Source organism: Ylistrum balloti, unplaced genomic scaffold (assembly GCF_031769215.1).
Source record: "Ylistrum balloti isolate Yb309-2 unplaced genomic scaffold, AGI_CSIRO_Ybal_v1 Utg369712, whole genome shotgun sequence".
In the NCBI taxonomy this organism is placed as follows: Eukaryota; Metazoa; Mollusca; class Bivalvia; order Pectinida; family Pectinidae; genus Ylistrum; species Ylistrum balloti.
This window is the reverse complement of record NW_026781937.1, coordinates 185,287-257,375: the sequence shown is the minus strand read 5'-3', so window position 1 is coordinate 257,375 and position 72,089 is coordinate 185,287. Positions and strand designations below refer to the sequence as shown.

At 36.2% G+C, this 72,089-nt stretch overlaps 4 protein-coding genes across 5 annotated transcripts; 2 read left to right on the top strand and 2 right to left on the bottom strand.

The window, feature by feature from the left end:
* The first annotated feature begins 21,081 nt into the window (after positions 1-21,081).
* LOC132565300 (chymotrypsinogen B-like) lies at positions 21,082-26,994 on the top strand. Its single transcript, XM_060229939.1, has 6 exons — positions 21,082-21,100; positions 21,345-21,519; positions 21,796-22,073; positions 22,996-23,144; positions 26,340-26,499; positions 26,854-26,994. The coding sequence occupies exons 1-6, from the start codon at positions 21,082-21,084 to the stop codon at positions 26,883-26,885; spliced, it is 813 nt and encodes a 270-aa protein (XP_060085922.1). The 3' UTR covers positions 26,886-26,994.
* Positions 26,995-30,185: 3,191 nt separating this feature from the next.
* LOC132565314 (kelch domain-containing protein 9-like) lies at positions 30,186-36,586 on the bottom strand. 2 transcript variants are annotated; one of them, XM_060229955.1, is made up of 3 exons: positions 36,536-36,586; positions 34,979-35,388; positions 30,186-34,275 (listed from the first exon to the last, which is right to left on the bottom strand). In XM_060229955.1, the coding sequence occupies exons 2-3, from the start codon at positions 35,199-35,201 to the stop codon at positions 33,365-33,367; spliced, it is 1,134 nt and encodes a 377-aa protein (XP_060085938.1). In that variant the 5' UTR covers positions 35,202-35,388; positions 36,536-36,586; the 3' UTR covers positions 30,186-33,364. The 2 variants fall into 2 exon arrangements, with proteins under 2 accessions (XP_060085938.1, XP_060085937.1); XM_060229954.1 differs by having other exon boundaries at positions 36,524-36,580.
* Positions 36,587-40,115: 3,529 nt separating this feature from the next.
* Positions 40,116-50,287, top strand: LOC132565299 (uncharacterized). Its single transcript, XM_060229938.1, has one exon. The coding sequence runs from the start codon at positions 40,116-40,118 to the stop codon at positions 47,115-47,117; it is 7,002 nt and encodes a 2,333-aa protein (XP_060085921.1). The 3' UTR covers positions 47,118-50,287.
* Positions 50,288-51,703: 1,416 nt separating this feature from the next.
* On the bottom strand, positions 51,704-70,192 carry LOC132565313 (myotubularin-related protein 9-like). The gene is made up of 15 exons (XM_060229953.1): positions 70,113-70,192; positions 68,768-68,928; positions 67,475-67,634; positions 66,721-66,872; positions 65,307-65,435; positions 64,989-65,145; positions 64,317-64,421; positions 61,605-61,730; positions 61,041-61,143; positions 60,271-60,409; positions 59,335-59,419; positions 58,039-58,108; positions 57,405-57,504; positions 55,691-55,818; positions 51,704-55,126 (listed from the first exon to the last, which is right to left on the bottom strand). Exons 2-15 carry the CDS (start codon positions 68,912-68,914, stop codon positions 55,042-55,044), a joined length of 1,686 nt encoding a protein of 561 aa, XP_060085936.1. The 5' UTR covers positions 68,915-68,928; positions 70,113-70,192; the 3' UTR covers positions 51,704-55,041.
* Between the last annotated feature and the right edge of the window lie 1,897 nt (positions 70,193-72,089).

The window sequence follows — 72,089 nt, the reverse complement described above, 5'->3', positions numbered from 1 at the left end:
TATTGCGACTGTTATTTTACCAGGGTTACATACTCCCCCTCCAGGAAATACCTCGTCCTCGAGTTTCCAGGGGTCACAGTGATGCCAATGGGGCATGGCTAAGTACTATTCCCGGGTCCCTACATGGGCGCCAATGTAACAGAGGTCATTTTTCATCTCATTGCCTCTGCTAGGATCAAACCCGGGACCCCTGGCTTACTAGTCAGATGCTCAACCAATCAAGCTAAAGAGAAGTTCTCTCTAGCCGAGTGGTATATTGAGGCTAGTATTTTACCAGGGTTACATTATCCATATGCAAACAAATGAAAATTTAGGGAAATAGATGTAGGAGAGGGGGTGGGGAGGGGCTGGAAAATATCTCAACACAAGATAGTTTCAACTGTGAGTGAGTATCTAAATGCCCACTTTATGATGAAAACACAGACTGAATCCTGTTTGTAGATCTGATCCTTGATTAACAACATGTAGCAAAAGTCGCTTTGTTTTTTTACGTTAATTTCAGGGATGAACAGAATTTTTTTTAGAAAACTATACTGTTTTATAATTTCTGTAAAGAAAATTCAAGATATTTTTGAGTTTGAAAATCTAAACAAAGATAGCAAATAGCAACCACTATTTTATCTATCAAGTAAATAACTTCAATATGGTTTTTGTTTCAGGAGACAGATGTCTGATGTTTGCTTACCACATGTATGGTAACACTGTGAACACTTTGTCTGTGTCCATGGAATCTGAATCAGGACACAAGTTACGTCTCTGGACAGAAAGTGGAAACAAGGGCAACTACTGGTACTATGCAATGGTACCTGTTGCAGCCTCCACACCAGGCTTTGCTAACCATACTACAACAGCCTCCACACCAGGGTTTGCTAACCATACAACAACAGCCTCCATCAGGAACACAACGTCACCACCTGTTTTTCCAACAATAATACCCCAAATGGCTTTTAGTAACCATACAACACATCCCTCTAGTAACGATACCACACATCCCCCTGGTAACCATACCACACCTCCCACTGGTAACCATACCACACATCCCACTGGTAACCATACCACACATCCCACTGGTAACCATACCACACCTCCCACTGGTAATCATACAACACCTCCCCCTGGTAACCATACTAAACCTCCCACTGGTAACCATACCACACCTCCCCCTGGTAACCATACCACACCAACCTCTGTTAGCAAGAATACAACAACCCCTGTGAATGCCTCCACACCAGCTACTGTCAACACCACTGAGCCTTACAGGGTAAATATGCAAAGAGAAGTCAACAGTTTTAGAACTCCCTCAAAAACTGGTGGCATTTTTTATCTATTTATTATTTATTCATTTTTGAACTTTTGCAAACCAGCAATTCCAGATGCCACAAAAGCTGTGAAATATTTTAAATTTCAGGCAAAAATTGTTTATGCTAATTAAAGAGGGATGCAAGTGAAAAGAAATGATAATAAATTTCTTGTGCTTTACATACTGTACATATATGGTGCTTACTTGGTCATACAAAAAGCTGACTGGATTTTCCAGCCTGTTCAATCAACTGTGAGATCTTGAGAACCTAATTCACCCCAAACCAGTATAAAATAATGTTTCCATAATCCTCAACAATGAAATTCTCTTCATTCTGAAGTTTAGTACCTCGATTTTCAGTTCACCCAGCTAATAAGTGAGCTTATAGCAATTTCTCAGTTGTCTGCATTTCCTTTTTCTTTCCTGCACAACAAAGTTGGCAGGTGATATTCTAATGGATTCCATGTATCTTTCTCTCCACACTGCTCCTTTTAACATATATCTTTTGGAAGAGTAGTTGGATTTTGATGTGGCTTGGTTGGTATACTTATTACCAAAAGTTCAATAAACGTCAAATTGTGCACAAACTTTATGAGGCTGCTGTGACCTGATTGGCTGATTTCTTTAATCACTCTTGGATGCTGCTTTCCCCATAATATCTTTGAGTAACATAATATCTTGTAGGACTGGTCAGATTTTGAGGAAGCTTGGTTGGTACACATGTTACTTTAATTCCTTGCCCAAGTTTGATTAACAACAATTCCACACATTTCTTCTGGATTTGTAATGTTTTTAGATGTCACTGGCCTAATGCTAGGTCTGATATTATTATTGCATTAAAAATGATGCCATTGTATCAAAATTACACTTTTTGTTATCATACAGCTTATGTTTGAGGCAACCCGTGGCTCAAGTTTTACAGGAGACATTGCAATAGACAGTGTGAATTTACTGGAGCATGCATGTCCTACAGGTAATTTTCAATTTATTTTTAATATGCAGTTACTTTAAAGAAAGATCAATATTCTTATATTCATGGAATGACATTTAAGACTTATCTTTCAGAACTAAATGGTATAAATTTCAAATCAAAGGATTAATTATCTCCCCTGTCTCACACTACAAAATTATATCTACATCAGGTTTATTAATTATCTCATCAGTCTCACACTACAAAATTATATCTACATCAGATATAGTAATTACCTCCCCTGTCTATTACTACACAATTATATCTACATCAGGTTTATTAATTATCTCCCCTGCCTCACACTACAAAATTATATCTACATCAGATATAGTAATTACCTCCCCTGTCTAATACTACACAATTATATCTACATCAGGTTTATTAATTATCTCCCTTGCCTTGCACTACAAAATTATATCTACATCAGATATAGTAATTACCTCCCCTGTCTAATACTACACAATTATATCTACATCAGGTTTATTAATTATCTCCCTTGCCTTGCACTACAAAATTATATCTACATCAGGTTTATTAATTATCTCCCCTGTCTCACACTACAAAATTATATCTACATCAGGTTTATTAATTATCTCCCCTGCCTTGCACTACAAAATTATATCTACATCAGGTTTATTAATTATCTCCCCTGTCTCACACTACAAAATTATATCTACATCAGGTTTATTAATTATCTCCCCTGCCTTGCACTACAAAATTATATCTACATCAGGTTTATTAATTATCTCCCCTGTCTCACACTACAAAATTATATCTACATCAGGTTTATTAATTATCTCCCCTGTCTCACACTACAAAATTATATCTACATCAGGTCTCATTCTACAATTTTTATCTCAGAAGTTAATTGTCTGTATAGTATTTGGCATCTGGTATTCTTGATGTTTCTAATTTGTTTTGCTTTCAGATGATGGATTATCTTTTTCTTGTTCCTTTGAATTACCAATTGAAAATTGCTTTTTGGAGAACGACATCAGTGATGATTTTGACTGGAGTTATGGACAAGTAAGTGTATACCTTTTAACCACTTGTCAACCATTCCGTTTAAATAATAAACAATAACTGGAATGTGCTCTCAAAATATATATATATGAATATGTTCTTGGTGGAAATTCTTTTGTGAAATGAAGCCAAATTGACCTAAATCATATAAGAAGTAATCCGATTACATCTCAAGTAATCAAGGAACATCAAGTTGAGATTTTAAATATGTAGTAAACACTTTTTAATGACATTTTGAAGCAGAATTGACCAAAATTATCAGAGAAGGAAAAGCCTGATAAATGATCAAGTATCCCCTATCTTGTGTTTTACAGTATCCCTATCAAGCTAGAATCTTAGTAGAGAAATATGTTTGTAAAGCAATCAAAATTTGAACTTAAACAATGTCAGAATAAACTAAATCATATCAAATAGTTATATGTAAATTGTCAGTGAATTGGCCTTGCATAGAATCAGTGTTAAGAATTGAATGTAAGCCAGGAGAATAGGGGTATAGTTCTATGCTCCCCGTAGAGAGAGCATATAGTCACTACATTGTCTATCCGTTCGTCTGTCCATCCATTTCCAGTGACAGTTTTTGTGTCCATCGTAATTTTGTCCAGAGCATGACACAAAAATTATAAGAGGTATCAACATGAAACTTCATAGATAGATACATCTCAACAAGGGGAAGTGCAGTGCACAAGAACCGTCACACTCTTTTGCATGATTTAGGAGTTATTGCCCTTTGTGATTTTTAGGTCACCTGAGTCTCATAGTGATCTATTATGATCACCTCAAGTATAGTAGAATCAAATGCTCTTCATGGATGGAAGCGTCTTAAGGTGCTTCAATTACCAATATTGATTTCACATTTCTTTCTAGGGAGGAAGTTAACTTTACTGTAATTTTAAAAGAAAAATTGCATTTTGGAGCATAATATTGTCTATTTCCCACTGGAAATAAGTTTATAAGAATTATCAGTATAGGATGACAGTTTTGATGGAATGCATGTATTGACACTGTCTATATTCAGTGTCACCATTTTGTTTCCTGACACTTGATAACTACCCTTTAACCTCTATATTCATTATTGTTTATCTCAGGTGACTGCCAAAGCTACTAGGCCTCTTGTTCATACTTAAATTTTGTTTCATTAGGGGAGCGTAATACATCTCTGACAGATCTAGTTCTTCACTGAATTGCAAAATACACCATTCTGTTAACCTGTGCCACCAGAATACATCGTTGATAAGCATACTACCTTTATTACCGCGACCTGTAAAGTAAATGTTTAATAATGAAGTGTTTCAAAATAATTTCCAAAAAAGTATATTTTAGTATAAGAATGTTTTTTTGTTTTAAATTACCTATTCATTGATTGTTTTCTTTGTTTACACAGGGACCTACTGTTTCTTACAATACAGGACCTGACTCTGCTTATAAAGGATTACGTTACATGTACATTGAGACATCTTCTACAAACATGGGAGACGTTGCCCGTCTTGTTTCGCCTCTAATAGAGCCAGGTATTGTTGACAAAAAAAAACCCATGTCCTGTAATTTACTGAATATATGCCCATCAAATATTTTTGCCCCCTTTTGCTCTCGCCCTTACCAAAAACAATGGTGTTATTTTCACATTTTTTCACAGTTTTATTCTGAGTGGTGAAAACACAGTACTGTTTCAGTTTTAATTTGAGATAAGAAAATTGCTACTGAGATTATATATATATATATATATATATATATAGGAAATTAGGAATTAGGAAAATATGTAGCACGGACGTAGATTTTGAACAAGAATGTGTGAAACTCCATGAAAGTTTTATCGAAAGAGGGTACCCTTCACTACTAATCACACAGGCGATTGAAAAAGCTAGAAACACCACCAGATCCAGTCTGTTGAAAAACAAACCCCACGACCGGGGAAATAAAGTCATACCATTTGTTCTCCCGTTTAATTCGACCAATCCAAACATAGCTGGAATCATAAAGAACAACGAACATATATTGAGATACAACCCGGAAACAGAAAAGATACTCACCGCTAGAATGCTTGTAGCATACACTAGACCTAAATTGCTACAGAACTATCTGGTACGTAGCGATATCACAAATGTACACGAAACCGCGGGAAGTCAGCCATGCGGTAAGAACTGTAAAATATGTGGACATATGAATTTGATTAACTCGTTTACTAGTCACACCACAAAAGAAACTTATCGTATCAAAGAATACATAGACTGTCAGAGTAAAGATGCGGTTTATCTCATAAGCTGCAAAAAATGCCACGTACAATATGTAGGTCAAACGTCGAATACCATCAACACAAGAATCAGGAATCACTTGTACGACATTGCCCGCAAAGAAGAGAGGAAGCCAGTGGCGGCACATTTTAACCTACCTGATCACAGTACTAATGACGTCATGGTTACGGGCATTGTGGCCGGTAAACATGACGTCAACAATAGACTACGAACCGAAGAATCTTGGATTCATATCTTACGTACACAGCGGCCCTGGGGCATGAACATTATTACATAAGGATATGGCGAACTCTAAAACTACTAAGGTCAAGAACAAGAAGTCAGCACTAGCACCTGTAAGAATTAAAATACCATGCATCATATGTGGGAAGAAATATACTTCTATAGGAAACCTACGAATACACGTCAACCATGCGCATGGAAAGCATAGCAACACGAGGTACATGTGTAAAATATGTAAAAAATCCTACGGAAGAAAGGAACATTATGACCGCCACTTAAACTTGGAACATCCTTACTACAGAGCCAGAGATAATGGAAGACACTACCAGGAAAGAAGCGACCACACCAAAGAAATGGAATAGACCAGCAGAGGCATTCACAAAACAACAGTTAGAATTGATCAAATTTAAGGTAAGACCGGCTACTGGAACTCATACTACTTCACCGGCACCTACAAGCAGTCAAGACAAGAGCATGGAAACTTTAAAAGAAGACCTTTTTATGAGTGACTCATCTAATACCACCTCGGATAAGAGTGAACCACTAGAAGTGAACTACAAGACATTAGCATATGTATCAGAGTCCACCAGCACCCTGTGTTTGGATGAGAGAAAGGAAAAATACATAACAGAAACATTGCTTAACAAATATTACTCAGAGACATGGTTAAATACAAATACTTTATTAAGTTAATATAACTGCTTACCTGCCCTTAGTACTATGTACATGTTTACATATAACGTCACAATGCAAATGCGAGCCCCATTTTTAGTACTTCAGGGGTGAAAATTGTCAGAAAATTTGTCCTGATGAAGCCTCACCCTAGAGGCGAAACTAGTCGACCATAATAAATTACCCACTAATTGGTAATGCTTGGGTATGTTGTGATTGAATTCTACCTTTATTGATTTATATATATTTTTATATATATACAGCTGTTGTTTTCCAGTTTCCAAAGCAAAAGCATTCCTTTCACTTTCTCTCTGCGATCATTTTTTCTGAATTATGCAAACAAGATGTGCTGGTTTTATGACCTCACAGAAAACTGGAAAAGAAATGATTTTGGAATGGCAATAATACTGATACTGACTACCAGTAACATGTCATAAATAACTGGAAATCATCTGGTCTATAGTAAAATGCTAGTTAAATGACATAAGGAATCATAGGGAAATTACTGCTGTAAAACTGCTAGGTGTGGTTGTAGTTTTACCGGCTCCCTGGGCTGTGGTATAGATTACTAATTACTAAGATTTCTCCAAACACATGTTTATATTTTTTTTCTAACCAGAAAATCCCCTTCGATAACTAAAATTCAAACTGGCAGCCGTGAAAGACGGAACGTGTACATACTAATACAAAATGGTAAACAGATTTATAATATCCGGAATGTTATAATTTAATCTGCCGCTGCCTGACCAGTAACTATAAACATAACAGTAGGATGGGGAGAGAAGGGATAAGGCTATCTGCTTATACACTTTAAATAATCAAGTCAAAGTTTAGGCTCCAGGATTATGCTCTAAGGCTATTCTTATATCACATTCTTTAATCATTCTGCAATGACTCCAAGGTGAGAAACAAACAATGATTATATCTAAACCATTAAAGCCAAATTTAATGTAGAACTCTCCTTACATTTGTATTGTTTTATCATTTCCAATATGATGTTAAATCCACTGGTAGTGTATGCTTTCCTTGTGTATGTGTACATAGCTTCCTATAAGTAAATAAACACAGGGGGAGGAGGCACAACGTCCCACAATCGAAAAGTTCAAATTTTTCTCCCTGGGGCTGCCATGGATACCGAAAGGTATACACTTTGATTGTGTAAGGAACAAGGGTCAGATAAGACTTTGGCTATCATACTTGCCTGAGTTAAGCTTACTACCTTCCAATGATGACCATGTCAAGGCTCTAACTAATGCATAGTTATAACTATATGCCTACTGATGTCAAGAACGGTTATTTCCAAAGAACTGCTTCAGAATAAAACAGTGAAGTAACTGGCATTTTGATGCAGTGGATTTCCAGTTATTTGAAAAATGTGTTTTGAATGGCAAAACACAATTTTTAAAAAACTGTACAAATAAAACCTGATTTGAAGAACTTTTAGAAAAGTACCACAGAAAAAACTGGAAAGGAATGGTATTTGAATGGAAAGTTCCCCCTATTTTGGTGTTTTCTTGGTGGTCACAAAGTTCCCCCTTGGATCTCTTGGTGGTCACAAAGTTCCCCCTGATCACAAAGTTCCCCCTGGGATCTCTTGGTGGTCACAAAGTTCCCCCTGGGATCTCTTGGTGGTCACAAAGTTCCCCCTGGGATCTCTTGGTGGTCACAAAGTTCCCCCTGGGATCTCTTGTTGATGGAGATCACAAAGTTCCCCCTGGGATCTCTTGGTGGTCACAAAGTTCCCCCTGGGATCTCTTGGTGTTCACAAAGTTCCCCCTGGGATCTCTTGGTGGTCACAAAGTTCCCCCTGGGATCTCTTGGTGGTCACAAAGTTCCCCCTGGGATCTCTTGGTGGTCACAAAGTTCCCCCTGGGATCTCTTGGTGGTCACAAAGTTCCCCCTTGGATCTCTTGGTGGTCACAAAGTTCCCCCTGGGATCTCTTGTTGATGGAGATCACAAAGTTCCCCCTGGGATCTCTTGGTGGTCACAAAGTTCCCCCTGGGATCTCTTGGTGGTCACAAAGTTCCCCCTGGGATCTCTTGTTGATGGAGATCACAAAGTTCCCCCTGGGATCTCTTGTTGATGGAGATCACAAAGTTCCCCCTGGGATCTCTTGGTGGTCACAAAGTTCCCCCTGGGATCTCTTGGTGGTCACAAAGTTCCCCCTGGGATCTCTTGTTGATGGAGATCACAAAGTTCCCCCTGGGATCTCTTGGTGGTCACAAAGTTCCCCCTGGGATCTCTTGGTGGTCACAAAGTTCCCCCTGGGATCTCTTGGTGATCACAAAGTTCCCCCTGGGATCTCTTGGTGGTCACAAAGTTCCCCCTGGGATCTCTTGGTGGTCACAAAGTTCCCCCTGGGATCTCTTGGTGGTCACAAAGTTCCCCCTGGGATCTCTTGGTGGTCACAAAGTTCCCCCTGTCTCTTGGTGGTCACAAAGTTCCCCCTGGGATCTCTTGGTGGTCACAAAGTTCCCCCTGGGATCTCTTGGTGGTCACAAAGTTCCCCCTGGGATCTCTTGGTGGTCACAAAGTTCCCCCTGGGATCTCTTGGTGATCACAAAGTTCCCCCTGGGATCTCTTGTTGATGGAGATCACAAAGTTCCCCCTGGGATCTCTTGGTGGTCACAAAGTTCCCCCTGGGATCTGTTGATGGAGATCACAAAGTTCCCCCTGGGATCTCTTGGTGGTCACAAAGTTCCCCCTGGGATCTCTTGGTGGTCACAAAGTTCCCCCTGGGATCTCTTGGTGGTCACAAAGTTCCCCCTGGGATCTCCCTGGGATCTCTTGGATGGTCACAAAGTTCCCCCTGGGATCTCTTGGTGGTCACAAAGTTCCCCCTGGGATCTCTTGGTGGTCACAAACTTCCCCCTGGGATCTCTTGGTGGTCACAAAGTTCCCCCTGGGATCTCTTGGTGGTCACAAAGTTCCCCCTGGGATCTCTTGGTGGTCACAAAGTTCCCCCTGGGATCTCTTGGTGGTCACAAAGTTCCCCCTGGGATCTGGGATCTCTTGGTGATCACAAAGTTCCCCCTGGGATCTCTTGTTGATGGAGATCACAAAGTTCCCCCTGGGATCTCTTGGTGGTCACAAAGTTCCCCCTGGGATCTCTTGTTGATGGAGATCACAAAGTTCCCCCTGGGATCTCTTGGTGGTCACAAAGTTCCCCCTGGGATCTCTTGGTGGTCACAAAGTTCCCCCTGGGATCTCTTGGTGGTCACAAAGTAAATAATTCTGATAAAAAATCTCCTATTAATTAGAACCTTATGTCAGATCCTATGTTTATAGAGTGACAGGACTCAACAATATTTATAATTATTTGTTTTTACAGGAGAAGGTTGTCTACTCTTCCATTACCATATGTACGGTGTAACCGTCAATAGATTAGCTGTGTTCTTTGAGTATGAAAACAGCCAGAAGTCTCCAGCAGTATGGGAGGAATATGGGAACCAAGGTAATGCCTGGCATCTAGGAACAGCTTCTATCCCAGCATCAGATAACGCTTTGTTTAATGCCAAAACAACAAACTCCGTACCCAACAGATTCAGGGTAAGTTAAGAATACTTATCTTCTTGTCTATAATGCCTACATTACTAGATAATTTAAACCAATATGTTCTTAAACAGTTACTTTTTTTTTTACAGGATGGATCATTCTTTCTCTTATGTTGACACCCCATGTTCCCTCTCTGTGCATGTTTAATTTTGGGAGGAATCAAAAATTAAAAATGGGAGACAGTTTGCAATATTGGATGTTAAATGTTGAAGTTTGTTAACGCTGTTTCTTGAAAAATAGGGGATGGATTTCATCTCTGTTTGTCATCTTTGTTTATGACCCAGTAATAATCACAATGGTGTTTTGGAGAAAGAAAAGAATGAAAACAACCCATTACTGATAATGGCAGCCAAAATGTGAATAATCTATTGTTCTATTGATTTACAAATGTCATTATTTCAATGCCTCCACAAGGAGTGTTCAATAGTTGTGTCCTCAAGTTTCTAAGGGTTACTGCTATGCTTGTTGGGTAATGCTAAATATTTTTCCCAAATCTCTACTTTAGCAGCAATTTCATCATGTCACTATTTATTATTAATGCTTTCACTCTGGAGGATAAAAATTGGGACCTTTGACTTAAATACTAGACTTAAACTCAACTGCTCAAACTTAACTTATGTGGTTGCATTTAAGTCTAGTAGTTAAGCCAAAGGAAGAAGTTTACTCTTTAAACTCATTGATTTATCACAGTCAGTATTTACCAGGGTTACAATTATGGCTTTTGCAGAAACACAGACATCAATATTCCCAAAATTTCAAACATCATAAAAATCGGAAATCAATGTAATGTAAAAACAGTTTCTATAACTAATGCTTGTCAAATTATCATTTGATGGAGATTCTTTTACAGATTATAATTGAGGCTACAGCTGGAGACGGCTTCCAAGGAGATATTGCTATAGACAATGTACGCTTGGAAAGACAAAAATGCTCTGAAGGTAGTCCATTATTATTACCATTGGTATCAAAGTCACTTACTTCTAAAGATTTAGCTAATTGTGTTAGTGTTAGTTCATTTAATTTATGTGAATGTGTGAGATCACTTTTAACCCATTGTCAGAGTCATAGACAGGTGACTGTGTGAGATCACTTTGAACTCATTGTCAGAGTCATAGACAGGTGAATGTGTGAGATCACTTTTAACTCATTGTCAGAGTCATAGACAGGTGACTGTGTGAGATCACTTTTAACTCATTGTCAGAGTCATAGACAGGTGAATGTGTGAGATCACTTTTAAGTCATTGTCAGAGTCATAGACAGGTGACTGTGTGAGATCACTTTTAACTCATTGTCAGAGTCATAGACAGGTGACTGTGTGAGATCACTTTTAACTCATTGTCAGAGTCATAGACAGGTGAATGTGTGAGATCACTTTTAACTCATTGTCAGAGTCATAGACAGGTGACTGTGTGAGATCACTTTTAACTCATTGTCAGAGTCATAGACAGGTGACTGTGTGAGATCACTTTTAACTCATTGTCAGAGTCATAGACAGGTGACTGTGTGAGATCACTTTTAACTCATTGTCAGAGTCATAGACAGGTGACTGTGTGAGATCACTTTTAACTCATTGTCAGAGTCATAGACAGGTGACTGTGTGAGATCACTTTTAACTCATTGTCAGAGTCATAGACAGGTGACTGTGTGAGATCACTTTTAACTCATTGTCAGAGTCATAGACAGGACACTGTGTGAGATCACTTTTAACTCATTGTCAGAGTCATAGACTGGTGACTGTGTGAGATCACTTTTAACTCATTGTCAGAGTCATAGACAGGTGACTGTGTGAGATCACTTTTAACTCATTGTCAGAGTCATAGACAGGTGACTGTGTGAGATCACTTTTAACTCATTGTCAGAGTCATAGACAGGTGACTGTGTGAGATCACTTTTAACTCATTGTCAGAGTCATAGACAGGTGACTGTGTGAGATCACTTTTAACTCATTGTCAGAGTCATAGACAGGTGACTGTGTGAGATCACTTTTAACTCATTGTCAGAGTCATAGACAGGTGACTGTGTGAGATCACTTTTAACTCATTGTCAGAGTCATAGACTGGTGACTGTGTGAGATCACTTTTAACTCATTGTCAGAGTCATAGACAGGTGACTGTGTGAGATCACTTTTAACTCATTGTCAGAGTCATAGACTGGTGACTGTGAGTCATAGACTGGTGACTGTGTGAGATCACTTTTAACTCATTGTCAGAGTCATAGACAGGTGACTGTGTGAGATCACTTTTAACTCATTGTCAGAGTCATAGACAGGTGACTGTGTGAGATCACTTTTAACTCATTGTCAGAGTCATAGACAGGTGACTGTGTGAGATCACTTTTAACTCATTGTCAGAATCATAGACAGGAAACGTGTATTACTCTGTCTGACTTTACAGTGACTGAATATTACTCTGTCTGACTTTACAGTATTAACACAGTGACTGAATATTACTCTGTCTGACTTTACAGTATTAACACAGTGACTGAATATTACTCTGTCTGGCTTTACAGTATTAACACAGTGACTTAATATTACTCTGTTTGACTTTACAGTGACTTAATATTACTCTGTCTGACTTTACAGTATTAACACAGTGACTGAATATTACTCTGTCTGACTTTACAGTATTAACACAGTGACTTAATATTACTCTGTCTGACTTTACAGTATTAACACAGTGACTTAATATTACTCTGTCTGACTTTACAGTATTAACACAGTGACTTAATATTACTCTGTCTGACTTTACAGTGACTTAATATTACTCTGTCTGACTTTACAGTGACTGAATATTACTCTGTCTGACTTATAACACAGTGACTGAATAACTCTGTCTGACTTTACAGTATTATTACTCTGTCTGACTTTACAGTGACTGAATATTACTCTGTCTGACTTTACAGTATTAACACAGTGACTGAATATTACTCTGTCTGACTTTACAGTATTAACACAGTGACTTAATATTACTCTGTCTGACTTTACAGTATTAACACAGACTGACTGAATATTACTCTGTCTGACTTTACAGTATTAACACAGTGACTTAATATTACTCTGTCTGACTTTACAGTGACTGAATATTACTCTGTCTGACTTTACAGTGACTTAATATTACTCTGTCTGACTTTACAGTATTAACACAGTGACTTAATATTACTCTGTCTGACTTTACAGTGACTTAATATTACTCTGTTTGACTTTACAGTATTAACACAGTGACTGAATATTACTCTGTCTGACTTTACAGTATTAACACAGTGACTTAATATTACTCTGTCTGACTTTACAGTGACTGAATATTACTCTGTATGACTTTACAGTATTAACACAGTGACTTAATATTACTCTGTCTGACTTTACAGTATTAACACAGTGACTGAATATTACTCTGTCTGACTTTACAGTATTAACACAGTGACTGAATATTACTCTGTCTGACTTTACAGTATTAACACAGTGACTGAATATTACTCTGTTTGACTTTACAGTGACTGAATATTACTCTGTCTGACTTTACAGTATTAACACAGTGACTTAATATTACTCTGTTTGACTTTACAGTGACTTAATATTACTCTGTCTGACTTTACAGTATTAACACAGTGACTGAATATTACTCTGTCTGACTTTACAGTATTAACACAGTGACTGAATATTACTCTGTCTGACTTTACAGTATGAACACAGTGACTGAATATTACTCTGTCTGACTTTACAGTATTAACACAGTGACTGAATATTACTCTGTCTGACTTTACAGTATTAACACAGTGACTGAATATTACTCTGTCTGACTTTACAGTGACTGAATATTACTCTGTCTGACTTTACAGTGACTGAATATTACTCTGTTTGACTTTACAGTGACTGAATATTTCTCTGTCTGACTTTACAGTATTAACACAGTGACTTAATATTACTCTGTTTGACTTTACAGTGACTTAATATTACTCTGTCTGACTTTACAGTATTAACACAGTGACTGAATATTACTCTGTCTGACTTTACAGTATTAACACAGTGACTTAATATTACTCTGTCTGACTTTACAGTGACTGAATATTACTCTGTCTGACTTTACAGTATTAACACAGTGACTGAATATTACTCTGTCTGACTTTACAGTATTAACACAATGACTGAATATTACTCTGTCTGACTTTACAGTGACTGAATATTACTCTGTCTGACTTTACAGTGACTGAATATTACTCTGTCTGACTTTACAGTGACTTAATATTACTCTGTTTGACTTTACAGTGACTTAATATTACTCTGTCTGACTTTACAGTATTAACACAGTGACTGAATATTACTCTGTCTGACTTTACAGTATTAACACAGTGACTTAATATTACTCTGTCTGACTTTACAGTATTAACACAGTGACTGAATATTACTCTGTCTGACTTTACAGTATGAACACAGTGACTGAATATTACTCTGTCTAACTTTACAGTATGAACACAGTGACTGAATTTTACTCTGTCTAACTTTACACTATGAACACAGTGACTGAATATAATTCTCTCTCTCTAGATTCTTTAGATCAAGGACCTCCTTTAAGTCTTCGTTTAGTCGGAGGTGATCGTAAAAGTCATGGACGAGTAGAAGTCAAGGACAGCACTTACTACAAACCTTTGTGTGTTGAGCAATGGAGTGACTTTAACACACGTGTAACTTGTCGGCATCTTGGCTATGGGTGAGTGTACATATATATGATGTGTTTGTTTGTTCCTCCTCTTTTATGTGAGATTTGGATGAGGGTGGGGCAGATGGGGGAAAAGGAGGGCTTATGTAGTTATCCATATCTGTCTGTCCTGTCATGTTGCATCACATCCCAGTTCTGGGCTATTGTCATATCTTGAGAACCTCAGAAAAGATTTGGTTCATATTTACTTCATAGTATCAACATCAAGTTCTACATTTGTTCAGTTTCTGGTTTGCACAAGAGCTGGGACATTTATATCTTACAAATATTTTGTTGTTTACTGTTTGTTTTTCAGAGATCAATATTTCGAAAATGTAATTAAGAGAATCCGTAAGAAAAAAATCATAGGCTCTATAACATCTGTTTATGAAGACACCAATGTGACTCCCTGTGACTTTATAACATCTGTTTTTGTAGACACAAATGTGTCAGGCTGTGGATTTAAAAATACTGTTTATGTAGACACAAATGTGTCAGGCTGTGGCTCTAATTCATCTGTTTATGAAATGAAATTTAAATTGAAAAAATATATAGAATTTAAACTATAATGAATTGGGTTTTTTTCAGTCCAAGTATGAACACCATGACTTACACATATGGAGAATATGGAACATCTTCCAGTTCACTGTACTCAACTTCTTTCGATTGTACTGGATCAGAGAACTCTTTGAGCCAATGTAAAACTTTCTATTCTTCAAGCACTTGCAATTCTTACAGCTACCACGTTGGAATAGCATGCACAGATGGGGGTAAGGATCTTTTCAGTGGGCTGTTCAAATCCTTTTATTTTCTTAATTGTTTTTCTCAATAATTCATTGTGATTTTGAATCTATCAGTGATATCAAAGCTGTTAACATGTAAAATAGTGATGGCTGTACAATGGTATCAAGACAACATTGATATATATGGCTATTAATTCCCAAATCCATAATTAGCTCAATTTGCATTTCAATGATGCAAAAAAAACAAACAAACAAAAAATACAAATAAGACATGTATGTTTAATGGATTTTAAGGACAGTTGTTTTCGGACATAGTAAAATCAACACAGATTAATTTATGGACAGAAAGACATCATTGGAAGCAGTATGTTTGTCATTTCCAAGGAAAAGCTAAGGTGTTGATACAAATATCCTTCAGGCTTTTGTTATAGTAACTTTTAAACATATTTTAAATATATTCAATAAAAACCATTTTTTTATATCAGTCCTTTTATGCTTAGTTTCATTTGTTTTGCAGATTGTTTTGCTGGAACTAGACCATGCCAAGCTCCTGGACAATCAACAAACAACGTCACATGTATATCCGATGATCTCTGGTGTGATGGACGAGTGGACTGTCCTGGTGCAGAGGATGAACATTATTGTGGTCAGTATCCATCAATGCCTATCTTATATAAGTATGTACGGAGTTCAGCCATGTGACCTTGTATCAATTCATGCTTGAGGATCCTAAACTCATGATTAACGCTAATTTGTATCACCATGCCTATTTTTAGAAAATCAAATCAATTTGGTGGTGACCGATGTGGACCTGTCACTTTGAGTACATAGCATTATGAGGACTTACTGGCAGAATTCCCTAGATTCATGAATCTACAATGACTTAAGGAATTTTTCTTAACTTAAAATTTCCAATAGGAAAGTATTGTATAAGTTAATCAAATTTCCTTAAATCTAAGTTTTTCCTTAACTGATGTTACACTTTTCTATTTCTTTAAGTTAAGGAACATTCATGAAACCGAGGCCTCTACACAGTTTCATTAAGTTAGCTCAAATCTGTATACTGATAGATCCTGTTGATAGATTTCACCAAATTACAATTGGACACAGTTTGATTTAGTAACTTTAAGCTGATATACTGATGGATCCTATTGATATAAAAATGATTATTATATTTCAGCTAACTGTAGCACCACACAGTTTGAGTGTCACAACCATAAATGTATCAATATGACACTTCGATGTGACGACAATGACGATTGTGGTGACCGGTCGGACGAGTTTCAATGCGGTAATGAAGGACATTTATATTTTATTATTACCATTCTTCTGGGTCTGCTGATTCATATGATTCTCAGTCTTCTGATCATTTATTTTGTTTAGGACATAAATTTCTGAATCGTTTAAGATATCTCTGAAAACTCATATGCAGTTTACTCCTTTTAGGTCACCCTGACTTTGACTTAAGGTCAAAGGTCAAATAAGTCAATTTTTCCAATAATTTCTTGTTCAGGTAATAATTTTTAAACTGCTTAAGATATATGAATGAAAATTGCTGTACACCTTTATCATCCACTGGCATAGTCAGTGCCTTGTCATTGGTTTATTGTGACCTTGACCTTAATGACAAAGGTCACTTCAAGGTCAATTTTTTCTATAATTTCTTGTCCGGGCTGTAACTTTGAAATGTTAATGATATTGTAATGAAAGCTGTTGTATATTTTTATCACCTAAAGACAAAACTTAATACTCTGTAGATGCAAGATTATATGAGCCAAATATACATATTTCATAATGGAGGGTTTTGCACACTAAAACAAATCTGTAATTGATTTCTAAGTAAAAATGCTTGTTTCAATGGTATCAAACATATTGATTTTAAGAATTTTTCTTTAAATCTATAGATAATTCTCATTTTGACTTCTATCACTGTTAGCACTTCAGTGAACAACTGTAAGCACACACGATTCTGTTGCCCACAAAAGCGGCTGAAGAGTGGTTACGCAAATTTTGATGAATATGATACATTTATTTTCCTCCCAAAATTAAGGAGAGCATATGCTGGTTGTTGCCACTTTAATTGTTGATCTTTTTTTTCAAAGCGTAACTATACTGACAGTTAAGCAAGGATCGTGCAACTTGTTGTCTACATTAGTCATACTAAAATGATGTGCACTGTACCAAATTCAGGGCCTGCAGTTCCTCAATTACAAACTTATTGCCCTTCGTTAAAATGTAGACTCTGGAGAATATCTTTAACTTGTTTGTTTTTATTTAAACTGGAATAACAAAATGTTAATGTACTAAGAGGATGCACAGTGTATCAAATTCAGGGCCAATTGATTACAGATTTGAATTATTGCTGTTTTTAAAAATTTTGTGTCCAATAAAAATGTTTTTGGGGAGCATTCATTAGTTTTACTGATACTCTCGTTATCTTTTATGTGTGTATGTGATCAGCTGACATTCGTTATCAATTTCTGAACAATGGCAGCAATCCTATGTAATATATTCCAGTGCGAGCTGATACCGATACTAACACCATCAAGATGAACAGAGAGGGATCCTGGCACAGTGTTTGTTATGACAATGTTACTGATGATTTTGCTTCTTACCTGTGCGGAGTAGCCAGCGTGGGGTTAGTATACATGTTTTAATGTCATTCATTCATGACATTTAAAAAGAATTCTGACCTTAAGAAAAATTAACGATGATATCATGTTTTTCATTTATCAAATTGGGACACTTTTATCATACTATAACTGTTAAAAAATGTGTGTAACTTATGTAATGTGTACTCTTTCTCAAATTTGATATGAAGGTTTCCCTTGGGCTGGTTATGCCCATTTGATATGGAGGCTGACCAGATATGCAAAGTGGCCAACAGGTGGCCATCTCGGATTTTGACAATTAAAGTTTGTTATCACTATTTCTTGAGAATTTCAAAATGGATCTTTTTCAAATTTCAATTGTAAATTCCCCTTGGTTTTAAGTTGTGCCCATTTGGTTTTGGGAGTGATCAGGCAGAAGGCCATCTTTAATTTTTCAAATTAAACTTTGTCGCTATTTCTATAGCAGTATTCGATGGCTCTTTCTCAGATTTGGTGAGACTTCATATCAAAAGTAGATCATTCTAACCAGAAACCTACATTTTGACCTTTGATCTCCATCAGAGGAAAAAACTTTGTGTGGCCCTTATCTTCTACTCTACAAATCATGCCATTTTAATATTTAGGATATGGGTCTACTTTGAGGAGACGGTGAGTTACATATCAAAAATGGGTCACACAAAGCTAAATTTTAACCTTGACCTTCATCAAAGGAAAAGTTTGTCCAGTCCATATCCTCACCACTGACGAGCTTTGAATTATGAAATAGCTTTATGACGCAGTTAAATATATGTTTCAGCTCTTCTGTATGTAACTCTTAAAATTGTATTAAAAAATGTGCTATTCACTTGTGTGTCATTTGTAAAATAAACAAGATTGCAGTTGGTAGACACTGCTTGTGGACTTTTAATCCCGGATGTTTGCTAAAACTTGCATATCATTTTGTAATTCATTTGAGTAGTGGCAGGGTTCAGAATATACACCATGGACCCCTGGCTTACTAGTCTGATGCTCAACCAATCAAGCTAAAGAGAAGTTCTCTCTAGCCGAGTGGTATATGAGTTTCCATGAGTTACCGCGATGCCGGTGGGGCATGACTAAGTACTATTTCCAGGTCCCTACATGGGCGCCAATGTGACATAGGCCATTTTTCATCTGAATGCGTCCGCTAGGAATCGAACCCAGGACTCCTGGCTTACTAGTCTGACGCTCAACCAATCGAGCTAAAGAGAAGTTCTCTCTAGCCGAGTGGTATATTGCGGCTAGTATTTTACCAGGGTTACACCTGCATTATCAAATATATGAAAATAATGAAATGTATTGAACTGTGGGGATGGTTTACCTCCCCATCTAGATTTTTACTTTTCATGCAATGACTTTGAATTTTCCTCAGTTGCCTTCAAAAGTTAGGCTCTCAGTATCACTGACGAGAGAAGGTAAAGTGGCTATATGATGTAATTCGATATTTTTTCCACCTCTACTGTATTTAACTCTATAGATATGTTACAAGGTGCTATTCATTTGTGTGTCAACACTTCTAATCACAGAAAATTTTTACTTGGGATATGGGTTTACCTTGATCAGATGGTGTGTTGCATATCAAAAGTAGGTTAAACTGACCTATATTTTGACCTTTGCACTTAATCAAAGAAAAAGGTTATCGGGGCCTTATCTTCTACACATCTAATCATGGGAAATTAAAACTAAGGATAAAGTGCCAAACAGTTTGACCGCAGTGAGACTGTGTGTTAGTGAAACGTTGTAATTAGCTAATTTATCGTGTTATGAATGGTTTAATTTTTGCCAATAAACTTTCATGAATTAGTATTGAAAGAGTAAGTAAATAACACATACATCAATAGTTGACTTAAAGCCTATGATGCTCATAATTCTAGTCATCATTTACTTCATTTCTATTTCTTCTCCATTAACAGCATTTTGGAGAGCCACGCTGCCCACACTTATTCAGAAAGTGATGCTCTGACTCTGGTGCCCGACTCTTCTAATACCAATGGTGTCATCAGGCATTACACTCCTGTGTTGTTAGGGAGGTAGGTATCAGACATTACAGTCCTGTGTTGTTAGGGAGGTAGGTATCAGACATTACAGTCCTGTGTTGTTAGGGAGGTAGGTATCAGACATTACAGTCCTGTGTTGTTAGGGAGGTAGGTATCAGACATTACAGTCCTGTGTTGTTAGGGAAGTAGGTATCAGACATTACAGTCCTGTGTTGTTAGGGAGGTAGGTATCAGACATTACAGTCCTGTGTTGTTAGGGAGGTAGGTATCAGACATTACAGTCCTGTGTTGTTAGGGAGGTAGGTATCAGACATTACAGTCCTGTGTTGTTAGGGAAGTAGGTATCAGACATTACAGTCCTGTGTTGTTAGGGAGGTAGGTATCAGTCGTCAGACATTACAGTCCTGTGTTGTTAGGGAAGTAGGTATCAGACATTACAGTCCTGTGTTGTTAGGGAAGTAGGTATCAGACATTACAGTCCTGTGTTGTTAGGGAGGTAGGTATCAGTCGTCAGACATTACAGTCCTTTATTGTTGAGGAGGTAGATTTTGTAATCATAGATCAGTCTTTCAGCTTTATTTCAATATATCACATGTAATATTGATGTTCTTTTCATTTCTAATCAATATATTGAAATACATTACTCCAACTACATGTTAGTGTTTTGGTTCTGATAAATATGTACCTATTAAACTATATCTCATATTAAGTTAAAATTCTTTATCAACAATTCTCTTACCACATATAGTCAACTTCACATTGTATTCGGTTACAGATCCTGTCAAATACTGGAGATCGTATGTAAACCTTTAGGTAAGTCACATACTACAAAGCTTCTCATTGGTTTTGATAAGTCTATATTTTGCTTGTCTGAAATGTTAATTGAGATGTCAGATTTTTTCTCTTCAAACAAAATCTTATTCTACTGTTTGATGATCCTAGAATTGTGATACTCAATTTCTTGTGCTGAAGAATGAAGAAAACTGATATTATCTTTGATGGAAGACCCAATGTCTTTACATAAAATCATGAATCCTTCTAAACTAAGTAAATAAGGTAAGAGATTTCACAGTCCTGATGTGTCTCAAATTTGTTCCTGAATGAAAGTGATACTGTATTCGATAACAGTAAGAATTTCTAGGTAGATCCTAGATAGTCATTAGAAATTCAAAATGGAAAAGGCTTCCCCATGTTCCTTATTTCTTTAAAAATTGTTTGCACCAAAAAAAAAAAAAAAAAAAAAAAATTTGCAAAGGCTTGTATGGGGAAGAACTGTTTTTTTGTGTTACAGGATGTGGCGTGCCAGCCCTACAGCCAGTGCCTGCTACATTTATCCTCTATGGGTTCAATGTTCCACCTGGTGGTCAACCATGGATGTCGTCACTACAGCGATTAAATGGTGATCACTTTTGTGGAGCTTCTTTAATAGATCATGAGTGGGCAGTCACAGCACATCACTGTATTGAGTAAGTATGAAATGTGGACAGACACAACACATCGCTGTATTGTGTGAAGATTTGTTAAAGGTTCAGTGTTGAAGGGCAAGATACAAGTCAAGAGCAACACAGTACAAAGGGATCCATTTAAGTAGTTGCACTATCCACAAGATTAGCAACAACCAAACTGCCAGGCATACTAACAAACATTTAACACATCTAGCTTTAAACTGTACAATGATACAGAATTCTTTGAGTAGATGAAGATAACATAAGGTGTGACATTGAAGTGTTTTTATCTTGCAGTGACAGAGATGCCAATTCTTTTCAATTGGCTGTAGGTGCTACTGATCTAAACAACTTCCAGAAGGAAGGTTTTATATCAGAAATTCGGGAAATCATTTCTGCCCCAGAAGCTGTTTCTTCAAACGATTGGATTCATGCAGACGTAGCATTATTGAGACTAGCAAGATCTGTGCCATTCAGTGACACAATACGTCCAATATGTCTGGCTCCTTCAAGCCGCAATGTGAAACTCTACAGATCATGCTTCATCAGTGGATGGGGTTTGGATGAAGTAGGAGGTATGTAAATGTATATATAAATCAGTGATGATGCAAGTAGGAAAATATGAAGGTTTGAGTTTTTTATTTTGTATGTATAATATATCAAATAAAATATCTTGGAAAAAATAAACAGAATATAAACAAAATATCTACAAAACATGTTTACCTCACAATCTGCCTACTATAGTTTACATACCTCAGTCATAAAGTGACTGGTGAAGGTTAGATAAGCACATGTGAAAATTTAATCCACAATACTCCTGAACTGTATGCTACTCCACTGATTTTAAATTTGAACTCTTCTGATACCTATCAAATTGCTGACTAATGTATGGTATACCATAAAAACCCACGTAATGTGCACACCTCTCTGCAGGTACTTTTTTGGAGCTGAAAATCGTAAAAAGTGCTTCTACTTGCAAAATGTGCACACCCTAAAATTCAGTCAAAAATCGATCTCCGGGAGCCAAAAATTTGATATCAGAATGTCCAGCAAACACGTCAGACCAACATCCAAAGTCCAACACTTGAAAGCATTTTCTTCAGAATTTTTTTTTCATTTCATTTACTGACTTTTGATGACTTTCTGTTTAATTATGGGCTAGGAAAAAATGCCTAATGTCATTTCTTGTCTGTTTTCTTTGACATTAGACACGTTATGCTTTATCATTCACTTACCTATCCAATCAACAGTGTACAATATAGGTAGCTAGTTCCTTTTTGTGGGGAAGGTAATTGCAGAATTAAGTGGTATGTTATTTAATTTTGAGAATTATTATCGATATGGTACTTGATTTTGCTACCCTTAAAATATTTTTTTGCATGTTGTGTTATACGCATGATGACAATTTAATCGGTATCAATCAACCAAAAGGATGCTTTATTTTTCTGCAGAAACAGTTGTTAGAAATTCTATAAATCAATATCCATTTTATTTCAGATGAAAAACAACATTTGCAAGGAACAACAGTTAGCATTATTCACTCACCAGAGGAATGTAGTGAAATCTTTGGCAAATTATTTCCAAACGGCTGGTCAGAAACTGGCCTTTGTGTTGATAACGAGAATCCGAATTCACCCGCATGCAATGTAAGTATATTTTCTCTTATATAAGATATCCAGGCAATTAGAAAAATCATGTCATGTTTTTGTCTCACATCCAACAAAGTCATAGAGTGAGATTCCATTGTCACTTTAATTCAATTACCAGTGTTAGCATTTATAGTAAATTAGAAGTTGTCCAATAATTTCACATGCTTATATTACCAAACCTGCTTTAATACAAAGAAACAAGAACATTTCAGCTCATAGTTTCAATTAAAATTTATTAGTGTAAAGCAAAGTAGCACTGACTATGTAGCGTGGTAGAAATTGACAAATGACTACGTAGTGTACGTGTGGTAGAAAATCGACCAAAGACTATTCAGTGTACTTGTGGTAGTAATTGACCAATGACTAGGTAGTGTACTTGTGGTAGAAATCGACCCATGACTATGTAGTGTACTTGTGGTAGTAATTGACCAATGACTATGTAGTGTACTTGTGGTAGTAATTGACCAATGACTACGTAGTGTACTTGTAGTAGAAATCGACCCATGACTACGTAGTGTACTTGTGGTAGAAATCGACAGATGACTACATAGTGTACTTGTGGTAGAAATCGACCCAAGACTACGTAGTGTACATGTGATAGAAATTGACCAATGACTAGATAGTGTACTTGTGGTAGAAATCGACCCATGACTACGTAGTGTACTTGTGGTAGAAATCGACCGATGACTACGTAGTGTACTTGTGGTAGAAATCGACAGATGACTACGTAGTGTACTTGTGGTAGAAATCGACAGATGACTACGTAGTGTACTTGTGGTAGAAATCGACAGATGACTACGTAGTGTACTTGTGGTAGAAATCGACAGATGACTACGTAGTGTACTTGTGGTAGAAATCGACAGATGACTACATAGTGTACTTGTGGTAGAAATCGTCCAATGACTACGTAGTGTACTTGTGGTAGATATCGACCGATGACTACGTAGTAAACTTGTGGTAGAAATCGACCGATGACTACGTAGCGTACTTGTGGTAGAAATCGACAGATGACTACGTAGCGTACTTGTGGTAGAAATCGACAGATGACTACGTAGCGTACTTGTGGTAGAAATCGACAGATGACTACGTAGCGTACTTGTGGTAGAAATCGACAGATGACTACATAGTGTACTTGTGGTAGAAATTGTCCAGTTTCAGCTTTACTATAATCCTGTGTACACTAAGGTAGAAAATGTGATGAGACACTTGACCATCTTCTTCATCGCAAGTCAAAACAACACCATGAGGGGATTTTGTCATTTGTGATGCCATGTTACATATAAACATGATAAACATGTTTGTTTTATCCTGGCGATATGTAGAAGAAGGGACCTGTGAGACATTTACTTATGTATAATAAACAAAAGATAAACTCAAAAGCACTGACATCCAATAAATGGTGTGTAAGTTCACCAACAAGGTTTCAGGATGATATTTAAAGATGCCCAAAGTCCTTGACATCAAGGAGAGAAAATTACCTAAACTAGAAGAGAAGTAACACCTTAAGCAAGGTGTCCAAGCATTATTTTCTACTGTAACATTGGCTTAAAGCTGGTTGTGAACATTTTTAGACTGAGCGGCAGAAAAGTCACTTTCAGAGTACAACATTTATGATATACGATGAAGTTGCAAGTGACAATAGAAATCATTTGGAAAAGCAGATTCAGGAGGTTGCTGCTCTTTACATGTTCATAAGGATATCCTGATCAAGCCATTGTCAAATGACCTACATATAATTATGTAGGTCATTCATAAAACTGACTATACTTGGGAAACTATTTGTTCTGAGTATATCATTTTATATATATTTTTAAGTCATCTGACTGAAGGGTCTGATGACCTATTGCGATCGCCTTTTGTCCGGCGGCATCCGTCGTACGTCATCTGCCGTAAACATTTTCAACTTCTTCTCAAGTTCTACATGTCTCATTGAGCTGAAACTTACCTGAAATGATCGTGACCAAAGTTTGTTAATTTTGGGTTGGTCCAAAATCCAACATGGCCGCCATCTTGAAAACACATTTTCCACTTCTTCTCAAGTTCAAAATTTGAAATCTTGTATTTTATGTCAGATGACCGTTAAGGCTCATGGGCCTCTTGTTCATGTTAATTTCATACTCCTTTACATATACTTCAGTGATTTTTATTGGCGAAGGCTACATGCATCACCAGATATCATCCTATAGTGCAATGCTTCACTTTACCATGGTCCTACCTAACACCCTAAGCTTTCCCATTCTTGTTATATTTTTTGTTTTATTATGCATAGAGAACATAATTTAGTAAACTGATCACATTGACTCAAAACAAAGTATAAAGCGACTTCATCTTAGCATGATGTGGTCATTTTTACAGGCTCCATTTCTAAACTGATAAGTACAAAACTCCACACACATGATCACAAACATCACTTCTTATACCAGTTTGACTTCCAACATTGTGCAGTCAAATACTAGATCACTGTTACTATAAATATAAACTGACAAAATTTTCACATTCTTTACAGGCTCCATTGTTCTTCCGATTCTTACCAAACTTAACACATGTTCACACACAAATTGCCTTTGATACAAGTCCAAGTTTTTACCTTTGGTGGTTAAAAACTACACCAACTTTACTGTTGATAGAAATTGGCTGAAATTTGGATGTCAAACCTCTACTGACTGTAATTTGATTATCAGAAGATCGTTGTGACATAAATAAAACACCAAATGCATTGTCATCCATAAAAAAAAACACTTACCTGCAGCATATCCAACTACCCATCACTTTGGTAGTTTATTATACCATATCTACACCAGAGACATTCACATCATCAAAATGGAAATTATCGTCCAGTTTTACACAGACAACCCTTCCATTTAAGCAGCATTTTAAACAAGAGGTATACAATTTTACTTATCTGTATCTATAGTAACCGTAACCTACATATTTAATGCGGAAGGTACAAACACAAACTCTTACAAAAGGCGATGTTTGCAAACAGGTGGAAGTTTCTATTTACTCTTAGTATGTCATACAAATCGGAGACGAGGAGGTATTCGTATCGTGTGTGATGCCTTGTTATTGGTGTGTTGACCCCACTTGAGCTCATCACAGGATAAATATACTACTGATGATGTAGTGAATACTAATAAAATATGTTATAGATAGAACAGAATAATCTTTACAAGCCTTTTGTTTTTAATTCAGGGTGATTCTGGAGGGCCTTTGGTATGTCAGAACCCTGAGGGTGTGTGGGAGCTGGTAGGAGTCACCAGTTATGGGTATTCAGGATGTTCGACTCCAGGCTATCCCGCTGTTTACCAAAACGTACCTGGACACTTCACCAAGTGGATCGAAAAAACAATAGGTGAGTAGCCTAGCTTGTTTACAATGTATCTTAATGTTAGAGGTCACAGTGGTTAAGATGTCTGTCTTTATTCACCGCTGGGTCACGCGTTTGAGACCTTGATGGGGAAGTCGCCAGATAACGGCCACCGGTCACTTTTTTTTTTTGTCCAGGAACTCTGGCTTTCCTCCTTCACCCAAACCTGGCACATCCTTAAATGATGACTGTTAATAGGACATAAGGAAACAAAACACTAAGTGTTAATTTTTGAAGTATAACACCATTTGGTTAAGTGCAGTCTTTTTAAAATATATGTGTCAATGAAAGTTTAACTGAGATGTGTTCTTTTGAATTTGGGTTATTGTGTATTTGCAGGAAAAGACTTAGATTTTGCTGTCAATCCATAAATATGAAGACATAACATGCAGGAAGCTCTATTTATAGACCACTTGGAGTCCTTCAACCCATAACATCAGAGGTCATGGAATCTAAACATGTCACATTAATTCAGTGGAAGTTGACATAGAGACTTGTATCAAACTTTGTTGAACAATTCACATAAGATTTGATTTATTTACATTTTAGTCTATTTCTTCTGTATTGACATTGCGCTTCCTTGACTTTTATAAAGTAATCATGCGGCACTTGTATAGAAATTTTACTTTATTAATGGCAGTGCCATACAGTAATTCATATCAAGAATTTCAAAGATCATCAGGATATCCTGATCAAGCCATTGTCAAATGACCTACATATAATTATATAGGTCATTAATTAAACTCTGGCAATACTTGGGAAACTATTAGTTCTGAGTATGTCATTTTATATATCTTTTTCATATTAATCTCATACTCCCATATATACTCCAGAAATGTCCGGTTCAGTGATTTCTTTTTTCTATACAAAAAAAGCTTTCATCACTATAACAAGAAATACATAAATAGAACAAAAATTATCAATTAGAACAACCACAAAAATCCTTGACCTTGAATACAGAATTAGGTCAACTGATACTTAAAGAGTTTGTGCTGAATTTTGATGAAACAAATATACAGGAATTTATGGATTATGAAAATAAATTGTCAAGCATTGAACTGCTTTCAATTTGCATTCACAGGCTTATGAATGCCAACTGGACAAGGGCATATTCAATATATATGTACATTCCTTCAGACTATGCAGCTATAAAGCCAAAGGGAACTCTTTAACAGAAGAACAAAATCACTGAACTCATATCAATAAAAAGGTAATAAAATACCAAATTTATAGCAAAGACCAATTAATTTTTCAATAATTTTGTGTATTTTGTTTTTGTTTTTTATTATTGTATAATTTTTTGACATCAAATAGCTTTGAATATTTAAACATTTTCATCTTTCTAATAAAATCAGACCTGATAATTAATTTTTTATTTGTTATATTTGCTTTTTATTTCATAAAAAAAAAATTTCATTGTTGATATCATTATTACAGGTCATCCATTGCTGATGTTTATTTACTTTTATAGCTGGAAATGAGCTAATTTATACCAGAATGTTTAAAGCCTTGAATAACAATCCATGCTTACTGTTATATTCAATTAGTACATTGATTTACAGAAAAGTGCTAAAACTCATACAAGAATTTAGGTGTGACATATATATATATATATATATATGGGTGAGTTTGACCATCCACTAATTACCTTAATCAGCTGATAAAACACCAATTAATCAATTTCAGCTGTGCTTCCAAATGATCGCTCTGTTCTAAGTGAAAACCTTAGTTTTTTATAAAATGGAGATTTAGTTGGTTCAATGTTAGAAAAGATATTTGAACTCTGAAATTATGCAAACAGAAGTTTTTTATTGGAATATAATAAATGTTGGTCAAAATTCAAAACATCCAAGAGTTTTCAAGTATATAATCTAGAATGATTTGATTGTTTGAAATTGTAGACCTGTGTTTATCAAATCTGTTACCTGTTTTTGTTCAAGAGTGATTTATCGGGATCAAAGGTCACCTTCCTATAGCAAAATAAAATTCAAGGGGAAGCCAAGATCGAGACGTTACAGAATGTCAGTTTACACCTGAGATAAATTTATCTCTACCATCTACTGGTTATTCCTTTACTTTTATATCATTTTGTCCAAATTTTAACAAAACCTTTGGCTGGCTTAATTTCCAAATGATTTAATGACATCAGAAAGACAAATACGATGTCATTTTCATTACAACATCGCTAGGTTCTAAATATAGTATAAAAGGTACCAGACATATTGGACAAGACAGAAAAATCCAGCACTGGGACATATCACGCGGGATTTTTGTCTCGTATGAGAAGTATTTTGTATTGATGGAATTTTATCTGTTGATTTAGTTTTGATATGCATAGTCTATAATTGTTAAAGAAATATATTATTCTAATTGTTCTGTTTGATATAATTGTACATAACTGTTTTACAATGCATGTTCTTTGTTGAAGATGTCCTAGGTAAGATGTTACTGTGATACAATGAAACCAATACTGCTGGTCAATATTGGATCATTGTTGTGAATTTCTTCAAATTCAAACTCCTTTTTTCGGTGAGAGAGCTTTCCATTATCTAAGAAACATTCCTCATCCATCATGACATGCTGTATATATCACAAAGAATTATGAATCTGTACTATTATTTTTGTATCAATCATTTTCTAGAATAATCAATAAAAAAAATTTGTTTATAACATTGTGGTTCTTAATTTATTATTTTATCTATTTTTAGGCGGACTTTTTAACTACAATAAAGCCAACAATGACAGCTCCATCCTGTATAATAAACCTGATAATTTCAATTTCCCTATCATGAATTTTCCATTTCTAGATAATAACTGCCCTGCATCCTCAACCTATGGTGTTTACATGTTGCAGTTGATTCAATATTCAATTGCTTTTTCCAATATCATGGTTTTTGTGCAAGACGTCCACATCAGGATTTTGAGAGATACAGGTTTATGAAAATTAAAGACAAGTTTTACAGATCATTATATACCGATTTCAATGGAAAAAATACTATTGGTATTGTTCTTTTTGGTAACCTAACATGGATTACTTGGGTTGACCAAGAAGCAGAAGATACTTACCTTTCTAGAATACCTGGTCTTATTCTCTTGTACTATCTGAATTTCATTGTTTTTTTTATTGTTAAACCATTTTTGGCTACAGACTTCATAATTGACAGGATCCACAGTATATGTAGCTGTAGACAGATCTGTATCTTTTGTAGGATTTTTCAGGCAAATCCAAAACACTTTTTTCAAAAAATTGATGAGCTAGTCTCTTAAATCATAGTAAGACCAACAAGAAATGCATGAACATGTCAAGGACTGAAGAACTGATGTCCAAGAAATGACAGTAGAACATCACACTTTGCAATGATAATGAAACATCCATGATGTGTGGTTCAATCATTCTAACATAAGGCAGGTTGTCTCTCAGGATGCTTAAAAGATCACAGTCCATACTTCACTGATGAGGTAGTGTCCTTGGGTTTCGACATGTACACTTTACTCATATTGTAGAGGATCACTCATTTGGCACAAATTCTAGACCTACGGTCCATAAATATCACTATTATATGTATAAATAGACTGTGGGTTTCTCTTTCTGTCTTTACCTTTTTGCCTGGAAAGCATGTGTTTTAGTGGAGGGCCTTATGTTTGATGAATACAGAGTATAAAAACATTAATTTCAAAAACATGAGACTTTATTAAAACAAAAACAATCTGAAGCTATCCCGAAAATCATATGACATATGTGTACCACTTTATCCCATGATAAGCCCATGTCTGATAAATTTTAGCCTAACCACATCTACTTTCCTGATATTGAGATATAGAGTAGAGATAGTTTGGACTAACTGCTGGATTAATGCAGTATTACAAACAATCACCGAAATACTGTTTATTGGAAACCTTAATATAAACACCAAGTTTACACTTACAATCTTCATTTCAATGATTTATTATTTCTTTGAGCTGGAATGCTGAAAACACTTGACAAATGAGCTTCCATTTCTCAAGATACAAGATTCTGTTTATCACACTTCCAAACATTGTTTTGAAAAAATTCATAAAAGCAATTTCCTAGATTAATGGCTTACAAACAACAGACCTGGGATGTTAAAACCCTTCAGTCAGTAACAATTAAGTTTTGAAACTATAGGAACCTATATATCATAGTCTCTTGCAATGTACTGCAAAATATTACATTTTCTTGGGCTCAAATTCAGCAGTTTTACAAAAATATACATTTTCACTGGCATCTGATTTTATGGATGGACCTTACAAAAAATCCATTAGTGCTAACTTCATGTCAATATTGTATATCAATTCGTGAAAATATAAATTGGATTCAGAGCACTCACAAATTCAATAAAAATAAAACTCCTACGAAAATTGCTGATTTTAAGGTGATCAAATCAAAGACCATAACATTATTCAATCAGGTTGGGAACTCCATTAATCAAGGAAGTCAAGACCTTTTTTTGTAACGGATCTATTTAAAAATAAGATCTATGAATCACTCCAGTTTATTGATATGTTGTTTTGTTGTTCAGATCTTAAACTAGACATATCGGCAAACTAGAATGTTTTTGTGTCCTATATATGAAATATTAAACTTTTCAAATCTACAACAAAAAAGAACAAAAAACTATTTGTGTATTTTATTGAATTTTAAATTTCCTTTTGATATTTATCATCAATAAATTGTGTTCAAATACATTTTGTGTCTAGATGTTAACATGCTTTTTGCAGCTTCAAGATACAGCAATTTTCTCTAGTCATTAAAAGTCATGCATTTCTTCAGAAATGAAAACTTTAAATACCTGTTGATTCTAATAAAAATCTCAAAATCTAGACAGTCACGATTTTCCTGGGATGATTAGTTCCTAAAATGTTAGTAGATGTTATGACACTGATACATGTAGGTCAATATATAGAGAGATAAATCATACAAATTGGACAAGTTAAAAGTAAACAAACAAAACACATATTACTATCACTGTAAAAACATATAAAAATATACATCAATCACTTGTAAAAGTATGAAAATATCACAGGACAATTTGTAAATAACTAGACATTTGTAAAAACAAAACTCATTAGATACACAAAACAACAATAACAACAACAATATATACTGGAGCATACCATATTTTTCCACATAATCCCCTGCTCATAAATTAGCCCCATTCTTTATTTTTGGCAGATTCATCAATTTTGCTGTAAACTATAAGAAGTTTACAAATAAACCCTCACTTCACTTTAATACTGATTTTTTACACTGGAGAAGTGGGCTTATTTAGGATAGATATGGCAGTGTTAATTAAGACGTTAGTATTTATCAAGACACATTTGATATATACATAATACAATGTATGTCTTTGGCGCCTATATTAAAGGTGAACATGTTATTCATGACTCTTTCATCAGAACAGCTCGTAACGATAACAACATCAATACTACATTGATTAAGTTCAATTTTCCCAAATTTGTGTTCTGAATGGTTGTGTGTGTATCATATGTGGCAGTAAGCCCATACACATGGTAATGGGGGTGGTCGGGTGGCACAGTGGTAAGGCACTCGCCTTTCACCTAGCCGTCCGGTGTTCGATTCCCGGAGTGGATATGAAAAGGTAAGGGTCACTTGCCTGACCACGTGGGTTTTCCCCGAGTACTCCGGTTTCCTTCGGGTACTCCGGTTTCCTCCCACACTAAGACCCCTCACACGCTTCCATCCGAGCCAACAAGAGTGATTTGTATAAGATGGAAAAACTTGCTTCGCAATTGTCGTAAAATAAATAAAGTTTATTATTATATCACACGTGGTAACAAACACATCCACCTCTGCCCAGATAACAGGAGAACACACAGAGATCTTAATGGTCACTATTGTATGATCTCTACCAAGTCTTCACAAGAAGGATCTTTTCCCTCCTTTCTCCTCTTTCATATTTCATTTGCTTGCAACCCACTGTATGTTAACATCAATAAACAAGGGGAGCCTAAACATTAAAAATTCAAAATATCCATCTAGATTACGACTTAAAGAAGTAACGAAGACCTTAAAATGAATCTTAAGAACAATTCAATACTAACTAATTTTTTTTCAGTTTTTTCCCCAATAAAAGGGCACCACAAGCAGTCATGAGGAAACTACATATAATCCTGGACACCCATTTTGTACTACTAAAAAATACCAATAATGCCCTTTTACTTGTCAAATCTAAGATATCCATAGGACACCATTTTATTTTCCTGATCAACTTCAAAACTGATTTGGCAATGATAGGGACCAAAATAAACTGACAGCACATGTGAAATCCAAGAAAGATCTATTCTTTATAATTTTCAAGAAATAGCAATAACCACCTTTCATTTTCAAAACCAATGTAGTCTCCTGTTAGTCATTGCTTCCTGATAAGTCTCGAAATTTAAAGGGTATCACTAAAGACAGGAACCATTAAGCTCTTCACAAGAAAAGTAACAATTTCTTCAGGACTGAAAATGGATGGACAGATGACGGGTGACGGTGATCTAAAAATATTAATTAATGTACTGGTAATTTTATTTTCTTGTAATAAGCCCATCCTTACAGTATTAAGTTAAAGAACTACTTGTGTAAAGTCCTCTGGGCTTTTTGCAGAATTCCATTTAAATACTGTAAAATATATGGCACAATTTTACAGATAGCAGGTTAGTATGTTTGTCATCAAGGATATTTCCATGCTGGGACTTTTTTGTCTGTTGACACTTACTTATGATGAAGATGTTAATCAACTCAAAAGTGACCAGATGTGGCCATCTATGACTTAGATGTTAATCAACTTTACACCAGCCAGACGTAGTCACCCGTGACAATTAATCACCTGATACGGAGCACTCGTGTATCACCATGAACTAACCTACGATCCCCAAGTCCACCATGTAGAAGAATTTGATCCCCACACACACACATCACATGCCCTGCCCTGCCTTCTCGACTCACACCGAGTAAGTAAAAGTTTATCCCGGAAAGTTTACTATCAGTCATGATGTACATTTCACCGGCAGGACGTCGATTTGGAGGCCCATCAAATTTTTCTCCTCCGTGAATAAATACTCCATTAGAGCCTTCAAGAGCTACATGATGTCGCCTTCCATGAGGAAGTTTTGGCACAGGTTTAAGAGTCTTGGCAACTCTGACTAGGGTATCAATTACTTCTCTATTGTTGCCATAGAGACCACTTTTGTAGCCACTGTGGACCTCTAAAAAGTTATCATTCCGCCCTCCCATTATGTATAACTTTGGTCCGATGAAGCTGGTGGTATGTCCAGACCTTGATTCCGTGTTATGACTATATTCAGTGAAAGTGTATTCACCCAGAGCCAGACTCCCTGACAACATATACACATTACCACTGAGACGATCCTTCTGTTGACTTCGCAGAGTTCCCTCCCTTCCCAGCACTAGAATTTTGCCATCACTTAGGAGAGAAGCAGTATGAGAACTGAGACCAGCATCTTCAGGAAATCCAGAAACTTTAGGATATAACCAAACTTTTTGATCTGTGTCAAAAGCAACTACAGATGATGTTCTACCTTTTCCGTTCCATCCTCCAATGAGAAGCAAGTATCTGTTGTCCAATGGGATGCAAGCATGATGACTGAGTGCAGGACTTCCTTCAACTCTGACCTCATTCCAAATCATGGAATTGGTATTAAGACTATACAGTTTATTTGAAGGGGTCAGAGCACCCCAGGAACTAACACCTCCATGTAAGTAAAGTGTGTCCCCTACAACATTAAAACATAAAATATTAAATAAAAATGTTCTTATACATAAATTCCTGTTTGTTAGTTAAGGGTGTCCTCTACAACACTAAAAAACTGCAAATTATAAAATTATACATTCATATATTTGAATTCTTATCTTTAAAGTGTGTCTCCTACAACATTATCATACAAAACATTTTTAAAATTATAAATGTCCTCTAAGTATTTGCATTGCTGAAAGTAAAATGTGTCCCCTACAATATTACAACATAAAATATACAGATACAAAAATATTCCTTATTTGAAATTCAGAATAAAAGAAATATATATATCTTAAACACAACCAAAGAAAGATCGCAATTAAACAAAATACAGGAAACTTAATTCAATTTCAGATCCAAAGGAGGAGGATTCATAGCTCTTGTAGTTGTTAGAGCATCAGACATTTCAGCTCAGGTTTGATCCCTAGTATAGGTATGGCAGGTTTGTGTTTCTCAGGTAATTGAGATCACAAAGCGTCCTAAGCTGTTGTTTGGCATTAACCCCTTAAACAGCATGCAGCAGACCTCGAGCATATTCTTCTGCAAGGTATACCTACAGCTCGTCACCAGCTACTACATCGAGACTTTGCTTCAAAATGGTTCTGACTTGATGAAGCGATAAACACAACAAATAAAATATTTATTATGAATGATATCTGACAGCTGGAGATTAGACTTCTTACCTATTGCACATCCAACATGAAAAGCCAGCTCAGGGCCTATAGGACAGAAAATTTCCCAGTCTACATATAATGACGGTTTTGAGCGAGTTTCAGTCTTCGGTCTACAAGAAGCAGCTCCTTGGTTAGGTCTGTCAACTGTCCAATAATCGCCGTTGTGGAGCAATGCTGCTGATTTGACAGTTGGTCTGCGATAAGTTCTGGGGTCATAGAGTGGATGAGTCATGATTTCTGTTTATTTAGATATAATGTTTGTATAAACAGGTGTTTTCAGTCCAAACATAATTGATGAATTTCAAAATCATTTTTTCTTTAAACAATCAACAACACAAAACAATGCTTTGTTTCAGTTTTGGTATATGTCCTTGTGTGCAAATTGAGATATATTCTTCTGCAGGTATTCCATATATGTTCTGAAATATTACAACAAAGACCTTTTAGTACATAACATAACTGCAATCTATCTATATGATATCATTTTAACAAGTTGCATCATAATTCAAAATGTAATGATTTTGAATCAAATTTAATAATTGACCATAATTTACAGCAATTAAATTCAAACAGGCATGATTTGAAGTCATGCCTTATTATACATTCTTTGGAGACATAACTAATGGAAATAATGGAGGATTACATGTATATTCATATGTCAAGACACAATCCACTCTGGTATTATTGTAATATATCGATCATGGTCTTGTATTGTGACCTAAAAATCAGTTATATGAATTTTGTAGCACATGTAGATCCCTAATTTTGAATTTTGTGTAAACTTCATGGTAGATTTTGACAGTTCAATTAAGATTATTGTCTACAGGAATGAAGACTTTAAATTTTGAATAACAGAGTATAGAAACTGTGAAGATACAGATAGACTGATGATCTGTGCCTGATGGAAATTTCTCTTCAAATTAGTGATATCATTGATTCATCCACTTCGAATCATGACACCAGCTGGTATGTACCTTCTGGTAAGAGTCCCTTTAGAAACCCCCCACCCAAAGTGGCTACAAATGGGTTATCATACCTGGTAAATATAATACAAGTGTCTGAAAGGGTTGATTTTAAGACCATGCCCCAATTTTTCTTGGTACCCCTTAAAATAAACCCTTTTAGATACTTATTATAGCCTACTGGTAGTCATTTTGGGTGGGGGTTCAAAAGGAACTCTTTCCTACTTTCTCATATCTATTGCTAATTTCTTCCTATTTTTATATGTTGCCTTCAACAATTTAGAAAAATGAAAATAATAATTATCTACATACAAAAATTAACCATAGCATTAAATTGTGTAAAAGGAGCAAAATTATGAATACTGGAATTTCTTAGTCTTGTAAACCTCCTATATCTAAGAGGTTTTGGCTAAACACATAGTCCCAGAGATCCTATGTGCATTATTCTTGGCACAAAAATGACTACAGGAACTTGCCCTGTCCCATTACTGTATTTGCGTGAATATGCATTTTTTGAAGGTAGTAACAAGGTCATGTGACAATTGACCTGAAAATGTTATTAAAGCAATAAACTGGCTTAATTATAATTTACCGAATATCACACCTGCTCACCGTGCATTACATATTTTCATTTCATCCGTCAATGTCAGTTTCAGCCAACCTGCAAACATATATGGTGTATTGTTTACATATTGTTATCATGACACTAACTGTCAACATGTAATACTGACTTATGGTCAAGACATCACCATACCTTTAATGTGAAGGAGTTGGGGCTGAAACTTGCAACCAGGATTTTCACTATATATATATATCTAGCTGCCATTTGCCAATCAGCTGTGACTTGGATAAACAGTCCTAACCCTGAATTCAGACAAGTGAACGACTGAAGTAGTTTTTTGTACATGTTCTAAATATCTTTTGAACCGACCACTCTCGTCATACTGACGACTACATGGGTTCATCATATTTTGGTGTTGGTCTATTGTCAAATGTGTACTGACGCCAGAGAAACATAAAATGTTAGAATTCTGTTTAGGCTGACACAATACCCATGCCTTCCACTATGTTACATGATACAACAGCTGAAGAGAATTTATTTACACCAGTCAAAACAAAGCACATCAACTCTTGAATAGTTCTATCAGTAAGCCTGTTCAGCTTTCACTAGAAATATACACAATGTTTCCTTTGTCATTTATTTAACTGAATAAGTTTAATTGGATGATTGCCTGGGACTTTTTTTTTTCCTAAAAATTATCTCCCTTTGAAATGTAATTTTTTAGATTTCAGTTGCAGTTGGTTCAGGGAGCGTTATTTCAAAAACCTTGTAAACAATACTTTCTCATGTATTTGCATTCAAATGAATATGCCTTTATGTACACATAATATTAAATATGTCACTATTTTACTTTTCACCACGACCTAAATTTGCACAAAAGCTTGAAAGATCCGGGATCCCCGTCAGTTTCTTATCTACAGCGACAAGGCCTTGGCCTGTCGACTTCAGTGAGCAAGTAAAATGATTGTCAGATCAAAGAGGAAGTGGTTTTCGGCCACATATCGTAAATATTTAAGACGATTATATAAGCGTTGTTTGTTTACTAATGATTTAAAGTTATTTTAAGTATTCATAACTTGACAAAATACATCACGTGCGGGTCTGTTTACCTTTTCCTTTGGATTGCTACGGTTTCTCGCCGGATGTAAAACTTCCCACAATGCTTTGCAATTCGTCATAGGATCAAGTTCTCACTGACGAGAGAGCACGCCTTGGAAAAAATCAAAAAGTCGAATATTGATAATTTAATGCTTCAACACTCCAGTTTTTTAATGGTAATTCTTGATTTATGCATTTATACATCCATATATTGCAAAACACACATGACTCATTTCGTCAAAATGTGTGAAATGGTAGAATTTCATCGCCCGAATTGTGCTGGCACATCCATTGCAACCCGGAGAAATGGTGCTTGAACAGCCAACCGGTATTTAGTGAATGACAGCTATGCTTTTGAATTTTATTTGCGTCTTGGTCACTTATTACCACTTACAGATTTGATTTTGATATGCTATTGTGATATCTATTATGACAATCGATAGTCTAAATTTAGACTTCATGTTCCTGCACGAGCCTGTACATAAAAGAAGGAGCATATGTAGAAAGTGAATATTTGACGAAAGAAGTTTCATGGCAAATCATGCCCAGCAATGGAATCAAGTTATTAATTTTCAGAGTTGTGTTCATGAAGTACGTGCTGTAAATTAGTTATCTTGATTTAATTCCGGTCAATTCATGTCCAAATCTTTGAGACAACAATTTAGCAGAATCTACACTCTCCTGAAATTTGTGACATACGAATACACAAACCACCAACCCTAATTACAAGCAGGATAATACCCCACCAGAGGTATGAATATTGTGTTGCACCATCATAGAAACACATGAATCAGACTGTCACACAAGTTTCTGTCTGGGGTATGGCAGCAGCTTTTACGTGCAGTGTTTGTCAATATGAGATCAATCTGATGAAAGTACTTATTAAGACAATGGAGACTCAGATAAAGTTCCATTATATATATTTGAAAGACATCAATATTTTTTTTTTCCAAATTGAACTGCACAAATCTGGAGTATACTTAGTGTATGTCAGCAAAGAACTTAGAGAAAATCAGAGGCAGTCTGAATCTGTATGCATGTGAATTGTCAGTCATAAATCTTTAATCTATCCCAAGACTTTTCCCCATTCTCAAAATGCAAGTTTCACATTTGAAATAACCATCGTCTCCACAGCAGGAAGCAGCTCGAGATCAGAATGAATCTTGGGCCACTCAATTCATAAAACAATTCCTCACGCAAACACAAACTATTCATCCTCATGTTTTTGAATCCCAGTCACACTAGCTACTCATTCTGTTATTTGTGACACACCACACAAACTGCTCATCCTGATATAAGGACACACCATCACATAAGCTATACCCATCCAGATATTTGTGAAACCCAATCACGCAATTTACCCACCCCAATATTTGTGACACACCACACAAACTATCCACCCTGATATTTTTGTCACCCTATCAGGGTTTTCCATAAGAGCCGGTCGCCGGCCAATTTGACCGGCTACTTTGATTATTTGGCCACCTACACCAAACCAGTTCCGTAATAATGTTCCGTACACAACTACAAGTACACGGCAGGCCAGCCTCCTACTTTCACTACACAGCCCACTACTAACAAAATTATGGAAAACCCTGCCCTGTCACACAAACTACCCATCCAGATATTTGTGAAACCCAATCACGCAAACTACCCATCCCAATATTTGTGACACACCACGCAAACTATCCACCCTGATATTTTTGTCACACCATTACACAAACTACCAATCTTGATATTTTTGTCACCCTATCACACAAACTACCAATCTTGATATTTGTGACACTTTATCACTCAAACTACCAATTTTGATATTTGTGACACCCTATCACGCAAACTACCAATCTTGATATTTGTGACACACCATCACTCGAACTACCCATCCTGATTTTTGTGACACCCTATCACACAAACTACCCACCCTGATTTTTGTGACACCCTATCACACAAACTAGCAATCTTGATATTTGTGACACCCTATCACTCAAACTACCCATCCTGATATTTGTGACACACACCACACAAACTACCCATCCAGATTTTTGTGTCATTCAATCACGCAAACTACCTGCGCTGATATTTTTGTCAAATTTTCAATCACACAAGCTACCCATCCAGATATTTGTGACACAACATCACACAAACTACCCACCCTGATATTAGGACACACCATCACATCAGCTATACCCATCCAGATATTTGTGACGCCTTAAACACAAACTACCCATGTGATATTTTTTACATACCATCGTACAAACTACATTATATGTATATGTTTTTTGAATTGTTATACCTTAGCTTGATGTTAGTTTATTTCAAATATCTTAAATAGGTTATGCTTGTTAGGTCCCTGTCAGTGAAATTGTTCATTTTTGCAGTTGAAAATAACTTTGGATGTTGTCCAAAAATTACGTAAATGCAAAGAAATATTGCTGTTTTCATTTTTAAAAAATCTTATGTTTACTGTATTTAGATAATAAAATTTATAATTTTTTTCCAGATTTTCAGATAAAATAGGAACAAGATGTCAGACACGAGCGATGAAGAGGATAGTATTTCAAAAATAGACTTCTCCGTCATCTCAGTGGCGATAGAGGCAGGTCACAAAATGGTACAACAAATATTAAACTGTGTCCACTATGGAACACCAGAGGTACGCAATCTGATGTATAATGAGTGTGATTTTATTGTGGAATGTCGCGTATGCCGTAACCTTTTCAGGAGTATTCCTAACTTTGTTGCTCACAAGCGGATATACTGCACCACTGAGTTTGAACAGACATCTTTTCCATCCAGTGGTCAAGAAGAATCTGTGGTTGTCGTCCAACCAACGGACGCTTCACCTGGATCTATGTCTCCAGCAGTGACTATGTCAAAAGCATCTAGTCAGTCAGCACCAGTGACAAAGTCAGTGACAACCAAAGCAACTCCTACTGGCTCTATAGATAATGCAAAGTCTGTTTTGTCAAATGTATTTACGTCATCTACATTGTCACAATCAAGGTCAAGGACAGTCTCTCAACCCAAATCTGGTGGCAATGTCTCTTTGTCAAACGTTGCTAGGTCTGCACAGAAACAATTTCAATGTCGTGACAAAGGCGGGCTAATTCAGGGTCATGGACAGGGAGGTCAAGGTCAGAATGAAAATAAAGATGAAGAGGATAGTAGTGATGGTGATTCTTCTACACTTAAACAACTTTTGACAGGGAAGTTTCGTGGAAAATCCTCAGAGTATAACTTCTATTCAAAGACAGCAGAAAAAATGGAAAGGGAGAGAAAAGCTAAAGAAGTTTCTCATGTTGTAATGACTCCCATCCCAACCAATCAGAATGCAGCTTATTTAACTGTTACACAAAGTGGCACAGCTGATAAGGCACAAAATGTAATTGTTTCTTCACAACATGACAGCAGTGTGCTCATTGGTCAGAAAAAGTCATCACAGAGTCACGAGGAAACTATGTTCATTCAGAACAGAGAAAACACTGTAAGCAGAGAAAAAAAAGTTGATACTGAACTGACACAGGAAAATTTATCTGTCCGATGTAGCAAGAGAAAAAATCCAGATGTACAGAAGATTGTCAATGAAGGTCCATCAGCTATCCTTGGAAACACTTCACTGAGCAAACAAAAACAAATGGAACAGAAAAACAAGAAATTTGTTCAGTTAAGACCAGTGAAGAGTCAGCTTGGTTCCCATCAGTATTCTGAGCTGTCTGAGCTCGGATTATTGGGACATTGTGACCTGGCATTGTCAAGGTGTTTACTATGTTCTGCTAGCTATAGTAGTCGCAAAGGTCTTCTGCAACACATGCATTCGATCCACTCCGGAAGGAAGAGACTATTCCCCTGTTCTATGTGTGAGAAAAGATTCAGCTACTTCTGGGGACTGACAAGACACTTACAAAACAACCACAATTTAAGCAAGGAAAAGATAGACAAGATGAGAGATAAGCTCAAGTCAATGGCCTTTGATAATGCAGACTTGGAGCAAGAGGAATCAGTGCAAAAAGAGCAGCTAGATCCGAAGTCTCGAGTGTCATCAGGGCAAAGTTTAGACCGTTCCAAACAAGAAACATCTGTCCAGACAGGTTCTGTAACTAGAACTCTAAGAGATAGTGAAACTGCTGGAATAAAATTAAATAAATGCCAGGGTTGCAAGAGGGCTTTCTGGAAAAAGTCTAACTATGAGGACCATATAAATCAATGTAAATGGATTGTAACTTCCAATGTCACGACTGACAAACCATTCACAAATTCCAGGTCAACAAGTAGGTCAAGATCGGAGCCTAGTAGAGACATACACACACTTAAAACAGCAGAAACTGCACCAAATAGACCATCTACAAGGTCAAAGGCCATGGAAAAAGACATTCATTTAGTATCTTCAAATGTAATGGAGAACTTGGAAAGTATTGAAAGACGAGCAAGGTTAAGAACAAGGTCAAAGGTCGTTGTAAATGAGCAAACAAACCAGCAGAGTGTCTCTTTATCCAAAAAAGGCCAAACTGGTGAAGGTAAAGACAATGAACAAAAGTACGCTCTCCATGATGAGGCAATGGAAACTGATCATGATGACTCCAGAGATGGGTCTGAATTATCCACGCCTTCAAGCATTGATAGAACTAAACACCAAGAAAAGTCACAGGAGCAGAAATCTTCATTGTCTTCTCCAAGTAAGGCATCCAACAGCAGTTCACCAAATACGCCCTCAAAACATCAGGTAGTCACCAGGAATTCAACTAAGTCCATGGAAAAAGAAACCCAATACATGAGAACCCGCTTTTTTGACAAAAGACGTGAATCTCAAATAAGACCTGATAGATCACCCCAGAGTAAATCTGGATCTGAAGCCAGTAGTCCAGTTCTTCAGAAAAGAGATTGTGTCAAGGTAGTTTTGGCATTTGAAGATACACAGGATGATAATAAGTGTCAGGATCGTTCTAGAAGTGGGTCACGAGAGAGCGGAAAGACAACTCCATCAACTTCCCCAGATAAAGAGAGGACTTTTCCTTCTGTTGCTGGGAGTAATGAGTATGGACAGAAAAGATCAAGCTTAAGAGGCAGATCAGGCACTGAAAAGGAATCAAGGATTGATGTTGATAAGTCAAAGAGCAGAGATAGTAGTACAGAGAGATTGACTGAAGGAGTTGTACCTGAAGAAATTTCTACAGCCAAAAATACCAGGGATAGTAGAGAAAGAAGTCGAGAGGGTTCGGCAAGACCAAGCACCAGATCTGGTCAAAGGACAACAGAATCAACAAATGATAAATCTCAAACAGCACAGCAGATGTCAACAAAGAGGGATAGGCAAAATTCACCAGCAGACATCATCAGGGACAAAAGTCCAGAAAGTTTCAAAGATAGTTCATCAAGAGTCAGTACCAGGTCATCATCAGCTCAATCCTCAACTGACCAGAGTAGATCAAGGGAGGAAACTGAATCAAGTCCAACATCATCGAAAAAGGATGGACAAAACTATCCTAGTGAAAAAAATACTAGGACTAGAAGAGACAGCAGTACAGAAAATACAAGTGACAGGAGTTTGTCCAGAACTCGCACTAGAAATGTCTCTGCTAGCAAATCGGAGGACAGGAGTAGAAGAAACTCGAAAGACAGGATTTCTCCTCAAGTAAGCACAAGAAATAAAGTTTCAATATTGAGTGATGGCCAAACTACGGAACAAGAGCATAGTACAAGGACTAAAGAACTACACAAGGTGCTATCAGAAAACATCACAAAAGACAACGATGGAGTAGAATCAAACAGTCAGAGTGATGATGGTTTTCGACCATCTGTCAGAAAAAGTAATCGGACAAGTATTGGTGTTAGAACTGATAAGAACCTCAACAACAGAGAAGCATCTAAAGACATGTCACTAAACACCACAGAGCCAGATACACATACTACAACAGAAACAAATAAAAAACCTGCTGGGGAACCAAGTCAAAAAATATCTGGAAATAAACCTGGAATGGCTGATAGTTCAAAAACTGTTGGGAATGTTCAAAGGATTTCTACAAGAAGGTCAGCTAAACTTGACACCAAAGCTGACAGTGTTATTGATAAATATCCCAGTCCTCAGGATGTTAACCAATCGCAACAGTCACCAGCATCAAAGATCACGGCTGAATCAATCAGTACTCTACAGAGCATAGTAACTAGGCGATCAGGTCAAAAAGATACAAGTTCAACTTCATGGAATTCTGGATTTCAGAGTTCTGCAGATGTGACAAAAACAAGACCGTTAGTAACCAGGTCAACAGATCCTAACAAAGCAAGTGGAAAAACAAAGGAAGGAGAAAATGGAGTTGAATTTCAGAAACGAAGTGCAAGGATTCGTGACAAAATGTCTGCTGGAAATGAAGAGGAAACAAATAGACAAACGAAAGACTTATTACAGTCGCATAACAAGAAAGCTGATGAGGTGGACGGTGAATCATCATGTCGTTCTACACGATTATCAAGTGCTAGTCGTGTAAAGTCTCTGAAATCAGATACCAAGAATACAGAAGATGATTCCCAACACACAGACATCCAAGTGGGCAGTATGATCATTTCTTCTGTAACTCCAGAAAATCAAAGTTTTCTTGGCCTCAAGGTCAATACACATACACGCAGAGGATCAGCTAGAGCTTCTACCCAATTCACACCAAGGATTCCTAAATCCCTTGAATCCACATCTGAAAGACGCTCTACATCTAAAACAGTGGAAAAAACTTCTGTTTCAAGATCTGAAGAATCCTCTTTTGTAGATAAAAGTTTTAGTTCCACTGCAGAGGATAAATCTTCGGAGTCAGATAGAAGTTCTGATTCAGATTCTGCTGAGCCCAACTCTGATTATATATCTGCAAGTCCCGAGCCTGAGGTACAACTGGTGGAGGAGGTATGGGTGCTAAAAGAACCAGGGCTACCTTCTGAGGAGGTCAGGGGTAATGCTTATGCTATGATGACTTACAAGAGCAGTCCTACTCCGTCTGCTTCCAAAGGACCATCTCCATTGACATCTGGTCACACCACCAGGGCATCAGAGAGGATGAGAACAACAAGAACTCAAATGTATGTCACTGATCCAAAAAACATTGGCACATCACAGGAGACCGTCCAGACTAGGTGTCTTGATCTGAGTCGGATAGCGTACCTCAGCGACGAGAAGGAAATGAAATGTTTGCAGTGTGGTTTAGGATTCAGCTGTCTGTCAAATCTACGACGACATGTTGTCCGCCATCTTGGTTGGCGACGTTATAAATGCAAGCTCTGCAAGTTTTCCAGTTACAACAAATCTGAATGCAACACACATTTGATCAGGTCCCATGGTACAAGAGCAAGGAATTGCACAGCAAGTACACTCATCATTGACTTGAATAAAGAGGCTTCTAAAGTAAGAAGTCAGAAAAAAATCAACACAATTAAATCCAAAAGTACTGGCCCGGCACTTCGATCTCAAAGTCAAAGGAAGACATCAGGGTGGGTAAGTAAGGAAGCGGAAGTTCTGATATCTGACAAAGAGCTCTCGGAGTCCAAGAAAATGTCACAGGGAAAAGCAAAAAAAGATGACAGGAAAGAAGCATCTGCTGCCAATGTCACATGTAGCTCCGACCATTCAGGATCAATGGTAATCACCACAAGGTCAAAGTCAGCGAAGAAAGATAATACTGAGGATAGTCTGTCCATTAAAACAGGAGATTCAGAGGCGCAATCCGATGCAGATGCTGCTGCAAACTTACAAATGAAAACTGAAGAACTGAGGAGGACAAGAAAACGAAAAAGGAGTAACAGTTTTGATACTAATCCTTCAAAGTTGGAGAGTAGCAAAGGGGAGACACCTGCAAATGATACAAAAAAAGCACGTAAACGGAGAAGGAGCAATAGTCTGGAAGATTGTGCAAATGAGGAGGAGGCCGCATCTAATCATTCTGAATCTTTAGTGGTCCCAATAAAAAAGAAATATGAGATGAAGCGATCAACAAGTTTGGATGGAGCCTGCTCTAATTCACAGGAAGATGTTGGTGAAACTCTCTCTGACTCCTGGGATATTCCAAGTGTATCTGATTTTGAGAATTCTGACACAGAGATGGTTTGTTCCCCACCCAGTGCTAAAGTTGTTCCAAATTTAGAAACGATGATGGCAGCTCTTGAGGAAGCTCGAGCTTTCAAATTTGTTCGACAAAGAGGAAAGGGCCGAAGATCATTGCCATTGATAAAGAAGACGCAGCGATCAGGGAGTTTAGGATCTCAGACAGACAGTCACGTGGAATTAGTGTCAGAAAATACTGCTAGCAATTCATCTGTTGAAGTAACAAAAACACAAACAGAAGTTCTAGAAGTATCGGGTGTTTCATCAGCATCAACAGGCAGTAAGGTAAATGAGGACAAATGTATGACAGAATGTGCCACTCCAGTGAGACAAAAATCTGATTCTGAGAAATGTTTGTCGCAGGTAAATGATGGAAGTTCATCAGATACTAAAGAGTGTAACAAGAATTTGACAGGTGTAAAAGACAGTTCATCAAGTGTTGAGAATATTCCATCTAAGACACAGGAGCTTTTACCAAACATACAAGCAAATCCAGCAGGTGAAAAGGATATTTTATCAAGTGTTGACAACAAATCATCAGGCAAGCATGACAGTTCTGATCTAAACGTTGAATCCTCAGGTGAAATTGACAGTTCATTAAGTATGAAGGACAATTCATCTGTTGAGAAGGAAAGCTCATCAGGTATGATGGACAGCTCATCAGAGGTGAAGGACAATTCATCTGTTGTAAAGGAAAGTTTCTCAAGTGTGAAGGACAATTCATCAGGTATGAAGGATGGTTTGTCAAGTGTGAAAGACGATTCTTTTGGTGAAGTGGACAGTTCATCAGGTGTGAAAGACAATTCTTTGGGTGAAGAGGACAGTTCATCAGGTGTGAAAGGCAATTCTTCAATTGTAAAAGACTGTTCAATAGGTAAAAAGGACACTTCATCTGATGAAAAGAATTGTTCATCAGAGGTGGAGGACTCTTCGTCAGGTGAAAAGGTTAGCTCATCAGGTGTGGAGGACTCTTCATCAGGTGAAAAGGTTAGCTCATCAGGTGTGGAGGACTCTTCATCAGGTGAAAAGGTTAGCTCATCAGGTGTGGAGGACTCTTCATCAGGTAAAAAGGTTAGCTCATCAGGTGAAAGGGATAAGTTGTCATGTGTGGAGGAAAGTTCATCAGGAGAAAAAGAGAGTTCATCTAGTACAAAAGAGGGTTTTGTATCAAGTGTTGGAGAGACCAGAAATGATGTTACAGATTCAGAAGAAGTGTTGTCATGTTTGGAAGTCAGTGATCCACACCAAGAGAAGTCCTTGATGGCAGAGACAGACAAGTGTACAGAAGTAGAGAAAAGTCTCGACCTAGTAAAGGAGGCGAAGGAGTATAAAAACATGCATTGTGATTCTGTTCAGTTGGATGAAACAAGAGGTCAACAGGATACCGGTGATACAGATATGTCTGTCGAGACACAGCAGACAGTGCAGGAAGATGTAGACTTAAAAATGTAAAAACAAAAAAAAAGAATTACGATCAGACAGCACTCATTTCCAGTTTTATGTCATAAATCAACTTTTTCCTGTAAATACTCCTGTAAGTCAGTTTCATGGGACTCAATTTTCGTGGATTTCTTTGGGTTTTTTTTTTTTTAAACTGTTTTAAATCTTTTAATTCTGTGGATAAAAAGGCTCAGCAAATAACTCTACTTTCAGTTATCATAACATGTCATGGACATGGATGAACTATTGTACAGGACTACTTTGTCAGGATACTTACTTCAGAAGACCACATACTTGCCAAGGGGGTCAGACCTGGAAAACTGGTAATGTCCTGTTTGAAAGTCTTGCACAGACTGCAGATAGTTGGTTATTTGTTACTTGAACTCAATCTTGTTTGTGCTTCAATATATTGTAATCTCATGTACACAGTAAGCAATTCTGTTCAAGAATGAAACTGAGGAAGGAAAGTGAAAAGATTTCATTTTGAAAAAATCTTCAGGGTGAGACCAAACTTTTATACTTCAAAACATTTGAGTAGACTGAAATAAACTGGAAGTTCCAGTCGTTACAAAAATAGGAAATTTGACTGTTTTGATGTCCATAAGCTCCCTACTATTATTGGTTAAACCTTAAGAAAATGGGTCATGGTTGGAAGAATCTGGTTTTGTATGTACAAGCACAGATGACTATGTCCTTTACTCCCAAACAAAACTGGTAAACAATGAAAAGTTTTAACAATTCTTAAAATTTCACTAAGTTTTTGCAATGTTTATTATGTCTTGTTTATTGTTCAAATAAATTTTGTATTTGTGAAAAAGACAATATTCAGATAATACTTAATTAATTTTGTCTGAATATGATAGCATCTGTAGAGTATTATGGAGTACTTAAGGGTCGAGATTTGATCAGTTATTTGAAGTAAAATTCTTCATTTGGAAAATGAGATGTATGAGTTATTTGTTGAGAATTGAAATGGAAGAGTTCAACGTTTGGGAAATGTAATTATTTAACGTAAAAGACTTTTAACTTTAGAAATGTAATGTGAAAAACTTACATTTGAGAAATGTATTGTTAAAATGAAGAAAACGTTATATGAAATTGAATTAATTAAAACTCTATTTAACAGAGAAATGTGATGTAAGAGTTCTACATTTGAGAAATGTAATGAAAAAATTAACATTTGAGAAATGTAATGAAAAAATTAACCCTTGAGAAATGTAATGTTACATTTATGTATGTTAAGAGTTCTGTAAAATTGAGAAATGCAGTGTATGGGTCTATTAAATTGAGAAATGTGATGTAACGGTTCTACATTTGAGAAATGTAATGTTAAATTTATGTATTTTAAGAGTTCTGTAAAATTGAGAAATGTGATGTAACGGTTCTACATTTGAGAAATGTAATGTAAAAGGTCTGCATTTGAGAAATATTATGTATGAATATTACATTTGAAAAATGTAATTTAAAAGTTCTTCATTTCAGAAATGTAATGTAACAGGTCTGCATTTGAGAAATATGTATGAATATTACATTAGAAAAATGTAATTTAAAAGTTCTTCATTTCAGAAATGTAATGTAACAGGTCTACATTTGAGAAATGTAATGTAAAAGGTCTACATTTGAGAAATGTAATGTGACGGGTCTGCATTTGAGAAATGTAATGTAAGAGTTTTACTGTAAGTGTTTCTGTGTCATTGGTCACCTAAATGTCGCAGATAATCTAGTCATACTTACATCATGCCATATATTTAGTATTTGTTTTTCAAGGTCGAAAAAAAAAATGGAAAGCAGTTATTCAAATGTGGTAAAGAAAACTTTGAAAGGAAGAATCATTGTCCATAAACATAACTGTGTTATGTAGAATTTTTTTTTGTCAGATAGTATATACACTGACAAAGTATAGTTCAAATATGTTTTGCTTTCATCAATTTGGAAAAAATCTCATCGCTCTCGAACTTGTGACATTAAATGTTGCTACTTATAACCACTTGTATCACAGATGATTGTATAAATCTGTTCCATTCTCTGTAAGCTGATGGTTTGACCTAGTCTGTTGTATAACATGTTACCGAAGTTTGTCATCTGGTTATTTGTTTACATTTGTGTTCATCTGATACGAATATGCCATAATATGTGTTACTGTATGTATGTCGAAATACTTTTCCTATTTGTTTGACAGTATGGCAATGCCTGGTCATAAGCTCACTGATGTAGATCTATTACAGTTCTAAGAACTGTGAACATCCTGTAGTAAATCCACCCCTTGCTCTCAGTATAATGTTTTAAGTTGACCCTCCAGGCTTACTGTTGAATAAACATTTTTCTAGGACCAAACATATCGGTCTCAAACTACTTTGCAGCTTTTTAATATATAACATCATTGTTCCAGTAGATGGTTTTATTTCTGTATGTATGCTTCTTCTAATGAACCAAAAAGCATAGATTATTGTTACCTAATCAGCAGCTTATTGCATTGAGTGCCACAAAAATCATGAAATAATTTACCTTGATCAATATTCTAAGTCATTGGTCAAATATTTTGATGGTGCTGAACAGTTTACCAACAGTTTAATTTTTATTTTTTTTAATTTGTTGCTGAATCCATAAAACTTGTGACATGAAATCACCGATTATATGGACTGACACTAATGACCTTTGACCTACAGTGGTGATAGCAATGTTCAAAACTTTCTTTGAATCTTGTCTCTCACCTATGTAACATTTAAAGTGGTAATATGATAAAGGATTCATTGAAGTAATAAGGGGAGATTTATGTAACAGTATTACCTTCGTCAATATGATATGGTTTTATTTACCTGCAGCAGAGCTTAGAATATTGTATCCAAGGAGATTTCTATTATTCTCCTGGTCTATATATGGACTAATGACTTCTCAGCAGAGCCTAAAATATCCCATCTGATGGAGATTTCCATGCAGGTTATATATCTCAGCAGAGCCTAGAATATCGTATCTGATGGAGGTTTCCTTTATTACAATGGTCTATATAATGTGGGTTTACTACCAAGCATTGGCGGTCAAGGTAACATTACATCGTTGCTTCTGTACAATAAGATACATGTGATTGTTTTCTTGAAATTGCAAAGCTAAGCTTTTGTGTGTGGGATTATTTTCTTATTTTGTTATTATTGCGGAAATAATAAAAGAATCTTTAAAGATCTAAAGGCTTATGTATTTCATATTTTTCTAACCTTCTTAAATTTGGTTTGACAGCTCAAGGTGGTTTGTGGTTTAGATCAGAACTGGTGTTGTTCATGAGCTTGTGCAAGACACGGCTTTTTTTATGTAATACATATACTCATGTTGCAAGATTTAACAAGATGGATAACTGTTGTCCATTTTGTTTTTTTTATTAGCCCCAAAATTAAACTGGCTCAACTTCAGAGCAGAGGAAACCTACATAAGAAATTTTTAGAGAGATCCATCATGTCCTCAATAAATGGTGATAACAAACTTTCTTTTTCAAAATCCAAGATGGCTGCCTTTCAGCCTTTTTGGATATCCATCCCAAAATCAAACGGTCACAACTAGACAAAGTGTTGGCCATGCCATTTATCAGATCATTCCAAAACATTGGGCGCAACTAAATGAGTGGATCCCACATATGAAATCTCAGAAAGATCCATCTAGTTCTTTCCGTAAAATGGCGACAACAAAAATTGTTTATGGACGGTCAGGGACAAATGGTGATTTCAATAGCCCACCAGCTGATGTTGGACTAAAGATGGAAAGATCATCTTTAAAATTAATGAACATGCATATTTTCATCAATATGGCCACCAATAGCCCTTTTGGATTTTGACATTTAAGGTATTATATATATACATTTTACCACTATGGCTGAAAACTTTGAAGGATTTAGACATACTGGCCATATTTCATTTCAAGGTCATACATTATTGAAAACTATTACCAGCAGCTGTTTTTGAAGTTTAGCTTGGTACTTGATGACTGTTAGTGGCATCATTAGATTCCATACCTCTAAAGTTTGTTCCCTTGTACTATACAGCTCTAGTCATTTTGTTTGACACCTTTTTTAGATTCTATTTATCAGTTGTTTGGTTGCTTAATCACCCTGTCCTTAAACGGTTCTTGTAATCACTATTGCTTGTGAAGTTCTGGATGGTTTTTTGTCAAATTTCATAAGTAGATTCCCTTTGGTGCCTGTTGTGGTCATTCAATTTTGGAATTACATAGAAAGAAAGGCCACTAGGTGGCCATCTTGGATTTTAAAATTGAAAGTTTCTTATTGTAGTTCTTTAAGGAATTCTCAAATTTCATTTAATTGAGAGTACTGCGGTGAAAAAAACGAAAAAGATTGAACATTTTTCAGAACAGATGTAAAATAATTCTTGGCACGAAGACCCCACTTGGAATTCTTGTCTCTCTTGCAAAGCATGATTCATCCAATATTTACACGAAATACATGTATACATTCAAGATGACAAAAAAGAAATTACCAATTTAACATACGCTTTATAAATAAGTGAAGATCATTGATGGTGGGTCCTATGGTTTCTTTAGAAACTCTTTGTATGAATTAACACACAATAAAAGCAATGCTTTTTTCTTCTTTTTTTTTTTAATTCCATAGAGCACATCTTGACATTAAACATATTTAATTACATAAATAGCAATGTAAACAACCAACAGGCCTTACTTTGCCATATCACCAGTATACGCCTATGATTACTCAGATGGGTTCTATCTATCAGCCATTTTATATTTTATGTATCGATAGTCAGAACCCTGGCTATACAAAAAAAATGTACAAACAAATGTACTTACAGGTACCATTTAACTACCTTTCTTTTTACAGAAATAAGTTCAAATCTAAGAGATGAAATAATCAATGGCCAATGTTCAGTAAAAAGACATGAAGGATATTTATGTCAGGATTATGAGAACACAAGTTTGGATGTGAGAACTTTATTAAAATCCCATTTTCTGTGTGGATGAGAATCGGGTTTAAGAATCTGTACTATCAGCCATGTCTTGTGGTTTCATTTTTTGATGGGCTTATTTTTGCCATTTTCAAGAACAGAATAAATCCACATAAAATATTGTGAGTAAACCAGGCTATTTTATGTTTTATAGGAACGCATCCTTTATGCTTTTGGCAAAATGGTTGTTGAAAATTTGAACTTCAGAAAAAATAAATCGCTTTTGACCAGTGAGTGTCTTTTGATTAACAAAGTTATTGGACCAAAATAACAACGGTATCTGACTTTTATATGACATTGATTTAAAAAATGCAATTTAATGTGTACCCAGGTAAATATACTGGTGATATGTGTGGCCTGGCTTATAGCTTTACTTTAAACATCACAAATGGCCAGCATTGTTACAATATAAAGATATCAATATAGAGTATTGCACATCCCCAGTAGCTACTAGTACAATGTTTACATGCCGAGACATGAAAACAAGTATTCTGTCAATCATCGTAACCTCTGTGTCAAAACTTAGAACAACCTGGAGTGTTCAATACAGAGAAAATAAACATTAGATTTATGAAATTAAATGTTATGATCAATTGATAGAGTAGTATTAGAAACTTGATGTGAATATCATGTATATGTGTGTGTTACAATCTTTACTATAGGAAACCAAAGCATAGAAAATAGGTAGAACATTACCTAAGGTCAGGGTTATGTAACTAAGGTCAGGGTTATGTAATTAAGGTCAGGGTTATATAACTAAGATCAGGGTTGTGTAACTAAGGTCAGGGTTATAAGACTAAAGGTCAGGGTTATATAACTAAGGCCAGGGTTATGTAACTAAGGCCAGGGTTATGTAACTTTGGTCAGGGTTATAAGACTAAGGTCAGGGTTATAAGACTAAAGGTCAGGGTTATATAACTAAGGCCAGGGTTATGTAACTTTGGTCAGGGTTATAAGATTAAAGGTCAAGGTTATGTAAGCAAGGTCAGGGTTATAAGACTAAAGGTCAGGGTTATATAACTAAGGCCAGGGTTATGTAACCTTGGTCAGTGTTATAAGACTAAAGGTCAAGGTTATGTAACTAAGGTCAGGGGTCAGGGTTATATAACTAAGGCCAGGGTTATGTAACTTTGGTCAGGGTTATAAGACTAAAGGTCAAGGTTATGTAACTAAGGTCAGGGGTCAGGGTTATATAACTAAGGCCAGGGTTATGACAGACAGCATCATAATTAGTTCATTTGTCAAACTGTCACTTAGGAGGTTGCAATATTGGATATTCAACAAGTTTTCATTTCATGATAATTTATAGAAGTCTTAGAAGTTTTTTTCAGTTAGGTTCAAAAATTTAAACTTTGAAAAGAGTGTTATAAAATAAAAAGATATTTTTTATGACATAACCATGAAAAACCAGTTTTGACAGGGTTTTAAATCAAAATATGGAGGACAAAATCGAACAGTCATTTGGTTGCGCCATTTTTGATTCAATTCAATCACCGAGTAACACATTGATCATGAAATAAAATGTTGTATTCCTGTTTAATTCCTCCCATATTGAATCTTCGAGCCACCATATGAACTCCAAATCTAATTCTGGATAACCTTTTGGTTATACCATTGAAAACATTGTGTATGGGTAGGCTAATTAACAAGTATGGGCTTATTGTCATATATACCAGAAGTCTCTCACCTGTACTACCAAAAAGGACTAATAGTTTCCATTGTAAAAACTGTGTGACCTGTCTATACACAGGTAATATCTAAACTGACCTTGAATGGACATAAGAAATGACTATATACAACTTAGCTTTCAGCAATACTCAAACTTTAACTAAGCATGAAATTTATTTTGAAATGATAGTGAAATATGACCGATGGGATTTCTTTTCAAAATACTTCTAAAAACCATTAATATCGTTACTCAGTCCTGTTGAATGGATTAAAGTGCGAATATTTTTTGTTGTGAAATTGCATGGATCTTAGGAATGTAACGCTTTAAAGTAATCAAACACACAGCATGTCACTAACCTGAGCTATCACAATTACACACAGGCGACTACTAACAATTCAAAACCAATGATGTTTATCAATGTCTATCTAGAGAGTAAAAAGATGTCCTTCATTTCTAAATTACTGTTTGAAGTCATCAATACTAGTAACTGTAGCCATGTAACATAATTAATAATTACCATATACACCAATATCTCGTAGTCTTTACATCATTTGACCTAAATGGTTAGAATGACCTACTGTCATCATGTTCCATGTATCGCCATTTGCTGTTTGGAACTGTTTCTCTTTCAAAACCACTGTGCAGAATTTAACCATATTTGGCAACAAAACTCCAAGGGGAACCAATAGGGGCAAAAACCAAAATTGATTAAAAAAAATTCATTTACACTAGATGTTAGAGCGCCGAACAGGAAGAATTGTATATCTCATTTACAAAATCTACTGTTCTTGTAATTCTAAAATTGAACAATATTACCAGTGAAAGTGGATTCAATAGCAGGATGGTGATAAAAACTGACAATAGGATCACTGTCTTTATCACAAATCCATAACCTTATAACAGGCTAAATTAACATTAAGGATGAAGCGTCTCTTGTTTCACAATAAGAATGACAGATAATTGAATATCTAAAGAAAACCACTTTTGATCTCAAATTTAATTTGATTTTGAGCTAATTAAAAAAAAAACACACAAACAAGAAGCAAATTTGTCTTTCATAAAAAAACTATTGGGTTAGGCAAACTAAAATTACTACTATGCTAATTGAAATGGTGACCAAATAGAAATATTGTGAAACTTTTGTAATAATGTAAACAAATTCAGTCCGTCAATCTGGTTTTCAGATGGGCAATTTTTTGACATCTACAACTACAGATTTCTTGTGATTTGATAAATGCTACTTGGAAGTTCTCTAGCTATTACGGCTGACATTTTTGGTCCATGTTTTGCTACTTTCACAACCTCTCTAATCTATGGTACAGTCTACATCCAGTCCAGCCGGCATGATCACTCCCGCTCCCACAGCCTCCCGCTCAAGTGATGCCAATTGCCTGAAAAATAAAACATATTTTTTACCTCTTGGTATCATAATTTTACATTGACATACCAGGGTAGTTAAGAAATAAAACATGGCCTAGAGATGCTACTGAGTAAAATAGATTTTCTGTTTACTGGATTTATCACCCCACCATCAGCCATGGACATTTTGAGACGGGGCCTCCATGTAGTAGCTCATGGCTACCCTACTGATCAATCGGTTTCTCAACTTCCTAAGAATTGCACAATACAATGAGTAAAAAGCATCAAACCAAGCACCTTGAATCTGAACCTGTGATCACAAAGGCCTCCAATCCTTTTGGCAAGTTCCCCTTTAAATTGATTTATCCCTTTGGGGCTGAGACAGGGAGGATCTCAACTATGGGTGTAAGATTCTTAAGTGTGCTGAAATGGCTGTATCCATGGGTAAGCCACTTCACCCTTTTTGATTCTCTACATGTTTGGTTTCTCAAATTGTTCAGGAAGCCATCCACCAGTCGCTACATGGAGACCGTAATCAAAATGTAAATTGGACAATAAACTCGGAAAATAAACATGGTACAGTGTCACTATATTACCTTCGAAGTTTTGTAACCTTTGACCTCAGTTCTTTGTCGTACTCCCTAATCTTTGTGATTTCTTGCCACGCCTCCTTCTGCCTTGATTGGTTGATTATTGATCGCTGGTATAGTCCTGCCCATAAACTCTAAAATGACAAGAAAATATCATAAAGATACAAACTATATCAAAGCTTGAATTACGTTACAATTATTTCCTAAAACAGCCTGACATATAAATAAATTATAGAACTCCTAACCCTAATCCTTATTTCTTCATTTAATTGTCTTGAAATGAAATATTTTAAATAAAACCTCTTTTCTGTCTTTCCTTTATTCTTTGTAAATATTGTCAATGTATTTTTTCCTTTTTTAACTTTTTAGTTATTCTATATCCAAATTAAATTTTTTAAATTAAAACATTAATAATTTTCCTTCATTTGAAAAAAATATTTTTTTCAAGAATCCTCTGTTATCTTTGATTTAAAATTTAAAAAATTTAACTTTCAGTCACAGCAAATATATGGTTTTATTTTAAATTTAATTATTCAGCATTCAATTTCCTATGAATTTTGAATATGGCTATCTCCATGTATGCATAAAAAAATATGAAAAAACCCAAGAAGATGTTGGTGAGAATACAAATCAAATTTTGAAAACTGCATTTGTGAACATCATTCAATATTTTAACCTTAACAAGAGGATAAGAGGCTGGATTGTTGTTCCTGATTACAGCAACAATAACAAAATACTTCTATTTATAGTTAAAACATGTCCACATTATGGAGTCTTCCCATACATACCCAAGAAGGAAATGCTTATTCCAATTTCTAGTCTGTCCTCTGAGAGGCCACACCTTCTAGTGTAGTCCCCTGTGAGGCCACATCCTCTAGTCTGTCCTCTGAGAGGCCACACCCTTTAGTGTAGTCCCCTGAGAGGCTATACCCTGTAGTGTAGTCCCCTGAGAGGCCACATCCTTTAGCCTGTCCTCTGAGAGGCCACACCCTCTAGTGTAGTCCCCGGTGAGGCTACACCCTCTAGTGTAGTCCCCTGAGGGGCTACACCCTCTAGCCTGGTCCCCTGGGAGACAGGACCCTCTAGCCTGTCCTCTGAGAGGCCACACCCTCTTGTGTGCTCCCCTGAGAGGCCACATCCTCTAGCCTGTCCTCTGAGAGGCCACACACTCTAGTGTAGTCTCCTGAGAGGCTATACCCTCTAGTGTAGTCCCCTGAGAGGCTACACCCTCTAGCCTGGTCCCCTGGGAGACAGGACCCTCTAGCCTGTCCTCTGAGAAGCCACACCCTCTTGTGTGCTCCCCTGAGAGGCCACATCCTCTAGCCTGTCCTCTGAGAGGCCACACACTCTAGTGTAGTCTCCTGAGAGGCTATATCCTCTAGTGTAGTCCCCTGAGAGGCTACACCCTCTAGCCTGGTCCCCTGGGAGACAGGACCCTCTAGCCTGTCCTCTGAGAGGCCACACCCTCTTGTGTGCTCCCCTGAGAGGCCACATCCTCTAGCCTGTCCTCTGAGAGGCCACACCCTCTAGTGTAGTCTCCTGAGAGGCTATACACTCTAGTGTAGTCCCCTGAGAGGCTACACCCTCTAGCCTGGTCCCCTGGGAGACAGGACCCTCTAGCCTGTCCTCTGAGAGGCCACACCCTCTTTTGTGCTCCCCTGAGAGGCCATACCCTCTATTAGGCCCTCTAGATCTGTTAAAATTGAGCTATAGTACTTACCAAACTTTGTGGGGCAACAGACGGCCAGATGACTCGTGGATTTGGATCATACATGGGATTGAGGAAACTACCCAATACTTCTGGTCGAGCTAAATAGGTCCTGTAAAACAAGGTTACTACTGATTCAGGAGACTGGATAGCTTGTATAATCTATCTACAGTACAGCTTACGATCAAATTGCATGTACCTAAATATATGTAAAGGGTTTATAACATGGTGATGAGTAGATATGTGATAATGAGCGTTATTATACTGATAACAGGGTAGTTATATGACCATACATGTAATTTTTAGCAGACTCCATCATAATTCCCACAGGAATAGTGTACAATAGAAAAGCAATGATATTGAAGCCCTAAATAATATGTTTATAGTGAAATAAATAAAATATCTTATGTAAAGGATAAAAAAAGCAGAGAGAAAAGATCAAGTTCTCACAGTTCCTCTGTGTCTCTGACCAAGACTATTATTGAATTCTGGCTGATTCAGTTTAAGATTTCTTTTATTAAGTGTTTAAACAATACTTGATACAAATACAAATGTATATTTGAATTAAGTAAACCTTTATTGCTACCAATCTGTTTTTGTTTGCTTCACAGGTAATTTTTTAATAAAGAATTAATTACAAACTTACCACAGAGAAACAGTTTTCTTTGATAAGCGATAATGCTTTCTTTCCCTTTCATTATTGCACAGGAATGTACCTAGAATGTAGAAAACATAAATTGTAAATACTTTAAACTTTCAATTCTGCTATTTCCAGTAGATAAAACATCAATTAGAGTCTAAATTATAGACACTTTATTACAGCAAGGAGATTGACAACAGGTTTCGCCACAGGGGAAATGAAAGTGACCACTGAAGACAGGTTTCATCAGAGGGGAAATGAAAGTGACCACTGAAGACAGGTTTCATCAGAGAGGAAATGAAAGTGACCACTGAAGACAGGTTTCATCAGAGGGGAAATGAAAGTGACCACTGAAGACAGGTTTCATCAGAGGGACAATGAAAGTGACCACTGAAGACAGGTTTCATCAGAGAGGAAATGAAAGTGACCACTGAAGACAGGTTTCATCAGAGGGGAAATGAAAGTGACCACTGAAGACAGGTTTCATCAGAGAGGAAATAAAAGTGACCACTGAAGACAGGTTTCATCAGAGGGGAAATGAAAGTGACCACTGAAGACAGGTTTCATCAGAGAGGAAATGAAAGTGACCACTGAAGACAGGTTTCACCACAGGGGAAATGAAAATGACCACTGAAGACAGGTTTCATCAGAGGGACAATGAAAGTGACCACTGAAGACAGGTTTCATCACAGAGGAAATGAAAGTGACCACTGAAGACAGGCTTCATCAGAGAGGAAATGAAAGTGACCACTGAAGACAGGCTTCATCAGAGAGGAAATGAAAGTGACCACTGAAGACAGGCTTCATCAGAGAGGAAATGAAAGTGACCACTGAAGACAGGTTTCATCAGAGAGGAAATGAAAGTGACCACTGAAGACAGGTTTCATCAGAGAGGAAATGAAAGTGACCATTTAGGACATGTTGTCTTGGAGAAGAAATGGAAGTGGTCAAAGAGGACAGAATTCGTTGGAAGGGACAGAAAAATGACCTCTGATGACAAGTGATCCTTTATGACTGTTGAAATTTTTATTCAATATCTGATACTGCTTTCACACAACAGGGTATCTATCAGTTGTTTCCAATAAATATACAAAACACAGATGAAAAAAAAAATTCCAAAAATCACAAAATCTAAAAGACAAGTTTTTACATCAATTTTCAATGCTATTTTACCTGTAAGATAAGTGCCACAGCTTTATAAGAGAAATCTCATCAAACTGCAAAGTATATACAGGTTGTAGTAATTCTACAAATTATGTGGAAAAGGTTTTCATGTGTTTAATCTTTATTAAAAAAACTCACCAAACTGCGAGGAATAAGCATGTTGTAGAAGCAAGATGAGAAAATCTTCAGTAAATTCAAAGGAACAAGGAAACTGTTGCCAGATCTGAAAAAAGCAAAACTTTCTTAAATAACAGATCAAAATGGCACTCCTTTAACAACAGGTCAAAATGGCACTCCTTAACAACAGGTCAAAATGGCACTCCTTTAACAACAGGTCAAAATGGCACTCCTTTAACAACAGGTCAAAATTGCAATCCTTTAACAACAGGTCAAAATGGCACTCCTTAACAATAGGTCAAAATGGCACTCCTTTAACAACAGGTCAAAATGGCACTCCTTTAACAACAGGTCAAAATGACACTCCTTAACAACAGGCCAAAATGGCACTCCTTAACAACAGGTCTAAAATGGCTCTACTTAACAACAGGTCAAAATGGCACTCCTTTAACAACAGATCAAAATGGCACTCCTTAACAACAGGTCAAAATGGCTCTACTTAACAACAGGTCAAAAGGGCACTCCTTAACAACAGGTCAAAATGGCACTACTTAACAACAGGTCAAAATGGTACTCCTTAACAACAGGTCAAAATGGCACTCATTAACAACAGGTCAAAATGGCACTCCTTAACAACAGGTCAAAATGGCACTCCTTAACAACAGGTCAAAATGGCTCTACTTAACGACAGGTCAAAATGACACTCCTTAACAACAGGTCAAAATGGCACTACTTAACAACAGGTCAAAATGGCTCTACTTAACAACAGATCAAAATGGCACTCCTTACCAACAAGTCAAAATGGCACTCCATCACAACCACTTAAAATGGCTTATCGTTTATAAATAAAATTGACCTCTATGACAGCAAATGTGATTCAAGGTCAACACAAGGGCAGACCTCACCAAAGAAAATAGTTTGACATTTCAATTCCCAATACCATCATTTCTGAGTTACCTGCCAGACACAGTCTAGGAACAGTAAGAATGCTGGCGACTCCTGGCGAGTCTTAGTTGTGGCGTATGCAGACTTAGCACATCGATCACCGAAAGGGTGACCAGCTTGAAGCCATTCTCGCTCCACTAATGCCTCAAACCTGAAAATAGATTAATGTATTATATATGGAGGTCAATGAAAACATTTGATTGGAAGTCTTCTAAACTGCAATAAACATATGTAGACTTAGGTGATGAGAAATTAGTTAAAATCTATTATCAATTATAAGTTAAAATTGGACAGACTTTTTGATGTAGTTAATCATTAAAATAATTGGCTGACTGTATGTTCAGTATTCATAGAAAGTGAATGTATTCCCTATTGCAGTAACACTTTCTTCTTTTGTAACAAGAATATATAGTACATGTATCGTCAATTGGCCTCTTTACAATACATAGTATAAATTTGATTTTCAAGGCAATGATAACTGATTATGAAATATATTGCATCAGCTGAGGTTAAATGAGTAGATAATAAATTATATCTAATCACTGTCCCATCACTTATTTCCAGATAGATGTGGTAGATGAGTTTAAATCACAGCCATTGTTTAAGTGACAAGTCTCCAAATTCTCTTCAAAATAAACAGGGGGTGTTCAATTAAAAAATGACAAGAAATGACACGTTGACTTGATAATTTGATAAAGGAACATTGTATTTTTTTCAAATCTTTTGACCATCTACATAAATGTGAAATTCCAGTCCATATGACCACTAGAAAATATTCTTACCCATTAATGGTGCGACAGTCATGATCAAGGATCAATTGGACAAGGGAGGTAACTTGAAGTGTAGTATCTAGTCCTTCTGATCCATGGACCAGCACAGAAGCTCCTACAAATAATAATAAATTATTGTACAAAGGAGATAACTTGTAGTGTAGCATCTAGTATTGCTGATCCATGGACCAGCACAGACGCTCCTACAAATAATAATAAATCTAATTAATGCAATTACTGAAAGGCTAAACACGATGAAAACATATATAGTTGTAACTTTAAATGTGAGTTATAATCCATTAAATGCAAAACAAACACTTTTATAGAGGATGACTATCAACAGCCAAATTCCATTGGTATTGGGTACAGAACCTAGACCAAAACATTACAACAGATAATAAATGGGTTATTTTGCTACTATTACAACCCATGTGTACACAATTTTCTAGAAAATTAAAGGTCGTAAGTGAGTGGACATTACCCAAAATCATGACGAAAGTAATCTTAATTCCTGGCATATTATGGGTGTACAAATCTATTCACAGGTGCTTTAACGGTCTATGTGGGATTACGTACCCTCAGAATCCATACACTGAGCTACAGTACAAGCACAGGTAAGGATGTCTTTGATGTTGGTGAGCCAGTTGCTAGACTCCAGTTTAGATAGCCACTTGTCCATACTCGCACCATTGTCATTGCAGGCTGGAATAATTACAAGAAACGTTTAACAAGAAACTGCATCAATTTCTGAAAGAACTTATATATACGTTGATATGTTGATGTGTTACTTTTCAAGACATATGATCTTCACAACCACAGAGAGAGTAATCCGTGATTGTATAAAAAGAAAAGCAGTTAAAATATAAACAAAATATATGTAAAATTACACACATACGTCACTGTGATATTGATACAATACAGCTGCAAATGTATGGCTTTCCTACAGGAGCCAGGTAATATTACATCAGTTTTGCTGAGTTTTAATTGAAAACAGTTTGGTCTGAAACATGTTACAAATATATAATAAACCGTTTCAGCATTTTCTGATGTTATATACTACTTACACATAAGGTAGATGTATTCAACATACTATTGATATTAACTGGATAAAAACTTAATATCTACATGGCGTCTGGGTTGGATGAGCCTGAAGCAAGGTATTCAAGCAGCACATTATATCGTTCATCTATCTACAGCTAGACTTGACATCAGTTTGAAAACCAGGGACCCATTACGATGAAACTGTTGTGTTGTACTTACCTACCATTAGCTTGATCAGAGACTCGTGGAAGTGTTGTGTTGTACTTATCTATCATTAGTTTGATCAGAGACTCGTGGAAGTGTTGTTTGTACTTATCTATCATTAGTTTGATCAGAGACTCGTGGAAGTGTTGTGTGTACTTATCTACCATTAGTTTGATCAGAGACTCGTGAAAGTGTTGTGTGTACTTATCTACCATTACTTTGATCAGAGACTCGTGGAAGTGTTGTGTGTACTTATCTACCATTAGTTTGATCAGAGACTCGTGGAAGTGTTGTGTGTACTTATCTACCATTAGTTTGATCAGAGACTCGTGGAAGTGTTGTGTGTACTTATCTACCATTAGTTTGATCAGAGACTCGTGGAAGTGTTGTGTTGTACTTATCTACCATTACTTTGATCAGAGACTCGTGGAAGTGTTGTGTTGTACTTATCTACCATTACTTTGATCAGAGACTCGTGGAAGTGTTGTGTGTACTTATCTACCATTAGTTTGATCAGAGACTCGTGGAAGTGTTGTGTGTACTTATCTACCATTAGTTTGATCAGAGACTCATGGAAGTGTTGTGTGTACTTATCTACCATTAGTTTGATCAGAGACTCATGGAAGTGTTGTGTGTACTTATCTACCATTAGTTTGATCAGAGACTCGTGGAAGTGTTGTGTGTACTTATCTACCATTAGTTTGATCAGAGACTCGTGGAAGTGTTGTGTGTACTTATCTACCATTAGTTTGATCAGAGACTTTGTTGTGTGTATTATCTACCATTAGTTTGATCAGAGACTCAGTTTGAGAGACTCGTGGAAGTGTTGTGTGTACTTATCTACCATTAGTTTGATCAGAGACTCGTGGAAGTGTTGTGTGTACTTATCTACCATTAGTTTGATCAGAGACTCGTGGAAGTGTTGTGTGTACTTATCTACCATTAGTTTGATCAGAGACTCGTGGAAGTGTTGTGTGTACTTATCTACCATTAGTTTGATCAGAGACTCGTGGAAGTGTTGTGTGTACTTACCTACCATTAGTTTGATCAGAGACTCGTGGAAGTGTTGTGTGTACTTATCTACCATTAGTTTGATCAGAGACTCGTGGAAGTGTTGTGTGTACTTATCTACCATTAGTTTGATCAGAGACTCGTGGAAGTGTTGTGTGTTACTACCATTAGTTTGATCAGAGACCAAGTGTTGTGTGTACTAGTTTGATCAGAGACTCGTGGAAGTGTTGTGTGTACTTATCTACCATTAGTTTGATCAGAGACTCGTGGAAGTGTTGTGTTGTACTTATCGACCATTACTTTGATCAGAGACTCGTGGAAGTGTTGTGTGTACTTATCTACCATTAGTTTGATCAGAGACTCGTGGAAGTGTTGTGTGTACTTATCTACCATTAGTTTGATCAGAGAAGTGTTGTGTTGTACTCGTGGAAGTGTTGTGTTGTACTTATCTACCATTAGTTTGATCAGAGACTCGTGGAAGTGTTGTGTGTACTTACCTACCATTAGTTTGATCAGAGACTCGTGGAAGTGTTGTGTTGTACTTATCTATCATTAGTTTGATCAGAGACTCGTGGAAGTGTTGTGTGTACTTATCTACCATTAGTTTGATCAGAGACTGTTGTGTTGTACGTTTGGAAGTGTTGTATCTACCATTAGTTTGATCAGAGACTCGTGGAAGTGTTGTGTTGTACTTATCTACCATTAGTTTGATCAGAGACTCGTGGAAGTGTTGTGTGTACTTATCTACCATTAGTTTGATCAGAGACTCGTGGAAGTGTTGTGTGTACTTATCTACCATTAGTTTGATCAGAGACTCGTGGAAGTGTTGTGTGTACTTATCTACCATTAGTTTGATCAGAGACTCGTGGAAGTGTTGTGTGTACTTATCTACCATTTGTTTGATCAGAGACTCGTGGAAGTGTTGTGTGTACTTACCTACCATTAGTTTGATCAGAGACTCGTGGAAGTGTTGTGTGTACTTATCTACCATTAGTTTGATCAGAGACTCGTGGAAGTGTTGTGTGTACTTACCTTCCATTAGTTTGATCAGAGACTCATGGAAATGTTGTCGACGTTCTATGGGCTGGTTAATTCTTCTCCATTGAGAGTAGTGTGCTTCTGGCTCATAACCACCACCTACATCATCAAATAGGACGTCGTTTAGACATTCCTTTCAAAGTTTACATGTAGATGTTGTTCAAAGTCAAATTGGAACATGAAAGTTTAAAGATTATTTCAAACTGTGTTTTGTAAATTTTCATTTTCAATCATATATAAATGGAGAAAGAGTACACAAAAAAAAATATTTAGAAAAATTTGAAAATATACAATATCCTAAAGGGATCATGGCTCCCAGCAAGTCATGATCTTCATAAATTCTATGTTAGTTATAAGTTTAAATTTTTCTCCTTTTTCACTGCTTTCCTCTAATAGAGTGTAAACAACTATTTCAAGAATTAGAATCAAGCTGTATAACATCTATCACTCGAAGGAAATTTTAGAAAAATGATCAATTCAGTGCTCTCTTATGATAACCTTCCTATGTAAAATACCGAATGACTTGGAGGAAATCAGTTTTTCTTTTCATTCTGTCTCAAAATTACAAGGACAATTAAAGACTTAGGGAAACCTGCCATAATATAAGAAATTTGAGACCAACGGAAAAAAAAGTTGAACATGAAATTATACTGCAATTGTACAAACCTTTGCTTTGGGCTGACTTTGCTGCACTAGAAGATCGTGTATCCACTATGTAACCACGCTTGCCGATGCCGAGGACAGAGTTGACAAGTTTTTCATCTTCCCGACAACGCTTATTGCTCTGGCCTGTCAAGGGCTGACTACTCCGCATCATCACTGCCTGTAGAAGACGAAGAGAGTAATCTCCCTACAAACTCTATTTTACTTTAATGAACCATGGAGCATTGCGTTCAAGCCAACAATTTCAATGACGATGATCAAGGAGAAAATCCTAATTTAAACAATGAAATATGGAATTAACAAAATGCCTGTAATGTTTACCTTTGTTTGTTTACTGTAATAGCTCAGAACCGGAAATCGGCCATGTTGACGAAATTGTGCCGCTTTCACAAGAGTTTCATCATCAACTGTCTTGGGAACAATAACTGCATGTGAATATGATGGACATACCTGTAAAACAGATGAAATAATAGTATGTAGTGAAAACTAAGAAAACCAACACAAGCTTACATTTAAAGTTGCAAACAACACACATCCCCTGCCGTGTCATAATTTAGCATTTTTGAAGCAAAATCACTATCAAAAAAAAAAATCTATTTTTAACAACAGTGACCTTTGTAGTTGAACTTTTGACCCAAAACACAATCCCACACAGGTCTCCTACACTAAACTGACATTGTATCAAGATTCAATCTAAACAGTCATCCATAACTCAAGTTATCATCTGGAAATGAAAAAACTATTTTTAGCAACAGTGACCTGTGCAGTTGCTCTTTTGACCACAAACGCAATTTCACATTAGCTCTCCTACTAAATTTACCTTGTGTCAAGTTTCAACCTAATCGGTCATCCCTTACTAAAATTATCATCTGGAAACCATGTAGTCCACACAAACAGACAGAGGGACCACGACAGACATTATGGTCACCCCTGGTTTTACTGGGACTAACAAATCCTATTGTGTCAGTCTTTGGTATGTCCAGGATGTAAATATTTTCAAAATACTTTCTATGGACAACAATTTGTTTGTAAATGAAAGGAAATTCTTCTGAAATACATTTTCTTTGAAATTTCTGTAATAAAAATTTGTCCGAAAATTAATACCTGACCCTCATATATCAATAACTGACCCTGTTTCGGTTCTATCTATAAGTAGTTAGAATTACCAACAAGGATCTAACACAGAAAACTCAAGTGTCAACAGGCATCATTAATTACTGGAGAAATCAGAACAGTGTATATATGCAGTGTACTAACCAATGCTTTATTTTACACTGGTTGAAGATGGGCCATTTTTCACTAATTTTGGAAAGAAAATTGGTAAATTGGAAAGAAAATTTCAATGCGTATATTGCAAATTTTGACTTAAGTATGAAATAATTTTTTATTGGAAATGGGGCCCCATTAGTTATCAGCCACAAAAAGAACCTCAAAACAAGCCCAGAAATGTAATATTCCTATTTCACTCTTTGAAAACTACGTTAGTGTTCATTAATGATCCAGCAACTTTGTTCCAAGTGAAAGTGACCAGACTGACTTTTGCTAAATTACTGTCTCAATTTTGAGGAAAAGTTCTAACTTGTCTCCTTGAAAATGCTTTAAATCATGACAAATGAACAGCATCACTAACCTACAAATATACCTTCAATGGACAAAGCTTTTAAAAACTTTTTTCAATAATCAAATTTGGCAGACTCATTGAATCCTAATGGTTATGGTGTCAATCCCTACCTACCGAATAATCCTTGTTGACGTAACTAAGCCTCCAATCCTCTGAGCATTCCTTACAACGAGTGTACTCATTCTCTGGGAGAAATGCCTGCCATCCATCTTCCAGTGGCTCAAACATGGCACGATAGAAAAATGGGTAGCTCAAAGTCAAGTCATCTGTAACAAAAGATAACAATTTCATACAACTTACTTCAGCCAGCTTTGATCTGCCATCAAACAACTCTAGTAAGATTTTATTGTGAAGCGTTCTTGAATTCAAGTCAACTTACCAGTATCATACAACACTGGTCTAAATCATTATCAATTTGCAAAATCTCCACTCTCAAACATTGGTTTTTAAACATGGGGCAAAAACTAAATTCAGTATCCGTAACATTTTTTTTATTTGACTTTTTCCTTGAGAATGTTTTAGATATTTCTGTATATATTTCTGATTTTCATACTGAGTCAGGTTCGCCAAAATTGAAACCTTCTTACTTAGAAAGCAGTAGAAATCTGGCCACAATTTCAAACATATCAGAAGTATAAGTAAATTTTCAAAATTGTTCTTAATTCTAAAAAAATAAATTAGTCCACCAGAATATCTTAAAACATGTTGTCTGTAAACACATTTTCCTAAGGCATGACATTTTGATCGCACACAATGTCTCATACAGAATTTTGTAAATACAAGAGTTACAACATTTTTTCTTCAAAATTGTTGAAAGCAACAGAAAGTGGGGAAAAAAAATTACCAGGAGGTATCTTAAAGTTCTTACCAATATTGGACAGCTGTTCTACCGATGCTCCGACATTCAGACAGTCCTCTGCTGACTGAAACTCCAGGGCAACAAGAGTGAAATCTTTACACTTCAGCGAGAGGATTCCACCTGGCTGAGACAACTTTTTTTCAATACTGTCAACATTGTTGTGTAGCAGCTACAATGTATGTATGGAAAATAAAAGTCAATGTGAGAATATATCATATGTAGAATTTGATATTATATAGCTACAAAATAAATGGAAAATGAAAGTAAATCATAGAATTAGAAATACATAAAAGAAGAAGCTATGAAACATAGAAACTGAAAGGAAATCTTCATAGAATATCAAAGTAGCTTCAACAATGTATAGTACATGGAAAACGAAAGCTTTTACCAACTACAAAGTGTATATAAAAGGTACAACTATACAAAAGTACCCAAAAATAAATAAAATTTAAATATAACACATAAGTATATCTGAATGAAAGATTCGCAGAAGATGTACAAGTATGTAAATTAAACGGAAAACAAACTTTCTTGTATACGTATATTTCTGTATACCTTATCATAAAAATGGAACATCAAAGGACATAAATGAAACATACGGAACAGGATGGTGTAGAATTAGCAGAAATGTCAGCCACCATACTGTAGACTGTTTTAGAGATTTACTGTTCTTGCGTCAATAATTTTAGGGACATTTCCTCTATCCCACACACCATAGTTTAATTAGCCCTGAGAGGTTTATCATATCTAGCCAGTGCTACGTACTAATATGTACAAACATGACTGGATATACACAAAAATTTACTGAAAATGAGAGATTAGAAATTATATGGTGAAACCTGTTGACCATTTGCCATCAGCCAGAGGAAAATGTGATATTAAGCAGAATTTGATATAAGATATGGACTTTTTTTGCCTTAAAACCCCACAAGTGAACTATCTGACATGTCTAAATGGCCCAAAGTTTTATACACCTGTTTAAGTTGCTTAATAAATAAATAATGTACATAATTTTTGTTTTTTCTTTTTCAACTGTTAGTATAAGTGAAATTCTCTTACATTTCTTAAGCTACATGAAATATCTAACCTTCAGCTATACTATCGTAATTCTGACATAAATTCACACCAGACTCATAACATATGTATATGGGTTGAAGTTAAGAGGTGCTGGAAGTCCAAAATAAGTGCACATCATTTTAAAAGCTACGGGTAATACTTATCATAATGCAGAGCCTCAAAAAACATCACATTAACTAAAATCTGAAAGATTCCATGTCTAACTAAAATGAACAAAATAAATACCCATAATTCCTCTTTGTTGTCCTTCCTTGATGACAGAATGAGGTGGTGTCCTGTGATACAGAGAGTCCCTTCTACAGATTTACGGAATGGCTTCCACAATACCACATTGTTTACCATAGGTTTCTTAATGAACTCAGCAAACTCCATGTCTGGTTATCACCCTACAAAAAAAATCATTAATTGAAACCTTTTTGAAGTGTACTTTATTTTTACTTTTTTGAAGCTTGCTGATCTTTCCCTTCTTTTGGTTGATGAACTTCAATAATAGTAATGACTATACACTGTGTGTGTACTAGGATCCAACTTATTAACAAGGATGACATCCTTTTTTGACAAAATTTTATTACAAGCTTGAAGATCAAATAAAAATGATGAAAAACAAGGTATTTTTGTTATAATTGTGTATTTAATATATCTGGAGATCAGCCAATGCTGTTGTTACTTCAAGATACCAAAAGGTGAGCTTATATGATATCAAGAAGAATCAACCTCACAAGGCTGGAGGCAAAATTTTGAAATTTATTGTATAAGTTATGATGTCTACCAGTTTCGTCCTATTAGTAGGGATTCACCAGGACCATAAGCCGTCTCCAGCCTGTTGAGATTGAGTCTTCTGGATTTATACTGTGGTATTAAATTTGTTGCTTTGGTAGTAAGTTCTGCTAGTGGTATACGCATTAGTGATTCCTCTGAAGTATTCATAAGAGTGTTCAATGATTATTTTCAAAAGATAGTCGCGAAAACAATTAGGAATTTCTGTTATTCATGAAAAATTAAGAATAGTATGTGAAATACATTTTCTGATCCTGTATCAAAACAAGAAGTGAAAAAAACATTGATTTTTCACTTTAGAATTAAAATATGTAGCTTCTATTAGGTTCATCAGTGAAAATAAACCGTAGAATTTGTTACATGTAGCTCTTTGCACTGTAGTAAAAATCGGAGGAAGAACGGGGGTAGTGTACATCATTATCAGTATTCATTTAGATGGAATGCTCTTGTTATCAAAACCCCCTGGTTGGGTTCAGAGGCTGACCAAGGGGGCGGAGGTCAAGAAATGTCAGCTCTCTCCTTCAAGTTAGCTGGTTCTGCCACGAAGAAGGAAGAGCATTATCTTTCCAAATGAAAAAATAATGCACCGTCTCAGTTCATTTGGAACGTCATGAAAGTCATTATTCAACCTGAACTGATCATCATGGAGTTTATTTTACAGCTGGTTTAGGCCTGGAACTAGAACTAGTTGATCTACAAACACCGTAGATATGTCAGATACATAGAAATAAAAAAAAATCGGAAGAGTACTTAATTGAGAACTACGATAATAATAGCAACATGAATGACTTACCAGTTGGGAACGTATCGCTGATACTTTGGCTGAGAAGCAGGAAGTCAAAAGTGCTGGACCATCTTATAATATTTCCTCCATATTGATCTACCTTACGATAGTCTATATGCTATATTTTTCTCTCTTTTTTCATAATAATACAATATTCTTTGATATAATATATTGCCAATAAAATTCAAACAAAATGTCTATTTTGAGATTATGTTGTTTGAATCATTAGAGAAATAGTAAACAAAATATAGATTAAACTAAATACGTTGGAGACTATCACAGTTAGATATACTAAATGCAGTCTGGGATGACACAAACAAACTGGCAGTCTCAAGTCGTTGATTAAATAGCCTGCCTTCTTCTTAACGATGGTTAACATTAATAGCCCAATATGGATTCAATTATCATTGTTAGATAGTCTAAAATCTCTGCATTACTTGTACATAATGGGATAAAGATGTCTTATCTGTACAATTCACTGCAAACAGAAGCTTTGCACTATTAACAGTAAAGGGCGACAACCGGCATCAACAAGTTGTAGACTTGTACAGAAAAACGTCACGGTTATATTTGATTGATCTATGCGGCGAAGAAAGGTTAAACGCCATGTGGGCATGTAAACTCAGTTTACTTTGCATGCACTACAAGGAACCGGAGGCAATAATCTTGGATCTTTACTGTAGGCTTAAATCAAAGAGCTTTTGTCACAAGTAGGTTCTATAATCACCGGCCCAGTGTCTTATGAATTGTCGCCAAATCATAGTAAACGTTAGCAACTGGGTTTAGACTGAGATTGAAATTAGTGTATTATGAGTAGTCAATCTTCTCTTCTAATGGTAGCCTTGTAAATATTTCTATTTTACATCGATTTTTAATTTGAATGAAGATTCTGTTGACGTCTTTAATTTTAATTTATCAATCTACTTCTTATTTACATTCTTGATAGCTTTTCAGCCACACAACTATGCAATGAAGATATTTGTTTAGAATGCAAAAGTATTCAAACATCGACCAAACGAGTACAGCTGGTTTTTTTTTTATTTTTATTTTTATTTTTCAATAACATATGACTGAGACATTATGATACATAGACACATTCGCACTTGTACAGGTTTTCGTTTGTGATTGTTATCATTTGCATTCGCAAGTACATTGTCATTCATCTTATCTGCATGCTAATTCCGAGCCATCATCATCATCATCATCATCATCATCATCATCATCATCATCATCATCATCATCATCATCATCCTTTAAAAGTATACACCACATTTATTATCATTAACATTATTTCAACATCATCTTCATGATAACATCAATATGTCATCACAACCATTATAAACATGACGATAATATATTAGCATGATGACACCAGTACATCATTATCATGAAGTTAGCATCATCATGGAAACATCATTATCACCAGTCCCCGAGTATGACCGTAACCTTTTGGCTGGTCAGTCCCCGAGTATGACCGTTACCTTTTGGCTGGTCAGTCCCCGAGTATGACCGTAACCTTTCGGCTGGTCAGTCCCCGAGTATGACCGTAACCTTTCGGCTGGTCAGTCCCCGAGTATGACCGTTACCTTATGGCTGGTCAGTCCCCGAGTATGACCGTAACCTTTCGGCTGGTCAGTCCCTGAGTATGACCGTAACCTTTTGGCTGGTCAGTCCCCGAGTTAACCGTAACCTTTTGGCTGGTCAGTTCCGGAGTATGACCGTTAACTTTTGGCTGGTCAGTCCCCGAGTATGACCGTTACCTTTTAACTTGTGGACAATCAGTCCCCGAGTATGACCGTTACCTTTTAACTTGTGGACAATCAGTACCCGAGTATGACCGTTACCTTTTAACTTGTGGACAATCAGTCCCCGAGTATGACCGTTACCTTTTAGCTTGTGGACAATCAGTCCCCGAGTATGACCATTACCTTTTGGCTGGTCAGTCCCGGAGTATGACCGTTACCTTTTGGCTGGTCAGTCCCCGAG

What these genes read in the sequence shown, in the direction of transcription:
- LOC132565300 (XM_060229939.1), top strand. An exon ending in GGGTTTGGATGAAGTAGGAG is followed by an intron (nt 22,074 to 22,995) that starts GTATGTAAATGT and finishes ATTTTATTTCAG; the next exon opens with ATGAAAAACAACATTTGCAA. An exon ending in CGAATTCACCCGCATGCAAT is followed by an intron (nt 23,145 to 26,339) that starts GTAAGTATATTT and finishes TTTTTAATTCAG; the next exon opens with GGTGATTCTGGAGGGCCTTT.
- LOC132565314 (XM_060229955.1), bottom strand. Translation starts at nt 35,201, where the DNA reads ATGACTCATCCACTCTATGACCCCAGAACTTATCGCAGACCAACTGTC. An exon ending in TCATGTTGGATGTGCAATAG is followed by an intron (nt 34,276 to 34,978) that starts GTAAGAAGTCTA and finishes TTAATGTTGTAG; the next exon opens with GGGACACACTTTACTTACAT.
- LOC132565299 (XM_060229938.1), top strand. Translation starts at nt 40,116, where the DNA reads ATGTCAGACACGAGCGATGAAGAGGATAGTATTTCAAAAATAGACTTC.
- LOC132565313 (XM_060229953.1), bottom strand. Translation starts at nt 68,914, where the DNA reads ATGGAGTTTGCTGAGTTCATTAAGAAACCTATGGTAAACAATGTGGTA. An exon ending in TCTGATCAAACTAATGGAAG is followed by an intron (nt 61,731 to 64,316) that starts GTAAGTACACAC and finishes TAATTATTCCAG; the next exon opens with CCTGCAATGACAATGGTGCG. An exon ending in TCCTAGACTGTGTCTGGCAG is followed by an intron (nt 59,420 to 60,270) that starts GTAACTCAGAAA and finishes TGCTTTTTTCAG; the next exon opens with ATCTGGCAACAGTTTCCTTG.